We start from the raw sequence: 72,089 nt of genomic DNA on the forward strand, positions 1-72,089 counted from the left end.
TCTGTTTCTAGGTGGCAGCAAATCATCAGAGCAGCATGTAGGCTGCATAGGGATTCCACAGCATGCATGTAGTGTTTGTGACAAAATGGGAACTAATGTGGATTTTGCTTCTGTTATTGTTTTCTGAACTGATTTCTCCATCCTTTTGCCACTTTTGTTCTAAAATTCTGTTCTGATTAAGGCATGTTTCTTTTCTTTTTTTTTTTTCCCCTATTTTTCCATTGTGTGTGAATCCTTTCACACACAAAAGCAATAGTGGTTGTATTGGAGCTGTGTGTCTGCTCTCAGTCTTTACCCTGGATTTATTATTGCATTTTCATCAGCTCTTGCCTTGCTTTCCACTTCACTGGCTTTGATGGTCTTTAACAGAATCTGTTAGTTTAAGGAGATGGCTTTTTTAATGACTCATACACCCTACACTATTTTATTTTCAATGTATTGTAGCTTTTATTTACAATTTAGTAAGTTCTGTGGATGTTTGCTGCTTTAATTATAGTGAAATGTGTATTGCCTTCAGGATCATGTCTTCAAACTGGAGGTTATTTAGTACCTTGAGTTTTCTCATGTAATGGTGCATGAGTGAGGTGAGAAGATAGTAACAATCCCTTTCCAACTTTAAAACCTCTGAATCTCTGTTGTTTTGTTTTTCAGTTACCTTATAATGGTGCTGCTCGTGGACACTATTTTCATTTACAGCACTCTAACACATTAGTTTTAAACATTACAACAGGAAGTGTTCCAGACTTAAACTTTTGCAAGTCTTGTTGGAACCACCTGGCTTTTAGAATGTGTTAATTGTGCATAAAATACTAGATAGCCTGCCTTGACTAGGAGATCTGATTAATGTTTTCTCAAAAGATCATTTTCAAAGGGGAATGTATATTATATGTGCAGTATTTTTTTTTATCTCTTGTACCACATACAGGAGCAAACAAGTTGTAGACTTTCACTTACTTTTCCCTGGCTGCATTGCCATGATGTATAGTAGGAATAATTTTTGCCAGGAACACTTCTTGTGAGATTTAGATTTAAACTTGATTTCAATTTCCATGATTTGTTTGAGGTTGAATCCCAGAATCACAACGTGTATTCAAAAGTGTCCATCCTGCCTCCTTTCAGTTGTGTAACAGAGCAGACACTGTTTATGCTAACCTGAATTGTTTAACTGTTTATCCTGCTGACTTAGGAAGGTATGATGCTTGGTGTCTAATTGGCAAAAACCTTTAGGCTCTAAGATAGACTGCTGAAACGTGCCAGGTATTTATGCAGTTTTGTTTGCTTGAAGTCTTGAGTCATTCTAGTAAAGGAATGTGAACTTGTCTTTCTCAGTTCACTTCTAGGTTCCTTTGAACGCACAGCAGTTCAGCTCTTGAAGGGATAATTACCTCAAGCAGCAAATCCCACCTAAATTGAATTTGGTCCATTTTTTTCTGAATTGAGCAGCCTAATAATTGTTTTCCCACAAACACAAATCAAAACACTTAAATTTGTTTCCCCCTGTAATACAGTGAAGCTTCTGAGATCTGAAAACCAACCAACTAGGTGGAAAGGCCCATCTCTTGCATCAGACAAGAACTGGATGATCTTTCTGGCAGGGGAGGGGAAAAAGGAGAGCCTCTGACCATTGGAGGAAGGGATAGGCAATTCAGGAGGACTACAAGGATGTGAATCACCATCCCTGGAAGGATTTAAAAGACACATAGCTGTGACATTTAGTGACATGGTTTAATGGTGGACTTGGGTAGTGTTAGGTTAATGATTGGTCTCAATGATCTTAAAGGTCTTTTTTCAACCTAAATAATTGTATGATTCTGTGATTCATTGTTAGCATTTAACTGTGTTTAATGAATTAGAGGATCACACATATGTTTGGTAAGTCACGTGTAGACCACAAGCTGCACACAGGTTTGCATCTTAATCTGTGCATGTTGAGGCTAGTACATTTCATAGATTGTGCCCTTGTGCTAGAAAGGTGACAGCAGCAATCTTCTGGCTTTTATGCTTGCTCACTGCCATTTGCGGGCAAGCTGCCAGTGTAGGTTCTTCTGTTGAAGTGGGTTGCCAATAACACCACCCTTATTAGAATATGCTGTGAATTGGTTTATTCTAGTCAGTAGTCTGCATAATTAGAGTGGAAATGAGAGTAATAAATATACTTAAGTGTTTGGAAATGGCTTTCTTCCTGAAGATTTCTTCAGAGGATGAAAATTAGTATTAATTCTAGAGGAGTTGAACTGACCTTAAAAGCCCAATTACAACTGACCTTAAAGCCGCCATTCTTTCCAGTTACTGAGAAACATTTGCTAAAAAGTAATTGAAAAGATCACTGAAACCTGACCCATGTTATAACAATATTGATACTGGCTTTTGCTCCTGATTTATCTTCATTTATACGGATGTGTTAAAACCAGAAGCATGCCTGTCACTTGTGTGATGGACAACGGTGAGGTCCAGGAAGCAAAATTTATGAAAGATGTCTATTAGTATTTACCATTTCATTTTCCCATTCTATGTTTTCTTGTTTCACTTGCCTAAAAACTCAGAAGGGTGTGCTGATTTAGAGATACAGAGCACATACCATAAATCCCTTTTTTATTACATCAAAATTATTGGAAGCCCTACTTACGCAGTTTAGTATCTTTAAGTGCTTTACTACATCTCTTTTTATAAGGTTAAATAAGACATCGGAATTAACTTTTGAATGACTCAGAATCTTGAAATCTTGTTCATCATACAGCAATTCAAATTGAGCATTTCAAACATCTCCTCTTGATGTTCATAATATGTGGGTTTTTTTAAATGTTTGGATCCCCACTACTCTGTATCCTATGTCTCATTTATTTATTGCACAGGTACTGAAAACCTCTTCCCTTAAGTGTTTCTCATGTAAAAAGTTTCCCTGCAGTGAGAAACTTACGAAGCAGGATTCGATATAAAACATAATTTGAAATTTAAATCTGTACCACTTTAGCTTCATTGAAGCTCAGTCTGGCTGTTTATTTTGGTATTTTTAGGTATCTACGGTGTAGGAAAATAAGTACTGTTGACTTTTTCTCTCCCATTGCAAAATAAAAGCCAGTGAATGCTGTTGTTGTACAGATGAACTAGGAATAGCTGAAAACTGAAAGATCCATTTTCAAACCCTATATCCACAAATTGGAACTCTACTGAGAGAGCAAGCAAGATGTGGGTGTTGGCCTGTTCCAGTTGAGTAAACGCTTCCTTCAGTGCAGCATGTTTCTGTCACTGCCTGAGAAGGCTTTTTCCCAATTCCGTCCCACTGTAAGTGTTTTTAAAGCATACTTTAATTCTAGGTCTGTAACACTATATCCAGCAGCAGCTGCTGAACCAACTAAGAACTGTTTCTGTACAGTATCTTCAAGCTTGTTGACTGCAGGAAGCAATGGACGCGGACCAGGCTTCCTGCCGGCTCTTCCAGGCTCCACCCTGTAGGGATTTTGCTCAACACCCATTTCAGTGGAAACAGACAGAAATCAGGAAGTTGTGTTAAAGATGATGTGGTGTTCTTTGCTTGGCATTCCTTGTAGGAGTCATTGGCTGTTTGGTATGACAAAAGTTCACACATGTTTTAGTGGCTTACTACCAGAGTTTAACCCTTTGGTTACCCGTGTTAGTTACAGTCTATTAATTCTGCTAATAGCAGTATTAGTTCTGTGTTTCAAAGAGTTGATACTTTTCCTTGACATATTTTTCTAGCCTTTACCTGTTTACAGTTGTATCATACATAGATTGTATGTGTGTATCTGCCTATGTAATACATATGAAGACATGCACCCAAAAATCCAGCAGTGTTTATACCCAGGAATTTGGATCTTGGTTAACAGATGCCTTATCTGTGGGGGAAACAGTAATGTATAGTAGAATGTAATGAAGAGTAATGTATGAAGGTGTTTCACAGGTAGCACGGATACTCGGTAGCTTTCAGAGTAAACCATAACTGCTCTTTTACAGTGAATACCAGTAGTTAAGGACAGGAAATGGAAAATAAAGCAAAAGACACTTGAAAGTATTGGGTGGCGATGTATGTGAAGATGTTGTTAATCGGTAATTATGTTGGATTCTGAACAACTCAGTTTCACTCTCAAGTCTGGGGGCAGGACAGTGAACTCTTCTTTATGTGCAATGTTTGAAGTTACAGAAAAGCACTTCAAAGGTAAATTTTTCCTGTGAGCCCTTTATTAAAATATCTGTATGCAGTCAGTTTTGCTTAATGGACCTGTAGAAATGCAGTGCTCCCAAACTGAAGTGTATGTTTTGCTCTTCTTCCTGACAGACAAGTAATGTGGTTTAGTCCTCACATATTTGGGAAATGAGCCTGTGCATTAGAGTGCCATGGGAGAGTCCTAGTACAGGATCTTCTAGAAACTGGAGAGACATACCCAAACAAGCTCAAGATCCTGTGCACACACTTGGTCCTCTAATATTTTCCTCTTTGTGATCTTCCCAGCTTATAGGATAAGCCTTTATAAATGATCTTATGAGCAGAACTGGTCCTTAAATTTGGGGGGAAGGGTGTTACACAGTTGAACTATTCCAGTTCTGAAGCTAGAAATCCTTAGATGGGCATAAGTAGCTTCTAAAATGTGTTTTGCCAATGGGGGTAATGTCCAATGTTTTCCTGGTAAAACGGTTTTGATCCATTTGTCCATTCCAGTCTTGGAAACTATTTGCAGAAGGCTGGAGGAGAGTGGTTGGTAATTCAGTGGCTGACGTCCTTAACATTAAAAGTGTAGGTGAGACAGCTGGCCAGAGCCTTGCCTGGGGCTCATCAGTTGTCTCTGAAACCACTGAGGATTCAGCTGGAGGAAGCAGGTGCTTGTTGTAAATGTAACCCTGGGAAAAGAGGGGTAAGCCTGAGGAGTCCTTGGGTGATGAGAATAGGGAAATGAGGAGAGGAGGTTGGAATCCCAGCCTATCTGGGGCAGGGATGAGACTTTGCTTTATGAAGGTTGAAAGAGTAACTGAAACAAAAGGCATGATGGAAGCCGTTGTGCTTGGCTGAGGGAGGCACTGCAAGTGGAAGTGTTAGAGTTCTGTAAATAAACGTTCAGCTGGACTTCTTTATTATTTTTAAGACTTAAGCCTCTGTTGGCATGGTTTCAGGCACTGCTGCCCTGCAGTGCTGTGGATCAGGAGGTACAGAATGGGCAAAACATTCAGCAGGCTCTCTGTTTACCCCAGTAAATAATCTTGATCTCTGCACCAGGAATGACAAATGGTCTCCTTCTGCTGCAGTTCCCTCTGTTATGACTTCAGGTGCCTTATATTCCACTTGCTGCTTCACTGCTGACAACAGTTGTTATGCAAGGTGGTATGTGCTTTTGGAGAAGATAAGAGACAGGGAGTTGTTTGTACCCTGCTACTTCATGGGTTTTGACCATGTTTCAGAAGATGTGGTCGTAGCATGGGACTTGGCACTAGGCTTATGCAACTATGCTGTTTTGTCCATTTTTAAAAGCAGCAATAGAAGCATCACGAATGTGCTCAGTTGGTGTAGTGAGGGTCCAGACTGGAATCTTAACTGTTAGGTTAAGATGCTCGTACATGCTGGCTCTATTTCCAGCTGCTGAAGAACAAGAAATTGTTAGTAATAAGTTCAAAACAAAATGTCCCTTTTTTAAAAGTTTAAACTCTGCTTGTTCAGTCTCTGAACTTTGGTGATAAATCATGTAGCCCATCCTCTAACATACTTTGATTTCCTGTGAGGGAAACACATGCCTCTTTTAAAAAAAGAGTATGCTTTCATGACTGCTGCCAAACCATGATATTCATACTGGTGAAATCAAGACACAGATAGGGGGGTGTATGTAATGTAGGAATAGTAATCTCAACAGTCAGCATTGCCACATGTTCTATATGGTCTGCTGTCCTGTCTACGACTCTGAGCCTGGATTAAAATAGAATCATAGAATATGGAGAATCCAGAGCATGACCAGTGAGGGGATCCTGATTGACTTTTGCTCTCGTGAGAAAAGGTCAGAAGACTGGAATATAAAAAAGACAATGAGAAAGAGGAAAAAAAAAAAACCAGTCTGTTGTCTATGGCTGTGGTGGCCAGGGCAAGAAATAATGGAACCACATTAAGTTATTTCTGAACCACATAAGTGATTTCTGTGGTCTTAGTGAGAAAAATAACCAGAAAGATAACTTAGTGTTGGATTAGGTTGCCTAGGAAAGCTGTGAGTGCCTTATTGGAGGCTGGTAAGAACAGGTGAGACAAATCTGTCATGAATGGTTTGTGTCTCATTGGTCTTCTCTGAGACAGTGGGATAGGCTTGGGCAAGCTCCCAGGCCTTTTGTTGTGATTCTCTGAATACTCAACAAGTCCTGTGTTGTTCTAATGTCTGCTGGGAACAAAGCAGCTGATAAGCTGCCAGAGCAATAAAAGCAAAGTAGGTTAGAGGACTGATGCATTCATAGCCTGTGGGAGAGATGGGAGCAGGGAGCTCTGATGTTGCTGCTGCAAAACACTGTCTGCACACCCTTTCTTTGTTTGATTCATGGAACCATGCTGGCATTACATCTGGGGCAGGAGCTCAGCAGCCCTTGAAAGAGAGAGAAAAGGATAGGAAGGGAGATGCAAAGAAACAAATAAGCTATTGTTTATCCTCTGCTGCACCTTCTGTACCCACAGGCAAGGAGATACCAGAAGTATGCAAACCTAATTGTTACAATATTTATCAACTTTGTGTACCATGTCCCCAGTTGGCATGGTTCCCTCTCAGGCATAGACTGAAAAATTAAAAAAAAAATCCCAGAACAATAACAAAAAAAATCACCAATTTCATTTCTTTTGCTAGTGAAAGCCTCTGTGATTCCTATTACTCCAATGAATTTCTAGTAAGTTTCTCCATAAACTAGAATTTGGCAGACTTTGCAAAACATTGTTATACATGTGCTTTTCCCACTGTTCTGTTCTGCTGGATATTGAACACATCTGATAAAATGTCTCTGGGAAGTTCTTACTGTTTGATGGGGAAGAGGAGTTGCACAAAAATGGAAGAAAAGGTGACAATAGACCAGAGAAGCTGCTTATTTAAAGCTTGTTCATGTGCAGAAATGGATGTTAGAGTTGTTTAATGGATGAAGGTATAGTTGTGCTTAAGAAACCCTGAGTGTACTAGCAGGCTCCCCTTAACTCTTTGGCAAGTCTATGGTATCTGATAAAAAAGGAAAATGCTCCTAATTCTAACAGCATCATGCGATGCTCTATTACAGGGTCTGCGTAAGGGCAGAGCAAAACAATATGTGGATGGGATTGTCACAGTTCCCTAAAAACACAGTGGTGTGAAGACATAATTCATCAATAATGCATAGTGAAACGATCCTTAGTGCCCTAACATGATTGAATTTCTGGATTTTCTGGGATGTGGCTAATGCTGAGGAAGCAGTGCAGCGTGCAGTGCAGTATGATGTATCTAACTTGTGTACTTCAATTGCTGATCAGTTCTGCACGAAGGTCAGCACAGGCTGAGCACATCCAAGTCCCTCCCTGCCTTCTGAGGGCATCTTGTAGGATTGTTTTAACCTTTAGGGCCAATGGCTCATCTGGTTGGTGTAAGATTTCAGTGCTAACAGTGGGTCTCACTGTAAAATGGCATCACTCTTGGAAAATTTACTTTGATCTCTATTTTATTTTTTCATTTTTTTTCTTTCCAGAAAACTTGGAACTGATTTTTAATCAGGAAAGGTATCTGAAGACAGTCTTGCCTTTTGATGAGAAAGAAGTGAAAAGGAAACAGGCTAAAAATTATTTTTGTGGTGGAAATGCTATCAGGATGCCCCCTTATTAGGTGGGGTTGCTTATGCTTGTATTAGCCACTGACTAGGCTTTCTGGCAGGGCTAACTATCCCATGACATACCACAGTCCTGTAGCTCGCTTGTTTTTATTTCCTTATTAACTTAGCTCATGGAGCAGGTGGACATGGGAACGTCCACTGCATTTACTCCTAAAATCTCTCATAGTACAATTTACATTCTAACAGCAGCAAAAAACTTAAAAACAATAAATAATTGTACTTTTCCAGGTCTTCCCTGTGTAAGAAAATAGTTTGTTTGCATTGTATTGCAGGTGTGTAATTTTGCATTCAAGATTTCTGTGTACTTACACTCTTGGTGTGAAGAAGCTACATGCTCATGTGTATGTTTCATCTGCATAGGTTGCACTGAGAGATTGCTTTTAGTTTCTCACCTAAGATAGGGGCAATGGGAGGAAAACTTTGTAACAGGCAGGAAAATGGATGTTAATCATCATCATCAGTAGTCTGCTGCATGTGCACCCACATAGCTCTCTTAAGAAGATATGAGAAGTCCTAAGGTGCTCTTCAGAAACCAAGTAATGGCTTTCGGTTTAGCCAGTTTGCAGCAGATGTGATTGCAAGGCTGAGTGTTGAAAGCATGGTTGTTCCAATCTGTGTGGCTGACAGATGTTGTGGAATGGGTTATTAAAATTGTTCTTCAGGGAGCAACTGAAGATGTGTTAGAGCCTGGATAAAATATTCAACCGGATTCTCATGACAGGCAGCAATAATGCAATACTAAATGCAGGCAAAAACCTCTTCAACAGGAAGGAATTATGTCAACTCTCTTATGTCTCCTGTATGGCGAATCATGGTAGTTGCATGCCTTGTTCCCAGATTGGATGGTTTTTTGCTACTATAGACATGTAGCACAAACTTTAGGACATAAGAGGTGGCGAATTCCCATGTATATATTGAATGGAGTGATCTATAGCTGCTCTTTTATTTTTAATCTCAGAATAATTGGAGCAGTAGCAGAAATGCTTTCAGGGCTTTTGCATGGAAAAATCTTTCTTTATTTTCTGACTATAGAATTTCATTAACCATAATCAGAGGGAAAGCGATTCCTGATTGAGGCATTGGGTCAGGTGTGATTCTTTTCAAAGCGTATAGTTGACTGTCCTTCCTTCCTGCTTTATGTATCGTTTAAAGAAAGCTGCATAATCACATGAAGTCGTGAGGTTCTTTTTTATTTGGGGTTTTATTTCCTAGGTCCCATGTTCCACCTTCAGAAATAGGAGGATTCCTGAAGTTCAAAATAACATCACAGAGCAGCTGAAGGTCAAGTAAAAGAAAAGAGGTGTGGTGTGACAGGATAGTCTCTCTCACATACACACACACATATATAAATATATCTCAGACCAATAATTAAGAATTACTTATTTAACACTCTGAGGGGCCTACACTTTTCTCATCCAAAGCTGGGGCTACAGGAAGGTATCCATTAGTGTACTTCAAAACCTGTTCTGTGAGCAACATATGGCATCATATCAGGTACAGGTTACTAAAGCTCAAGAAATGCTCACTAGTCTCTTCTGCTGACCTTATAGGTAGTGCCACCTGGCACTCCTGCCTGTGGAGAATACAGAATGAGGACTTAAGGAAAAGTTCTTTAATTATAACTCTTATTAACAATAGTTTTTAAAAAAAGAGTTGAAAGAATCTACTCACCTCTGTATGTTGTACCTTAGTATGTAAAATTTGAATTGTATTTGAAGTAAGAACTGACAACTAGCTGACAAATGAGTGAGAACTTTTTTGACTTCTTTTATTATTTTCCGTCTTTCTGTCCTTTGAAAGCTGTTCTTCTAGATTTGTCCTGAATCCCAGTTTCTGCTGTTTTAGGCACCTCGTATGCAGTACATTCATTCTGTTTTAGTAAGCTACAGTAAATCAATGAACAGCCTCATCATTAATACAGTCTACCATTCATAGTTACAAGAAATATATCAAGTCTGTTTAGGTCACCTCTGAATGTCACTGGCTGGTAGGAGGCATGGAGTAGAGGAGAAAGTTATATATGCATGCATTTCTGTTAATTTTTAGAGCACAGAAAAAAGCTGCAAGCTCTTATGTGTGAGCATCAGGTTTAAATATTTATCTGTCTTAATCTGAGCATATTGGTTGTGTGTATGTGTGTGTATATATGTATGTATGGCTTTGCTGAGGGAAATGTTAGGCTGAAAAAAGGATTATTTCTGTGGAGACTGTCTGTGTGTAGTTCCTCACCATTTCTTTAGTCTAAAGCCAGCTCCATTCTTTTCTTTGTTGCTAGTTTCTTTGTGCTCTTGGTGTGTGGTTACTTTGAAGATAGCTACAATGGTAACAGTGAGTATCCTCTGAGGTCAGTCTAAATCTTGTAGCATAGTACAATACAGGGCTTCCTGAGTAGATTTATATATTCATGCAGCTCACCACAGTTCTCTGCAGAGATAACACATGAGGCCTTGAAGCAATTTGATGTTGTAAGCACAGCATTACTCTGAGCTAATAGGTTTTGCCTCTCAGCAAAGCTAATTGCTTTAGATAAAGCAGCGAACTGATGAGATTTTACGGTCTCTGGTGCCTGAGCAAGCCTGGTCACCATTAATGCTACTATCTGTACTTCTAGTGTAGTGCAGTTAATACAGAAACCTCTATGCAGTACTCTTAATATTTAGCATTTCCTGTCTCTCAGCTGAGTAAATACACTCAAGTGCTGAGATTAAAAGCTTATGGCTCTCTTGTCAGGGGGGGTATTTTGTTTTGTACCCACTAGCATTTCTTAAAGGTGCTTGGTTTTCTTGCTCTACTGTAGCTCCAAAATCCAAGGTAAAAAATGTCTGTCTGAACCTACTGAATATCCTCAGGAGCTCTACAAGCTAAAGGATATTTATCTATATAAAGATCTGTTTATATGTGCAGAAGCTCTTTGGAGGTCAAAATGATTCCGCAGTGGCTGATTTGTTTAATAACTGAAGATAACGTGCCTTTAGTGCTAGGGTTTGCTATAAAATAGGTTAATTCATTTGCACTGCTGGGAGCAAATATTTATTTGTGTGCTGGTCCCTCTTCTCATGCAACAACAAGAAAATGACTGTTTTGTTTTACTAGGCATCTTTAGATGGGTGTACTGAGAGTTTTTGTTGCTGTTTCATCTTGCACTGGCTCACCCACTCTGACAGCTAGAGATTTTTAGTGTATCTAGTTTGTAGTTATGCTTTCCCTTAAGAGAACTTCACCAGCTCAAATGCCTTCTGCAGCTTGGGAGGGGTGCTCTTTTGTCAGCTCCTCCTGTACCTTGTGCTGTTCTCCAATACATGGTTCTAGTTAGTGTAGCCATCTGGATGAAGTGTCTGACTCGCTGCTTTCAGTGTTTGCAATTTCTGTGGCTTATTCATAATCATTTCTTTTGCTGAGAATGACTAAAGAACCTTTTGATTTTGTTTGTCCGTTTGTCTTCTGTGGGATGAATGTAAGAGTCCCTTTTCCAACCCATTCATCAGTCACGTAAACATGTTGCTTGGCAAGGAAATTTCACAATTCTGTAATGCAGCAAACAGGAAAGTCCCCATCTTTGTCATTTGACCAGCATTTTAACTTATTCTGCTATCTGAATTGAACATCATACCTCAGGTGCAACAACAGAACTGTTAAGGGTAACAATATTCATGTTTTGCCTTCTTCCATGCCTATAGAGCTGTCGATTTTATTTTATTTTATTTTAATTTAATTTAATTTTATTTTATTTTATTTTTTGGCCAGGTAAAATGTCCAGGAATAAATGCAATTTAAAGTGTCATCTGGTTCTCCTGTATTCACTATTTTATTGATGAACTTAAAGAGCTGTTATAGACTTATCAGGCACAACTGTGCTTGTTAGAGGTTGATTTTGGTTACATCCTATCTTACTGTAACCTAAATATGCTAGTGTAAAAATGTTGCAGGAGGTGTTGGTGTGAGGGACATAACCTTGATCTTTTTGAATGAAGTGTTTATGTTTTAGGAAGGCTGGTCTGCTTGGGCAGAACTTAGAGGTTTCTTTAAAGGAAACATAAAACTTTTCAAGACTTATTTGTGTCACTTTCTTTCCTGCTTGTAATTACAATATTCTAGTCTGAAACTCATGATATTGTTAATTCAGTTTCTGCTTTCCCGGCTGCTTGCTGAATAGGTTTTAAGCACAAGTCCTTACTAATCAGCCTTGTTTTCTGTAATGGAGAAAGAAGAATATGTTTTCCAACCCACTCTATTCTGTAATTCTATGTTTCTTGATTTTTCAGAGTGAGTATGTCCTTGTGATCCGTTAAAGAGGATCCAGAAAGTTATTAACAGTGGAAGAGTTCTATCCATTGCTTACTGTGATATTCACATTATTCAATTTTCAATAATGGGGCAAAATTAGTTTTCTTACTCTGACATTTGTAGTTTCACAACAAAGAATTATTCATGAAATCCTTATGGATGGGTTTGGTTTTTTTTTCCTCTCTGTGTTTGGTACAGTTTAGAAAATGGTGTTTTTTCTAAAGCTGTATGTATATATTAGTACTAATCTCTTTCCTATTAAACACACGACTTGAGGCAACCTCTGTTAGCAATATTCTTTTTTCTTAATCAAAGAGTAGTAAGTGTTACTTTTCAGCTCATTATTACACTTATTTAAATCAATTCACTATTAACTGTGTGCACCTTTAACATTAACTTTCAAATATTCTGAAAGTGAAACTTAGTTGAAGGATTGCATATAGGTACTATGCTGAAAAAAACACATTTGATTTCAATATGAGGAGTTCTGTCATATTACTGTGTTCTGAGAACTTAAAGAATATCTATGTTGTCATTTCTTTGTATATTTCTGGGTGATATCTTTCAAATAAAAGCATTTTAAAACCATAAGATACTGTTGAAAATGAGCATTGTGAGGAGAGAGGAACTAACAGTCTCTGGAGCTCTGTGTGCAGAGCCATGATCCTCCTCTCTCTTGGATATAAACTGAAGAGTCCAAGATATGTTTTCATTTTCTTTCCTCCTCACCTTCTTGCTAGTCACCTAGCAGATCAATAGGATCTCTGTCCTTTCCTCCACATTCTTCCTTGCTGCTTGTTTATCTCTGTGGGACTAGACTGAACTTTTCCATCTCCCTCAGAGTACTGCCAGGCACTTACCCGTTTCTTTTCTCTTACGATGGTTTGAATATGACCTCCTTCTGTCCTCTGTGTAGATGGCAGATAGCTTTGTCGGCTGTTGTTTTCCAGCCATTTGAATAGCAATTCGTACGTTTTTGTGGACATTTGTAGAAATAGCTTGTACGCAAGGCAAATTAACTGTGCCTGAGCAGCTGGATATTTATGACCCATTAACAAGTGCTGAGTTTTGAGACTTTCTCAAATGATGATACAGAGCTGAAATACTGAGCACTAGGGACGTATTTGATACCTTGGTGCTTAGCAATTCAATACCATTTTTTTTATGCTTTAATATTACATTTAGTGGTGTGTTTGGAAGTGCATTTTGCTTACAGAATCAGGCTCTTTGCTGTGTGTCTTGTGCTGCTATTACATGTAGTATCTCTGGATGGAAGCATTATTGTTCTTTGCATTAGCAGCTTCCCCATCAAAGAAAACTTAAGACTACTTTTTTATGCTTCAGTGATAGCTAAGTAACTTAAGATAACTGTATGTAACCAGAGCCTTTGACATCTTGATGCTCTAGTTTGCAGTGCTACAAAATAGAGAGGAAGAAAAACGGGTACAGTATTTGCAGATGAAGAAACTGAAGGGCTAGGGTTACTCACATGACTTTTCCAAGGGTAGAAAGCTGACCAATGGAGAGATGATCTAATGCCAACAGAGATATTGCCTCTTCTCTAAACTGATTAGGTGAAAATTTTATTTTCTTTGTGACTGATGCTTTGCTAAACTGTTCAGCTTTAACTGACAATTATTCTGCATATGGATGCTCCATCCCTGGCAGTGTTCAAGACCAGCTTGGACGGAGCTTTGAGCAACCTGGTCTAGTGGAAGGTGTTTCTGCCCATAGGAGGGGGGCTGGAACTAGAGGGTCTTTAAGGTCTCTTCCAACCCTAACCATTTCATGATTCTATGTTATGAACTCAGCCACAAAGTCACCATGCTTATTTTGGGCTGATTTCTACAGTACCAGTTTTTCTTAAATATTTAAAAATACTGTTTGGGATTAAGGAGGTGATCAGTGGAAGAAATAAAAATGCATTAATCAAACATTTCTAATTCTTAAAAAAAGAATTGCATTTGTTTAAAACATCAGATCTGCAGGATCCTGCTTCTTTCTTTTACCTGTTAAATTTGATTCAATCCTCCTTTAGCCAGAGTGCAACTTCTGGTGGCAAAAACAGGCTAGTAGTTGGGAGCTATTTAAATTAGGAGCTGAGAACGGCAGGCAGGTGTTGAGTGTTTTGGTCAGACACATTAATAATACAGAAATAATTTTCAGCCTTTTCAGCCTAGTAAGGAAGAGGATGGGGACACACAGCTGAACTGGAGGAGGAACAGATGGAGATCGTGGAGTTAAAATGTCAGAGCACAGAAGTAAAGTGAGTATGTCAGACTAGACTCTAAAAGAAAATGACTGCCATTGTCTCTACACCTGCGCGAGAGGCTAGAAAGCAAGACGAGATAAACTCCTTTGTCCATTGTTACTGAGGCATGGCAGAATGACAGGAATTGATGGACATTTGGGATTCCTGACTGCTGGCTGCATGTAGGACAGATTAGGTCATAGATCTGAGGGAAGCTGTTCTGTGCTTCTGTAGAACCAGGAAAGGGGGCATATGACAGACATACTGGCCTGACTGCTTTTTAATGCTGTCTTGTATGGTTATTCCGCCTCGTAATGTATTCATTCAAAGAAGCAGGGTTAAGTTTGCAGATGTAGCCTAGGTCTTATGCCTCAGGAATATTGCAGTGCTGGCTTAATGTTCAGTTAATACCAGATTGCTGTTTTCAGTGGGACTGTAATAAATGTGGTGTGCAGAAGGCTATGTGGGGAAGCTTGAGCAAGAGTGAAGGAATGCAAGATTTTCTGCTCTTGTGGGTGATCTGTCCTGTATGTAATCAAGTTGCTGACAGTTTTCCTAATCAGTATTTCATTTTTACAGAGAGCTACTCTGCCTCTGCCATGGAGTTTAATAAAGATGCTTTTAATGTGAGCCTTGTCTTCCTAGCAGGATACTGTCTGCCTTTTACTGGATGAATCTGGGAAAAGTAGTTATGGTGAAAGATACCCTAGGGCATGAGACACTAATTGTGCAATTAATGGGAGATGCTGCCTTACACAAATTATTCTTTTCCAGAGGCATTGAATACTCTGTAGTTCCATATTAGAAAATGCCCCATGCAACTGTTTGTGTTATTCTCTAAGTGCTGTTTGTCTCTCATAGTAGGTTGAAAACCTTTGCTGTAAGAAACGCAGTAAATAGGGAAAAGAATCTGATCCCTGGAGAACTATATTATGCTGATTTCCCCTGATACATGAAGCTGGTGTTTTCTTAGTAGTAATTAACATTTATGACTTCAGTCCCTAAAACAAGCAAACAAACAAAAAAAACCTAACCAAACAAACAAAAAAAACCCCAAACCAACACAAAAAAAAAAAAAAATCAAGTCCCCAAATAATGTTTGGCTGGAACCATAGATAAAATGGCCCATGGCTGTCTGAGACAGTCCGGTAGTCTCTGGGACCTGGGAATAGTCTCCAAGCACTGTTACTACACACTGCAAAAAGGTCCTGCTGTGTCATATCACTCCTCATTTATCTCTAGGTGGAGAGATATAAACTGGTATAGTTCAAGCATATTTTTGTGTCTTATCTAGCAGCTCCATTTCTAGCATGTTCCTGGCAGTCGGGAGGGAGCCTGACATTAAATAATTGAAGAGCTGTGGAACTGGGATGGTGCTTCACAGCTAGCTGTGGCCTGTTGCTTTCCTAAGACTGAGGTCTTTCCTCTGTGTGCCCATGTAAAAATAGGACAATTACACAAGCAGTGTATAGCATGGTACATTCTTTCTTACTCTGGAATTCAAATACAGATGGAGAGTTGATAGCAAAAAAAGAAGAAAAACCTGCTAACCTTTTATTCTTGCATTATTCATATACACTTTAAACCATAAAAGGTAATTTGCTGAACACATACTCTCAATTTCTGGGTAATGCATGAGTAGCTCAGCAGCCACAGACGACTAGGTTGATGCCTCCAGCTAGCTATTCAAACATGAAATGTTACCTTGAAAGGTTTTAGGTTTTTTTTAATTGTAATTGAAACATCATTTTCTAAATAGCTTTCCATTTGACCATCAGGAAGAATGTTTGAAATCAACTGGGATCTCCTTAGGTATTAACCAGTCCTGATAGCAATGGTAATATTACGTAACATTTAGCATATTAATCTGGTTTAATGTGTCCATATGTAAATAAAACCAGTAATAATTTCTAATTTCTATTTTTAATTAGCGATATAAAACTCATATGGCTTTAAAGAAAGGTACTGATTTTAAATACTAATGCAGTTTTCCTAGCTTTAAGTGCTGGAGAAATTCTTTGCATTGCTAGTGCAGATGAAGGTTTTTTTCATGCATAACCTTGTTCATGACTCAAAATGAATATTTTAAGAAGTAAAGCATGATGTTGTTGCAAGTCTGCACTGTATACTTGGGTAGTCACCTCCTGAGGTTGTAAAAGGAAATATAGGCAGGTTCTTTGGAAAGAACAGGCCTTTCTTCTGACATTGACAGTAAGAGATAGTCATACTTCTGTGGCTACCTGAGGAAAAACTTGTGTACAGTGAACTGTGAAAGGAAGGAAGGGTGGTTTTCCATCATGGGTAAAGGATTCAGAACGGATCCTCAAGAGAGTGAAACAGTCCACATTTGTCCAAGAGCAAGAGTGAGGGGCAGTACATGAGTTATGGGAAAGACAGGGGTAGCATAACACAGGCAGAGCTTGTATGCTGCTGGACCCTGTAAGGATGGCAGGATCCTGAGGAAAAGCAATGCAAAACTCGTCAGTTCTCATGTAGGAGTCATTGCAGCAGAGTCACGCTCTGTTTAAATCAGAGATATTAAAAGTCTGTTTCATAAAAATCAAGGCAGAGGTTAGTGTGTTGGTTTTGATTTGTTTTTTTTGGTTTGGTTTGTTTTTTTCACTAGTAACAGCCTAGGCAAGTTCAAGGCCACCAGTGCTGTCAAAGGAGCAATGCTTTGTAACCTTTGAATAAGTGGGTGACTGTGATACAGCTTGAATTTCATATTGTTATAGTTTCCTTGAGTAATGTGTGAGTGCAAGATGTGGATTTGACTTACAAGGTTTAGTAACTCTCTCAAATCTAGAGGTAACAAGTTCTTCTGTACACAAACTGTTCATAGACTGAATGGCATCAAATTATGAAGGTTTCTTTCTATTAGTTGGGGGGAGCTAGAGCAGGTAATTTAAAAAATACATTATTTTTTTCTGAAGAAATGAGAGTCCCTATATACCATTACTGTGTCTGTAGTAAGGGCACTGGTAGCTTCCCTTTATAGTTCTATAGGGGAAAAAAAGTATAATTAAGGCTTTTCTCTAACTGGTCTGATTTTTTTTCCTGCTGACTTAAAGAGGATCCAGGAGTTTTGAATATTTTTTTAGCCATTACAACAAATAGATGAATTTTCAAGGATCCGTGTGTCCTGCAAGAAAACTTGGAGGAAATTTCACGAACAGAAAAAAAAATCAGAGCATCAGCTTCTTGTTTTCTTGCACTTGCCCTTGTTGTTTGTGCTTCATGCATGCCAACGTGTGATGTCAAATAATGTAATCAGTATCCGGTTTAGAGTATCTGTTATTATTCAGAAGTGTTTTATTCACTTGAGGATGTTAGGAAAGTTTCTGAGAGGGAGCGTTTTTTTTAAGTAGGCCCTTAAGCAGATCAGTTATGATTAACATAAATATTTCAGTTCTCTCAGGTGCGTCCCATGCTTGCAAGGCAGGCTCTGTGGCAGGTAGCAAAAAAACGTCTGCCACTAGCAATGCCATTTCGCCTCTTATGACCAGTGCAGGTTAGAAAAACCTCAGAATGGAAGTTCGTTATCTTCCTGTTACAGTGAACAAGAGATGCACAGCCACCCCGTGTGTGTTCTGTTTGGATCAACATGATGACTAAAAGATTGCAGTTAAGCTGTAGTCCTTGTCCTGTGTTCTATATTCCACCACAGTATGTGCTCTGCAACTTCTAATCTTAACAGAAGAGAGGAGGAAGGGTGTGAGCAGTGCTGATAAGTGCCTGCAATTATTTTTGTACGTTAAATCCTGCCTGAAATTTGATTAATTTGCCCCTTTTGGTGTAGTGTGCAGTGGGACTTGTTCATTGTTATCTTTTCACACTGTTTTTCATTAACGTATTGTACCTGACTCCTAATAACCAGGACGTTTTAATGAGGTTTCTGAACACATATACAGAGAGAGGTTATTTCAAATAAGGTATAGCAAGCATGAAATGAATTTTTAAAGTTTTTAACAGGAAGCTATTTTTTTTTAATGTGTAACAGTGTTTGGAGGGAGGGACTGGTGTCAGGTTTGGTGGGGTTTGTTTGGATGTTATAGGGTATTGTCTGTGGTTTGATGTTTCTTCTTGGACATATTGGAAGCTTTTTTTTTTTTTTTTTTGTGATACTTGAAGAGACAAGGAACATATTTAGGGTCTATAAAGCAGCTTCTGAAAGAACCATCACAACTGACACAAATACCTTTTTCCAGCTAAAATTTTCTTTACTCTTAGGTAAGTATAACCTATCTAAATAAAGGAACCAAAGTGCCTCAATATCTTGATTCAAAGAAGCCTAGCAATGCATCTTGTGATGAACACATTGGGTGACTGGATTCCACGGGAGAGTATGTGATCAAGATTGGAGTGATTGCCACAGTCTGGCAGTTTAAGTTTTGGATGGAATTGGGGTGATTAAAGGGGAAAAATCGGGATTATATTTGGGTAGCTTTTGAAGAGGAAAATACAGGAAGTCCATAGTGTTTGGAAATGTTGAAATGTGGTTTTGGTAATTACCTGAGAATTGAGATACCTGCTTGTTGAAATGTGCATCTGTTTGATACCTGCACATCAATAGCTTGCTCTCTGACCATTAGAAACGCATCGCTACAAGTAGAACAAAACTTCGTATTTCTATTTTCTGTGCAGATGAAATTCTCACTTCCATGAAATGGTATACCAGTGCCTAGAATGCAATACTTTCCATATAAATAGCCATGTGGTTGTGCTTGCTGACTCGTGCTGCCACAGTCATGGTCTTGGTGTTTTACTGTAAATTAGCCATACTGTTATGCTGTGGGTGCTTGTGGTATGTTGTCTTCAGTGTTTATACTCCCCTCACAGTGTGTATTCTCACTCTCTGTATTTCTAGATAGTGGAAAAAGAGCCCTAACAATCTTGAGTCACAACACAGCAATTGCTTGGGTGACACTAGCTGTTAACTAAGCTGGAGGGAGAAGACTGCGCAAGAGTGTTACTCAGTGCTCTATAGAGTGTGATTTCAGGGGATCAGGGTTTTCTCCTCTCCCAAACCCACTCCCAGGAGTAGGAAGCCCTGAAACACACTCACTGCTGCTTTACAATTTTCTTTCTCAACTGCTGTGTTGTGTATTAACTGTACTCCTCCTGGACACGAGAAAGCCCATTTAATCAACACAAAATGCAAGTTCACTGCGGTTTCACATAGTGTTCGGAATAGAAGAGGGAGACTTTTGTCCAAAATCCGTATTTAAGGACTAGTTTGGAAGCTCTTACTTTTTGGAACTTGTGTCTTGCTCTTGATGTTGATGTTGACTGTACTTTCAACACTTTTAATTTTAGCAGCCCCCCAGCTCTCAATATTTGACTGGTTGGTTGAACTGTTTTGTTGCAAGTTTACACTAGATGTTCCTTAAATGTAATATAACATATTCTTCCTGTATTGCTCAATTATGAGCAATGAAGGCTTTCTGCAACCAGCTCTAGATACAGGGAAGAACTACTGTGTGAAGGGTATTCACTTTGTTGTTGGAGAGCTCATGTTCAGTTCTATCTTCAGGCATGAGTCGGTCAGACCTGCCACAGATCACTGCCTCCCTGTGATGTGTTAGTGGGTAAGTTATTTGAGGCTATTCAGCTCTTGGTTTAAGATGGTTTCAATGAATACTGTTAAATATATAGGTAGGAGCTTTCTCTAGGGAAGTCATTTGGCTTGTTTTGCCTCTTATGCTCTTGTTTGTTTTTTTTTAAATCGTGACCAAGGTCTTCATGGTCCCTCATGTCTGTGTAGTTGTGGGAAGGCAGTTTGGATATCAGCACAGTCTGAAGAGGGGTGTGTGTGTATTTGAGTAGGGTTGCCAATGGGTTTTTATTACTTCCATCAGCAGAGGCTGAGGCACTTGACTAACAAAATCCTAAGGTCTAGCAGATGTGTTATTACTGTAGCAAGCCTTTTTGTGTACAGAGTTGATTTTTCAGAGTTGCTCACCTGTAATTTTTTGAGGGGCAAACTAATGAATTATTATGTTGCTCTTCTTGGACTGCAACAGATTGTCAGTTTATGCTTTGGGATTGGTAATGTGTCTGGAATTGCTAACCTGGTCACTTCAAATGCAGGTTTTGTTTTAGTGATTAATTATTAAAAGGACGTTTTCATTCTCTGACTCCTATTTGATACCTCAGTTTTCTGAAGGATTTGTAAGATTTTACTTTAATCAATAACCACAGATCCTGTGAATGTGCAGCTTGTGAATCATTTGCCATTCTGGGTGTGAGATACAAGAGCAGATGATGCTGATCCCTGTACAGAGGGGCCAGGAAATCAGCTTTCTGTTTGAATTTATACCAAGCCCCCAAATCTGTAAAGCCATCATGCAGCTGCATTCCTGATGAGCTTGCTTCGCAAGTACTTTGTGAAGATGAAAATGGTTCCTTAGAGTCCCCAGTGGCTTCTGAGCCTCCTTGCAAACCCAGCTGCAGCAGACCATGGTCAGTGCCTGCCTTATAGCTTACAGATCCCTCAGATGGGTGTTTCTGTGGGCAGCAGCACACGGCTGATTCTTGCTTCTCACATTTCTCTAAGAACTCTGTTTCTGTAAGGTCTGACAGAAGAAACTTCCCCCCTTCCAGGCTGTCTTTAATCAGTACCTTGGCTCAGGCTGGCACAAAGCAACTGGGAGCTGCACCTGAAGACCAACTTAACTGCTTGGTCAGGAGGCATACATAGGATGCTGATGGTACTATTATGGTGCTTGTAACAGTTAGCAAACTGAAGTACAATCCGTTTCTCTCAAGATGTCAACTTGACCTAATCTAGGGGGATGTTTAAGTAGCTGGAATCACAACCAAATGCAGTCCATCCTCACTGGATGTTAAGATGGTTTCTTAAAACATGAGGGTGCTAAAGCTTCTAACAGACTCTTGGTTCTTTTTTTCTTAGCAGAAATAAAACATACTGTACTCTGGCCTACTTGCACAACAAGCAAACTGTTTTGGGTAAAATTTTCCATTAAGCAAAATAAAAGTCAGTCTAATACAAACTCTAGCATGGAAAACTTCAGCTTGAGCAGTTTGACAAAGCTGCAAGTAACTGAAAACAGGGCCTTCTCATGGAAATGCCTGGCAACTTTAATGTTTGGCAGCACCAGCAGTCACACCTATTGTAACAGCAATATTGTCAAGTGCTCCCTGATTTATTATGTGCCACTGGGATGATGACCTGTTTAGCCAAGCATTTTAATAAATCACTCTTGAGCAACTGACACAGATGACCAAAACTGTAACATTTTTGAATACTTCTGAACAACAGATTTATGGTGAAACAAGGCTGGTGATTATGTGGGTAATAGAAGAGAAAAAGTACATATTGATGGATTGTGTTTAAACAACATTTCAGAGTGCCCTTGGGCTCAGCACTCCAACATATTTTATTTGTTTTGACCTTTGCATAGATGTTAGAAATGTTGACTAATCACCTCATGCTGACAATGTCATTGAGTATTTTGGGGAGACTTGTGCAAATGCAGTGGTATTCTTATAGTATTCAAAATGCCTTAAATGCTGCAGGCTTTCATGGAATACCAACATGGTGACCTTTGCTTCATGGCTGTGGCAGCTAAGAAAATCTCATTATAGGCACTGCAGTGTAACTTTGGTTTGACACAGTTTGTGTTTCTTTCTTAAAAAAATCAGCAGCCCCCAAAACCCCCCACAAATCTGCTCAAAATGCAATTCAGCAGGTAAAGCTAAGGTATTCTGTCCTATGGTTTTAGGATAGTTTTCTTAGTGGTGTGAAGTCTATTTCAGGGAATAGTAGAAAGCGTTTTTAACAGCTTCTGGAAAGAGGAATAGAACTACTTGCAGTTCCATAGGCATCTCCTGATCTCCTGCGTGGCTGGTAATTGCTAGCACAGATATATTGCTAGGTATTCCTAACCTAACACCAGAAAACCCAGTTAGTCACTTTGCAACCAGCAAAAACTTTCTCAGAAGAAACAAATGGGATAGCTTGTTCTGATGTTTTGCCCTGGGTCACAGCTGTGTCAGCTATTAGGAGGTTTCTGCAATTGTAAGGGCACTGTTTGAATGAGGCACTGTTGTGGTTTAAGCCCAGCCTGTAATCCAGAACCACGCAGCTGCTCGCTCACTCCTCCCCCTTCCTCCCCCTTCTCCCAGAGGGATGGGGAGGAGAACTGAAAGAATGTAACTCCCACGGGTTGAGATAAGAACAGTCTAGTAACTAAGGTATAACACAAACCACTGCTGCTACCACCGATAACAATAATGCTAAGGGAAATAACAAGGCAAGAGAATACAACCGCTCACCACCCACAGACTGATACCCAGCCGTACCTGAGCAGTGATCTAACCCTTCTCATCCCTCTGGTTCTGAGTTACAGGCTGGGTTTAAACCACGACAGACACCATATCTATTCCTACTTGGATATTTGACCAGCTCTGCAATATTCTGAAATTGTCACCAGTCACACCAAAATATCAAAGGATTTCTGATCCTGGCTTTATTTTGGAGTATAACAAAGGATGTTTGACTTCAGTCTGTAGGCACCACCACGGTTTTAGTACTGCTTACTTTTCAGCCACTTGGGAGTCCTGTAGTGTTGAAGTCCAGGCTGGCCTGTGGGTTGTTTTGTTTGTAGCCCCAGAAAGTGCAGCTGTGGCCTCAATTCCTAGCGCTTCTATCACAGGCGACACCTTATGAGGCACCCTAGGACACAAGTCACAGGAATGTCTTAATTTTCCCTCATTCTGCTTGACTTTGTGTGCCACTAGGGGAGAAATTGGATACAAATGCAGGAGATCCAAAAGTACAGGGGGTCTTTTCCAAGCTACTAAACCTTTCTTCTTTGAACCTGAACCAGCATGTAAGTAAAGTGCATTCTGTCCTGTACCCACAGCTGTAAGGCCCCTTCTGTTACTGCTTTTTGAAACCTTCTGGGGTGGTTCTGATACTCTGAAACAACAAATACAGCTGTAGCACCAATAGACTAGTATTTTGATAGTACTTTATCACTTCCCTGTAATTGTTTTGTAGTTCACTGTGCCAGCCAGGAGATGACTTGCTTCTTGCATAAACATTTGTGTTTAAACAGTACACAGCTCTGTCATGACTACAAGAGAGGTTTCTCTGTTACGCTGGAAAGGAAGGAAGGAAAACACTGACCTGTGAGAGCTGTAAGGATTATTTGGGGTAAAGCTTTTAGGAATTAAATGACCTTTAAGGTTAAGATCTCTTTGAATGGATTTAATACATCTGACAAAACAACTTGAACTCTCTAACATTTTTCAAATATATTTAGTCACTTGTTATTGCCACCTTTGTGTTCTGTTTAGATCACTTGTATTTCTGAGAAAGGGTGGATTGTAAAGCAGTCATACCACCTAGATGTTTCTGGGAGCTAGATGACACTCCATCTCATAGATTGACCTGTTATCCTGCTCTCTGAGAGGCTTCTGGTTTCCTCTTGTACCCTGGGGTTAAATTCTGCTTTGAAATAAATGGATGCAGTTTGAATAGGTTGTAAACTGCATTCTTTTTTTTCTCCTCTTGATTCTGTACAGCCGCCAAACAGGAATGGTAGCCTGCTTCCTGATAGCTGATGTCGGGACGGCTACAGGAATTTGCAGCTCTCAAGGGGTTGTGGTTGTCCTGCTGATGTCCCCTATAGCAGGGAGGAATACCTCATGGCCCCCCTCAAGATGTGAGGCAGGTTCTTGGAAGTAGAATATTTGGATTTTTGTAGATAACTTTTGCCTTTTTGTGAGCAAAACAAACTGTATGAATACCAGAAAGCCTAATGGGGTGTCTTCATGCCCTTAAGACCTGCTTCAATGAGAATAAATGGAATCACTTATTTCAGTAGCTACCAGAGAGAGGGATATCTTTTGAAGATGTTTGAAAGATTATTGAAATATTAATTTATATAGCTTATAAAATGGTTGCCCTTCAACATTTATGGAAGCATTTATTAACAGCTGCTGAGACTTAGCTGAAACTGCCTTGCTCTTTCTCTCTCAAAAAGACCTGCAGAACAGGCAGATCTTAAACTCTGTCAGGTCAGTTGATTTTTGGCCTTTGAGTGAGTAGGCTGTTAAAAAAGCCAACACAATTTCAGTGGAGGGAGGGGGAAAGTTAGTGCTGTGTTGCAGGAAGCAGCTGCAGTGGTTGCTGTTAACCGACTCAGAGGGAATGGCCCGGATACTTTAAAGTCGTGTCTCAGGAGCTTTAGTGGATCTTGAATCTTGCAGGCTGCTGCTCTTTGATTCTTCAACCTGCAAAGAAGATAAAGTGGCATGCTTTTGCTGTCAGGACTAGCAATGCTTCGATATTTTGTTCTCTTGTCTCAGAAGCCAAGTGGCTACCAAGCTATACTGTGTGATTGCTTAGCTGCTCTGCATTTAAGGGCAAATAGGAAGACTTGTATCCTCTTCCTTTTCCTTATTGTAGTAATTTTAATACTCTCAAGGAGTTAGAGGTTGATGGCCCTTTGCCTTTCTCTTACCCTCACTAATTGCACTTCCATGCATCCTTGACCTACACAGGTCTTCTTAGAGAAGAAAAATGGCCCTTTTTTCTATGTTCAGTTCTTGATCTCTGTGAGCAGAGAACCAAATGAAAATTGGTGTTACTTACTCTAACAACACTGATCTTGAAGAGAGTTAACAAAGTACTTCTGCTGGGCTAGCTCAAAGGTAAGTGGCATTGTAACAGAATGGAAACATCACAGTATCACAGTATCACAGTATGTTAGAGATTGGAAGGGACCTCAAAAGATCATCTAGTCCAATCCCCCTGCCGGAGCAGGAACACCTAGATAAGGTTACACAGGAACGTGTCCAGGCGGATTTTGAATGTCTCCAAAGAAGGAGATTCCACAACCTCCCTGGGCAGCCTGTTCCTGTGTTCCGTCACCCTCACTGAGAAGAAGTTTCTTCTCAAGTTTAAGTGGAACCTCTTGTGCTCCAATTTGTACCCATTACCCCTCGTCCTTTCATTGTTTGCCACTGAGAAGAACCTGGCTCCATCCTCGTGACACTCCCCCTTTATATATTTATATACACTAATAAGGTCACCCCTCAATCTCCTCTTCTCCAAACTATAGAGACCCAGCTCCCTCAGTCTTTCCTCATAAGGGAGATGCTCCACTCCCTTAATCATCTTAGTTGCCCTGCGCTGGACTCTCTCCAGCAGGTCCCTGTCCTTTAAACTGAGGGGCCCAGAACTGGACACAATATTCCAGATGAGGTCTCACCAGGGCAGAGTAGAGGGGAAGGAGGACCTCTCTCGACCTACTAACCACCCCCCTTCTAATACAACCCAGGATGAAACATACTTACGTGGCACCCAGTTGGGGCCCCTAAACTGCCATTAGTGCTTATCCTGAGTTTTGAGTCCACAACTGACTTTTAATGGAACTAACCTCTTGCGATGAAATAGCATTTCAAGAGTATTGAAAAAGTCTTAGCTCTGAGTGTGGAGGTTGTAATTATGCAAGATGCTTTTTTGGATAAGATATAAGAGAAAGGTGCTTGGGTAGAGTCACCTGCTCCTGGTGGTTATCATTGCTTGAGCTTGTCGTTTTACGATGTTAGAGTTAACACATGAGTGTGGGCGAAGGCTGAGGAGGGATGCTGTGAGAGAATAGAGTGACATACAATCAACTCTGGGTGGGCGCAATTTAAAAATGTAGTTGATATGTGTAAAGCTGTTAATCTGAAACAGTTCTGTGTATGCTGCTTGGCTGCTGAGTTTAACATATACATATCAAACCAAAGACAAGGGGAAGCACTGAATTGCAATTATGCTTTGAGCAATTGAGTGTGAGTAGAAATGGAGGAGCTGTTTTGCCCTGTTTTCAGTGAGAGAGATGTAGGAAATACACACTTCACAGGGAGAATAAAGGAGTAGCAGTGATAAGGAATGAAATAAAAAGAACCTTAAGAGAGAGAGAAAAGGGCTGGCCTTGACTGGGAAGTCTGGACAAAGAATGGGAAGAGACAAGCAAGTTGTTACAGTAGTGTGGCTGTTTGGCTCTGCTGTTTGACCTGGTGGGTCTTGCAATGTCAGTGAGGTGGGAAACCCAGGAGACAAACTGTAATCTGTCTAGAGAATCTGGGGTTTGACACACGCCCACCTTTAGCTTCAAATGGTAACAAAGAAAGGTGACTATGCAAAGAGCATATTTTCTTTCTTCTTGACCTCTATTTCACATGTTAATTAAAGAGCAGTCTTCGTTATGGAACATCTGAGTCAAATCAGCTTGAGTAAATACTTGATACACAACAACTCGGTAGGGTTTAATTGTAGTATGACGTACCTGAGTAATAGCTAGAACATGTGTATATATAAACTGCTAGATGGAAGAGGCAGCTTTTGCCTTGCAAGGTCTTCTGGGGCTTCTATCTGCTCCTCACCTCTCCAGTAGGAAAAAACCAAAGGCCCACAGTTTGCCAAGACTTGGATTACCTGAAGGGGTCCAAACATTGCAGTCTGATTCATACTACATGACTAGCTAGGGTGTTTCATCAATCAAAATGTCTTGGCTATTGTTTTTTCATATAAAACACTTCTTGGGGAAAAAAAAAAGAGTAAAAAACAAGTAAAAGTTTATTCAAAGAAAATATTTTTTTAAATCCTTCAACTAAAATTGTATGTCTGTCAAAATGAAAGGAGTAGAAGAGGAAAAATACATCTGGTTTCTCCAAGTCACAGTACATTTTCAAACTCTTAGTCAGGTAATTTTGCATTTTCTGTGTTCAAGATGTCTCTTTATCTGTCTGGGGTGAAAGTGTTTGAATTTCTGCAGATAAATGGTAATTTGATAAGTATTGTCATAAAGTAGCGGGAGAGCATATTGCACTGTGGAGCTGTTTTATGCTGGAAGCAGATCTGTTTGGAAAATGCAAGTTCATTTAAGCTTACTGTCAGCAGTAAGAGGTTTTTGTAAAGGAGCTTTGTCAGGAAACTTTCTGTGCTCCTGAGTGAAATTTCTTGTCAAAAAAAAGTTCTGTGAAAGAGAAAGGATTTTTCAGAAAGAATTTTCTGGTTTTAATATTGGATCGAGGATCTGAAAGATGGGTTGTGTTTCCAGTTCTGTCACTGATGTTCTCTGTGGTCTTGGACAAGTCACAAATGCTTTGTTGTTCAGAATTATCCATAAAATATGAGCAGTTTGATTTTAGGGTAATTGTTTAAGGGCAACAAACTTATGCTTTTCAGTCCTTTAAAACTGGGTGGTTGACCCTACGTGTCATGTGAAGTAGTTAGGAGACAAATTCATGGACACTTAAGAATTTGGCCTTTGTATTTCCTTTTACTCGTTTTCCCACTATGTAATGTGAATTACAAATCCAAATACTGGTTTGGAGCTAGAGTAAGCAACTTGTAAAAAATTCTGGGATCTGAAAAGAGAGGTTGAAATTGGTAACTAGATACAAATTTTAAGAAAATTTGGATAGCATGAGCTCTGAAATGTTTCATTTTAATCTCTTGCACTGTTATGTTTTACTGGAAAATACTTGGGGAATAAGAAAGACTATTTGGGTCCAGCCTAAACATTCTGCCATTTTGCTGTGCTCTAATGAAGTTCTTGGGGTCTTTTATTAAGTGATAATGCTTGGAGGCAAGTCCAAGAATTTGCTCATCAGGAAGCTTCTTGGCTTCAGAAGAACTGAGGGTTGGGACTCGCAGAACTAGCTTGTAGTCCCTCATTTTTTCTTACTTGCAAGAAAAAGATAGATGCCTGTAGCTCTTCTGAAGGGATAGCTAGGACTGAAGTATCAAATGAACTTGATGTTGTTAATGACTTCCACTCAAAAGCTTTATTGAATCTGTTAGCTCACCGCCAAAATGGTGCGCTACTGGTCTGGCTGAATCTAAGGAGGCAGGACAGGTAGTATTGTGTTACAGCATGCAAAGCCTGGTAACACTGGGAGGGACCCAGCTGGGGTGTATTACTTTGCAGAGTTGTATAGCTTTAATGCTTAAGTGTGTCTTCTGCTATCAATAACAATAATAGATCAACCTATATAAGTACTTGTAAGATTTACAGGATGTAAATCTATCTGTGATGTCCCAGTTCTAGAGTATTTACACCTTTGTTAATGGAACTGATGAAGTAAGTAGAAAAGTAAATGTTAATCCAGAGATTTAAACCAGCAAATATAGTTTTTGCTTCTACAGCACTCAGAGTGGAAAATTCACCAGTTTCACAGTGCTAGTTCTAACAAGAACTGTCAGTTTCTTTAAGTAATTTAATTGTCTATAATCTAAATGTGATTGCGTTTCCCTGATAGCTGGAGATTTGCTTTCCTAATTTTTTTTTTTTTGCTTTCTTGACTTTCTGTTAACTAAGCTCTTAATTTTCTCTTCTTATCATTTTAGCTGTTTTTCATGTTTGAAAGAGCCTTTATAAACCAGCTGTATGGTGTCTTAATTTGGTGTGGCTTTCTGGAAATCTAAATGCATTTATCAGCAGGATCCCATTTACCTGCATGCTTACTGACACCCTGTAGAAATCCAGACAGCTGATGAAGCAGAATTGCTTTTTGCAGAAGCTATGGTGACTCCTTGACACAGATTCAGTTTCCCTTTATGCTTTCTGTTTATTGTAGACTGTCATACTGCTGCTGGAGATCACTCTCCATGATGCCTTTGGAGCCTTTTCTGTAAATGTGAGTCCATTGGCAGTCCTGTCATAGCAGCTCTGTGGTTATCAGCTACAAGCCTTGGCCAGCAGTGCTGCAGTTCCACATTTGAATTTCCTCAGAGCTCTCAGGTGAATGCCATCCACTTCTGGTGATGTACTAACATCCAGTTTGTCTATTTGGTTTAATACTTCGTGTGTACTTGCTTTAAATTGATCTAGCTCCTCTGAGCTGTCTGCTGTGATGAATGCCATAAGACATGGGATACTTCCAATGCCTTCTGTAGTAACAACTGACCAAAAAGAGCATATTGAGCTTCTTGGCTGTGGTCTTATCATTCCAGAGACCCCATTTTATAGCATAATCATCAAGATTTTCCCAGCTCCCTTGCTGGCCTAGTATAGTTAAGAGAGTTTTTACTGTTTAGCCTTGAGTATTTCCAAGGCACTCTTCACGTGCTTTTTCAGCCACTTTTCCTGTTATGTTTCATGTGCTTTTCTAATCTCCTAGTTTGGACAAACTTCATAATTTTTTCATTCTACTTTAATTCAAAATTATGCCCTACAATATGTCTATTGTTAGTGCAAAGGACAATAAGGTTTGTTACAATCCTGAACCACTCTGAATCAGGTGAGACCTTTTCTGGCATCTCCCCAACACATACTGTGTGTTATTATTGCCTTTGATTTGAGTAGCAAAATTGCCAGTGCTCAGAGCGCCACTTGGGTGCAGCCTGTCTGTGCTGGCTCTGGAATGAACAGCTGTTACTGCTGTGGTTGGTTACAAAATGAGCTTGTTACAGTGAAATGGCTCAGTGCAGTTATGTTCACAGCGTACAGTAAAAAAAGGAACCCCTGGGAGCCGGGAAGCAGAGAAAACCTGAAAGCAGAGGATTGAATAGTACGTTCAGATGTTCAGGCCTGCACATCAAATTGATATATTGTACCTGTCTTTTGCTCTCTTCAGTTTTCATGGGCCCATGTGGACTAAAAGCGCCACCTGGTAAAGTGATGTCAACAGTGATGGCTCCATAAGAAAAAATGGGGTCAGCATATATGAAGAATCATTGTTAACTGTCCAAATCCTGACTTCGAGGGAACCTTCTGGATTTTTATTGCAGTGTAGCAAGTGAGAACGTATGAAATGAAGGTGAAGCCCCTGATATTCTATGGGACAGCATCTAAATGAATTGGGTCAGGATGTGTGTGAGAAGGGAGCTGTGACAGGCGTCAAAGCTATGCTTTAAGCAGAATAGCTGTTGACCAAATGGAGGCATTAAGTTAGTTCCCAAATTGAAAAACTAATAAATAAAAAAAAAAATATTCCAGTTGAATTTTCTTGTGCTACGTTACTTAAAAACTTACATAAGGGAACACTAAATGGTAGACATGTATATGCATTGTTTTAATCAGAAATGTTAAGAGGAAAAAGTACACTTTGATTCCAGAGGCAGATTAATCAGTCTTTCTGGAGAAAGTAATGCAGCTGGCGCAAGTAAGGTAGGCTGTCTCCTGCCTCACAAGATATGCCAGGACCTAACCTTACCAGGAGGAGTCAATGCTGCTGGATGGTTATCTTGAATGCGTAGCATCTTAAGGTGTCCTAGAGGAAATTTAATACTAAACTTTAGAGTAGGTTTGGATCTGGCTGTGGCTCTGACTTGGTGCTGTGGGCCAAAGTTGCTATTTGGTGACGCTGTAATCCTCCCTAGTTTCAATGGACAGTTTTTAAAGAAAACCTTTGTAGTCTGTCCAGGTACTCTTCAGTGTTTGAAATGTGTGTGTATGACAAACAGAACTTATTTTGGAGCAATGCTTGGTGGCAGCAATTTTGGGTGCTGTTTGATTAAGCACTAGCTATCTGGGTATATTCCTTCACATGTTATCCTCTTGAGGAGAAGAATAGATATATGGTTCTGGCATCTTTGGCAGGGAAAAACTGACTTTCACAGTCCTTCTTCAGGTATGTGTAGCCTGTGAGAGATGGGAATTGATGCGGAGAAGCTTAAAAACCTTCACAGACTCCAAAATCCAGTGTGGGCAAGGGGATGGGTTGCCTGGTTGTAGTCTTTTTATAATCTGCCAGGTGTGAATGCATTGCAGAATAAAACCTATTAATTTTTCTTGGACATGAAATCAGGGAAACAGCTTTTATCAGGCCTTACATCTGTTGGTGCCTTAGGATATGCAGACAGTAACTAACAGCAGGAGGCCTGGAATGTGACAAAGTACTGGCAAAGTGTGTTTCATCTGATTTGTTTGTTTGACACTGTGGTAGGAGTTTCAATTAGCAGAATGACTGTACCCTAGCCAAATGAAGGAAAAATTACGGTAAGCCAATGTCTGCAACCCTGTTTGCTCCTCTGAATGTGTCTGCCTTGCAGTAAGGTGGTAGGTCCATTTAGTATGTAAGGTTTTAGATCCTTACCGCTGCTCCCTACAGCATGAGGCTGGAGTGTTTCTCCCAAAACAGTGAATTGAAAAAATACTCTAGGCTGTTGGTATGCAACTGTCACCTATTGTGTAGTTCCTAGTTGTTTCTGAAGAGCTCAGAAATGATGCCAATGACATTTCAAATTTAGGGCTGTGATCTCTTTCAGAGCATTGCAATTATGTTATCCCTCAAAAAGAGTTTTTTTTTCCTGCAAATGTTCTGCTTCACTACCACGTATAGGTGGTGTGTGGAGCTGTTAGGGAGGTACAGACCTTTAATCTGCATCTTCAATTACAGTGTGCTTGTTTTCCCTGCAGGAAGGCTCAAGGGTGGCTGTCTGCCTATGCCATCAATACAGCAAATGACTTAAGGACCCAGCAAAGCATGGAGGACTGGGGTGGGTCCTTTCCAGATTCTGATCTAGACGTTGGTGTGCCTGTATGAAAAAGTAGCAAGATTTTGCCCTTTTTTTATTAAGCTTCTGGAACCGTGTTTTAGAAACAAAAGCATTGTTAGAGATGTAGAAATACTACTTATGATTCAATTGAAGCAGTACAGAGAATAATGTTGATAAGCCTTGGGGCAGATAAAGCTGTGGGTACTGGACTTAAAACTTCTTATTCTGAAGCAATGAAATCAAACTCCCGAATCCCATTAGTTATCCTGTATTTATGGCAGCTGGGGAATGTATGGCATGACAGTTTAATTGTGGTTTTTTTTCCATGATATAATAAAATACCTCAGAAGCCTTTTTATTTGTTAGGCAAACGCCATTTTTAACACTTCTTTTTCGCCTGATGGATACTTCTCCTCTATCCCAAGATCCCCTTAACTGCACTTTGCTTTCTGAAATAAACAGCAAGCTCTTGTACTTGCTGAATGGTGTATAAGGTTTGACAGCCTCCAGAGAGAGCTTTGAAAAATGGGGATGTCATTCAGAAAAATCCTTTTTATTTGGTATACTCAATATTGCCATTGAAATGCTTGATTTTGAAATAGGTATTGTCAACTAAAGCTGGAATAACTGATTCACTGTTAAAGAAACACACCCTTGTGGGTTCTGCTTGGGCATTACTATGTTTTGCCTTTTTTAGGGATTGGTTACAGATTGGTCATTAGCATAAAGCAGTGCAGGAAATCCTCAGTCCCTTTTCAGTAAATAGAGAAAAGTATATTTTCCCTGACTAAGGGAGGAAATGAAATATTCTGCCAAGCTTACCTTCATGTTTAGATGAGAGTCTGAAAGAGTGAGGCAGAGTCTGCAACAGCTGCCTGTAAGGGTTTTGGGGTTTTCCAGTTCACGCACATCAGTGATGAACTGATCTACTTGGGTGTCATGGTTTAAGCCCAGCCAGTATCTCATAAAAGGAGCTCTCAGAGAAAGAAACACATATTTGCTAGACTTTGTATAAACTCTCTGCTTGGTCACTATCACTTTTGACCATAAAAATGACAGGTAGTTCTCCTCTCTGTAGAGTTCTGCTGACCCACCGTTTCTATTGTTGTAAAACACAGTGACCTGACTGCGTTCCCTAAAAAAGTAAAGGTTTTCCCTTTTTCTTGCTAAATATTCCTGTTCTGTGATAGACAATAATCTACATTCTCTCTCATCCTCACTTAAGGGTTGAGATGAAGACAAGCCTACTACCTTCTCCAGAGTTTTGAGCACTGGTTTGTGTTAGGGTTTTATTCAAACCTTGTCCCCTCTCCTCACCAGAAGAATGCACAAATGTAATCCTCACTACCACAAATCCTTCCATCCAGTTTCTTTCATTTAGGGAAAATAAATACAAACAAAATAGGTCAAGCACAAGTATGATATATACATATATGTAATATAAAATATGTTACCTGTGAAAAGTCAGGGTTAGAAAAGCCTAATTATCAACAACTATTAGATTGTCTTTCTGCCTCTGTAGCACATAGCATTTTCCTTCCATCTAGGGAAGAACCATAGCCATGCCCAAGTCTCTCAGCACTGCAAGCTTCCTCAGTCAAGTGAAGTGTCAGATGATGACAATACCAGTACCTAAATGAGGGCTACAAGAAATCTGGAGAGGGACTTTATGGAAAGGAATGTAGGGACAGGACAAGGTAATATGACTTTAAGCTGACAGAGGGTAGGTTTAGGTAAGATATTAGGAAGAAATCCTTCATTATGAGAGTGCTGAGGCACTGAGAAGCTGTGGTTGCCCTGGCTTCTCAAGGCCAGGCTGGATGGGGTTTGAACTACATAGTCTAATGGAAGATGCCCTTGCCCATGACAGGGGAGTTGGAACTAGATGAGTTTTAAGGCCCCTTCCAACCCAAACCATTTTGTGATTATATGCTACTAACCAATAATTGCATATCTACAGAGTAATAATGGCCTTGCAGTAGTCAGGCTTAACCTGTTCCTGGGTTGTTCATCCTCTGCCAGGGCAATGCACCTGATTTGTTCCTGGCTACTGATGTTTTCAAAGGTACAATTGTATCAGAGGTATAACTTGTAGATCATACACTGCATTTCTGGAAAACGTCTGACCTACTGCACAGTGTGTGTACTGTGGCTTTTGTGATGGGAATGAAACTATACGATCTGCCATACTGGAAACTTCGGACACTGACCCTTGGAGCAGTTCACCATTCTCACAGCAGGAGAGGCAGTAAGTTCTGTAGAGTGTGTTTCCAGAAGGAGATGGAAGTTCATCGTTTTTATGTAGGAGCTGCAGTATATCGTAGCTATAGTGTAGTGGAGGTACTCAGCCAAAAGCTTAAAAATCAACAGTGCGAGCATGAAGTTTTGATATATGTCTTGTCATTTTTCCTATTAAGTGATAGCAAACTGGAGAAAATCACCAAGTTGCTAACAGTTTTAAGTAACACGTATAGTTGGTAATATGCACATCTTTGAATATCTTGTCTGTCTTCCTTGAGAATCTCAATGGCTTTAGGAGGAAATGGGCATTCAAAGGTTTCATAGCATATTTTAAGATGTGATAATTTAAAACTAGATATAAATCAATGACTTGTGTAGGAAGAAAAATAGAACTAAGAAAGACCTTTAGAAAAAGTCAGCAGGCAAAAAGCAGTGCTAGTCATCCTTTTAAAATATATCTGTATATCTATGTGTTTTCCTTCTCAGTTTTTTGAAGGGTCTCTTTCACTGTCATAAAGCTCCTCTGTGAATAGGAAAATCTGGAATTAATGACCATTTAAACATAAAGTTAAATTAAAATTCTTCTTAAAGAAGAGACTAAATTGTCTGGCATCTGTTACTTGAGGAGGGAAAAAGAAATATTAATAAGAGAATAAATCTTAGTTACTTAGATTTTTTTTTTACAAATCCTTTTTTTATTGATTAATCCTTTGTTGATAGAGGTTTAATTGTAGTACTCCTTATGTTGTAACTGGTGGATATTTAATTGAAGTAATTCTCTAGATAATTTACAGGCATGGACATGCATTAATCATGCTGTTTAACTTGAAGGTATTTTAATTGTAGGTTACCAAAACATAACTTAGTTCAAAACCTACAGAAAAAGTGTGGTTACATATGAAGCTTTTGCTTAATGGGAGGGAAAAAAAAGGAAAGGAATTGGTGGGAGAAGATTAAATTTTCTCAGAGCCAAAGCAATCACTCGGTGTACAGGTTTTACTTCCCTAGTGCTGGACTAATCTGCTTTTGCCAGAATCATGTTTTCATATTTTATCCTGAAGAGACTAGGGAAACTAAAAAAAAAAAAAAAACACCACCCAACACTCATGGTCATTCAGTTTAGATAGCTGTTCAGGGTTTGAAAAAGTTATTCAGTCTAGATCATTCTAAAGAGTGCACGACTAGGTTGACAGGTTCAGCTGTAGTGGGAGTCTCATTTATACTAGACAGGCATTTTCCATGGTTTAGGACGGGTTATTCTTCAACTAAGGTTAGTGAGAGGCATGACTTCTGTGTCAGGTGGGAGGGAGACCTTATTCCAGCCAAGAACCCAGCATGTCAGTGTAGTGGGTCCAGCTGTGAGGTACACACTCCTGGACTGGGCTAGGGAGTCTCCTCTGTTTATTCTTCACGTGTTCCTGAAGAGTAGAGACTTTCCTGCAGTGACTGCAGACCCTGTCTTTCCTGGGGCCAGGTAGCAAACACACAAGCCTGACTCTTTCAGGTTCCCATGGCACCTAGCCATTGATGTTGCCATCACTGGTGCTCATTTTCTGTCACTCTGGAAGGCTCAGCGAGGAACAGGCTACTGCCCTGTTCTTCTAACCACTCTGTCCTGTTCTCACTCCCACAGGTTCTATCTCCTTTTGTGTTGTCTTGAAACTGGTCAGTTTATTGGGCTGAAGGGAGGTGTGTGGGGCAGGAATGACAGCAGCCTGGCTTGCATGGTCACAAGGAAAGCAAGAGTTCTGTTAAATGTCATTATGGACCATATGTTAAATATTTTCAAAAGTAAATGTGTTTAGACAATAGGATTCTTCATGGAAAGAGCATGAAAACTGAGTGAATTGAGAGACAGATGCTCTGTGTTTTCTCATGTCCAGTAAATAACAATGTTGATGATGACTTCAGCTATTTATGGACAAAACAATGCTCTAAGCAAGCAGGAAAATTCTTAACAGACCTGCAGGTGGTCACAATTTTTTGATGGTAGCTTATAATTGTATGCTAGGGAAGAGTCCTAACCAGTGCTGGCCTATTGAAACTTATATTCAGGTTCCTGTTGGTGATTTGTTTGTTAAAATGATGTTGTTTTCCACTTCCAATAGCAATGCAGGAGGAATGACAGAAAATGGGACCTCTCCAGATTTTCTCATTGGCAAGCCATTACATTATGTCAGTTTCTGGCCGAAAAGATCTCTCTAGTTCACTCTCATGCTGGCAGCTAATTAACTGGATGACAAAAAGTGGATACGTGGGATTGATAGGCTTCTCAGACTACAAGCCTACCCTACTGGGCTGGATGAGCTTTGAAATGTCTGTGCCCAAAGCAGGTGTGCCCTGGCTGCTGAGGGGGATTTTTACTGAAGATGGCAGCACTTTCGTGTGTTTTCCCATTGGCACTGTTTTTTAAAAAAACTATAAAATCTGAAAGGCATTTCCTAACTGTGAATAAAGCTGTAGTCCTCTTTCAAGTGGTAGAGCACATGTGTAGGCATCTGATTCTATTGTTTCCCTTGGAAGAAAAAGCATTGCCCAAGGTCTCATTTGAAGTACTATTCTGGGAAACTTGCAGCAGAAATAGTAGTGTTTAGTTTTGCGTTCTATAAAAATCCCACAACTTGAGCTTCCACAGAAGAAAGGGAAATCTTGATTCTTTCTCTTCTATATGGCTTTTTCTAAATCTGTACTGAATGTAAGTAGGTGTGAGGCCTTGCTGTAGAATTTGAAAGTGGAATTTGTGATGGGAATTCTTTTGAAAGAGAGAACTTTCAGTAGTGTGATTTTATTTTTTTTTTAATCTGAAATCAAATTATTACACCCCTAAATTATTTTGCTGATTTGTCAGTTTAATAATTCTAGTTTTCTGAATGTGGTATTCTGCACATCTAACATCCTTTTAAATCTACGGCTAACTCTCATGGTCATCCTTCGAGACAGATAATCACTGTTCTAATTTTCCAGATGGGGAAAAAGAAAATTGAACACTGACAAGTTACTCTAAGTCTCGTTTATTTGTTTTGGGGGGTGGGGTGGTTTTTAGGCTTCTGCATGGCAAGCAGTCTAAGATGCCACTGGTTTTCTCTATTGCTTTAATCCAGAACAGCTCTACTTTTCTGAGGCATAACAAAACTTTTTAGAATATGGGAAATATTCTATTTGGCACCTGAGTGATTTGTCTGTTGTATACTCAATATAAGATACCTGTGATAAATTCTCTGTGTCTTTGGCATGTGGAGTAAGGGCTGAAGTTTACTTCATCAAGGATCCTATCACCTGTAGTGGCCCATATTTGATCAGCACTGGCTTCATGAGTCAGTGCTGCCACAGGAATACGCTTCATCTTTCTAATTGCTAAAGGAATAGAAAGTTAATCAGTGAGTACCTGGGTAAGTTTTGCATGCAGCTGAAATGCAAATACATTTTGGAGCTCTAGTTTTTAATTTTTTGCAGTTAGAAGCATTCATGTTTATTGTGTGTTTTAGTGGAAGGTGCAGCCAGATGTTTGGGTTTTGTCTTAATGCTGGATAAGCAACATCTAGAATCAGATCTCATCTGGTGCTCAGCTCTATCTGCCTTTCACGGTCCTCACACTAGACAATAAGGCCAGGCCAGATGAGTCTTGGCTGTTGAGTTGCTTGCTCAAAGCTATCTTGGCTTCTGAAACACTGAGATTTGGGATAGCTTTGTGCTGAATTTTTCCAGATACTTCTCAGTTTTCCTGCCAACGCTTTTTGTTCAGGCAGGTGTTGTGGACTGTAGATACTTCACTGACACAGAGGAAGCCTGGCCAGAGCATATTTGCATGATGTCATTGCAGACCTACCCTCTTTTTTGCTTTGCTGCAAAACCAAACAGGTTTCTGTCCTGGAAATCTGAAGATAGTCTCACAGACTAAAGCTAGATTATCTGTGCAGTGCTTTGCTATGCTTGCTTATTCAAATCTTTGTTGTCAAGTCTGAATTTTCCATTTAATCCTGTTACTTATGTTATGGATATGCCAGTTGGGTAAGGGGAACGTGTATTGAAACAGCTATTGATGAACACGGAAAGGCTTACTATGTCATCTAGCAAAGAAAGTTATCATCTACTCCTGAGTAGTAAGAGATTGCTTTTAAAACTATCTTTGCATTGACACTTCCCTTTCTTACAGGTCAAACGCATAAATACCTTATTATCACTTGCAGCTGAAAAACTAAAATAAAAAACGTTCAAGGAAGATCTTTCTTTGGCAAAAGTGGGATCTACTGTATTAATTGCATGACATGTCTTTAAGAGGAACACAATGAGTTCAGTATTAGTTGAATGTTGCATGGTTATATCACTAAATACATCTGAGAGGACCATTTAATCTCTGCTGTGATGAAGGTATTAAGGTGGTGTCGTCCCCCTCCTCCTTTTTTTGAAAGGACTAGTGTTCTCAACTGTAGTTTTATTTTTCTTTCATGATGTGAACAGTCGGTAGTCAGTGACTTCACAGTAGTTCCAGTGCAGGGGGCAGTATATCTCCCTTCTGAGACTGAACACTTCGTGTGATACCACTTACACAAATACAAAAGGTTGTATTTTCCCATGTCTGGTAGAAGATCATGAAGTTCTCCTTCAAAGCTATAGGTAAGCACCTCTGTAGTTTCTCTTAGCTTACGGAGACCAGTGTATGTTAAGACTGATCAGACGTACACATATCTAGACCAGTTTTGGCATGCTGTATGAATGCTGTGACATTGTATCTGGTTCTAGATACCTGTCCAGAAATAGCAGGAAGCCAATTGGCCTTCTAAACCTAGTGCTGGCTTTCTGTGAATTACAAGCTATTGGAAAGTGTTTTGCAGTGCTGTGTGAGACGCAATTGATAAAGGGTTTATTGCTAGTTTTATGCATTTCCTGTGTTAAATCTTGACAAGATAAACTAAAATCAAGCATAATGAAAAGCTGAAACAAGAAAAATAAATTACACCCTTTCCTATACCTCAAGAGGTGTTTTTTGTTTATTTCACTATAACAGTATTATTGGTCAGTTTTCTACCATGAATATTACAGAAACAGCTTAAGGACATATTTTCTTCTGTTGTGTGTTCTGCAATCTCACTGTCATCAATGCAAATGCATATATATTTATCAGAGAATGAATCAGACATAGCTAAGAAGTGAGATTTTCCTAATACATTATTTATTTAGATAATTCACTCTGTAGAAGAGCCACATATTCAATTTATCTTTGACAGCCCTGAAAAGTCTGCCAAATATCTCTGTATAAGTCCCAACAATCTAATATATTTTCATGATATTTATTGAAAAAGAATGAGAGAAGGTGTTTCATCTTGTAAACAGGGCGTATGGATTAACTCCTGGAGCAATGAATATTCTGGGGAAAAAGATGTGACAAACAGCTTCCATCTATTTTCACACAAACCATCTTAATTGTATAGAGGTGCCTTTCTTTTATGAGGATTGAGAGAGTGTTGTAACTATTACTGAGTACTGAGCCACAGTAATTTCCAGAAAGAATCACAGGATCACCACTAGCAGTCACAGCTGGGTCAATAGGTAGAAAGTCTTCAAGAGCAGATGGTTGAAAAGTGCAACAAGAACTTGGGTCAGAGAAATATAGTTCCCTATGTGTGACATTTGGCCAAGGAAACAATATAAAATGATGACCTCTGTAAAATAATATGGGCTTTTTAAGTTCAGGTAAGTCAACTGTCATTCAAATCTCGTAGTCAAGAATGTCTCCCTCAGCACCCAAAACTGAAGGAAGTTCAGGAGTGACTCACAGGAGACATCCCCTCCATGAAATCATCAGCTCACCAGTTAGGTCACCTCATCCTTTGTGAGGCCTCTGAGTCAGACCTTGCCCAGCCTGTGACATTTTGCAAAACATCAGAAAGGACCATGATGCATTTTGAAAGGTGCAGATGTTCCTGCTGGTGGCAGCTAATTTGATTTTGATCCCTAAGGGATGTTGGATCTGCTTTTGGATCAAGGGGTTTGCACACTTCAGTGCAGGCTTGCCCCACTGGATTATCTTCTGTTCAACAGGCTCTTTGTATTTATTTGTATTTAGTATGGTTTTTAATGAGAAGGGGGAAGATGTTTTCAGAGTGCAAAGTAATGAATAACATGCACTAGTTATTGTTGAACTGCATAGTCAAAATCAAAATTTTGGGGCCAGATACCACATTCATAACTCTTTCTTTCTCGTGCCTTCCCTTCCACACTTCTGCTCTCCTTCTCACCTCCACCCAGTACAGCATTTAATTCAGATATACAACACGTTTGGCTAAAATAATATTGGGGAACTCTCCTTACTCCTCTCCTCTTTCACCCTGGTTACACAAATAAATTGAATTCAGTCAGAGAGAGAGGAAAAAATAATCCTATTGCTTCCCTAGTACTGGCTTTTACACATCATCAGATTGAGTCCGTAACTGATATAATTCACCATGCCGACAATGTTACCTGTGTGTATGCTGCCTGCAGGGAGTTAGGTTGGCAGGTTGTCACTGGGCATATATGGCTTGGTAGCACAAGGTGACCATTAAAGACAAGCAAAAAAAAAAAAAGTTGGTATGGAGCTTTGCTGCCAAAAGATGCAAAACCACCTGTGGATTTTAGTGAAACTTGAACGGTTTTATCTGTGGTCACAATGACAAAAACAGTGAGGAAATGAAAATGTTTTATTTTTCTAAACAATATTTTTTTATAGAAAGCTGTAGTAAACATAATTTTAAGAAATGGAAAAGCATTCTAAAAGTTAAAAAAAAAAGGTCATGGTTCAACCCAAACCAAAATGTTTTTATAGCAGATGAAAATTAAAATTTGGGTTGGATGATCCTGAAACTGATTTCCCTACCCCATACCCCCTCATTTCAAGTACTGAGCTAAGAATTTGTTTCATTCTGCAGCTCTGCTTCTGAGTTCCCTGAAATACACTTGCTTTGATTAAGTCAAGAACTAAGCCTCTTAAAACACGCTTTTGCAAATTTATCGCACATAGTTTCACTACATGTTCTCTGAAAGAACTTCAGATTCTCATAATACTCTGGCAGGCTAAAGTCTTTCTATTGATGTAGAAAAATATAAATAAGCTGCTTTTGCTTTTTGAATGAAACCAAGCTCAGATTGTGTATGCTGATACTGTAGTTAAGCTTGATTGGCTATACATGTTTATGATTTGCTGCATGCCCTTGAGGTTATTGAATTATGTTCTGGATGTTCAATGTGTCAGTTCTGCAGTTGGTTTACAGTGTTAAGACCGCAGGGCTGCATCTACCTCTAAGATGTTACAGGCTTGGTGATGTTTGCTAGAGCACAGGTCATCCAACACAATACTATGTTTGGGAGCCAAGAGGTCTGAGTGTTGTTTGTATCAGTAATGTTAATTATAGGAACATCTTCCTGGGTAAGAAATAAATCAATGAAGCTTCGTAGTCTTTAAGTGCATGTTTTTGTGAAACAGAGCACTTTGTCTTGTTTCTGCTGTTGTAATGGGTTCTGAAGAGATCAGGACTCCCAGCAAGATGATAAAAAAATAAAATCCCTAGGATTCAGTTTGTTAGGTTTTTGTTTAATAATGGCTGGGAAAAGGGGGAGAGATGGATGTATATTTTTTTGTCTCTTTCAAACCATTTGGCTTTTGTGTGTGTGTCAGGAATCTAGCTGACAAAACTGTACACCATTGAAATCTGGAGTGACAGAATGAGGACGTGGGGATATTACTTTCTTAGGAGTATGAGGTTGAAGTCATAAGAGTTGCCAAATTACGAAGTGGCTTGTGTAGACTTGATCTGAATCTTGCTGATTTGGTACCTTGTTGTTACAGACTTGAGAGTTACCATGTTTTGAACTCTCACTGCAGCTTCATCCTTAAGCACTGGTGTTTTAAGATGTAACCCGTTGTACTTAAGCCCTTTGTAAAATAAACACAATTAACTTTCTGTTAAGAGTTGCTCTGAAAACTTCAATAAGCAAATGCATCTACTGTTCCCAAATCTTACAGATTTGATGATCGCCAGTAAGGATTTCTGTTTTAGAAGATTTGTTTTGCTGACCTGGAGTTTGAATATATGTCTTGAGCCTGAAAACTCTTAAGTTGATTGAGATGAAAGGTAGTGAAACTTGTAGTCTCTGTAGCAACTGCCACTTCTTCAGCTGACCTTGTGTTTCCAGCTGGCACTGGGCATCTTGCTGTGAAGTGCAGACACCTCCTTGACCTGATTCAGGCCTCTATTCAGTGACTGCATGTACGTATGTGTGTATGTGCTTGGAGCCACTTGATTGTGTGATTTTTACAAGGTGCTAGGCTAGAATTGAGTGAAACCCACTGTGTAAAGAATATTTGCCAGGAGAAAAGATCTCTTGGGACTGGTTTAATTTTTATACACATTCATGGCAAAGGTTACAGCACAAAACGAAACCTCTGCCCTCTGTGAAAATAGCAAGCTCCAAATCACTGCCTGTAGTACACAGATCAATGTTAATTTTCTTTTGCTGGATGGCACTAATATTGATTATAAGAATGAAATTCTAATAATTTAAAGCTAGATATAAAGTTAAACCATGAAGTCTTAATTTTGTATCTAGAAAAGGGAAGATGGGCAAGATGAGAAGGGAGGAAGGCCTGAGAAAGGAAAAGGCAGAGAGAAGGCGCACTCACATTTTTAGATTTGTTGTAGAGCATGACTTTTTCCTTGCGAGCAACATCAGAGAGACTTAGTGATTATGGCTGCCTTTGTGAATATTTATAAGGTGCCAGTTCATGGGGTAGATGCTGATTGTGTGTTTCTTGATGGGTAAATAATTGCTAAAGACCCAATCAACCTTATTCTAGTGTCAGTTGCTTTTCCTGTTTATCTACCCAAGGATATTCCTACCACATGCTTAGCAGCATCTTTTATCTTTACTGTAGCACCAGCATGTGTTTATGGAGACTTTGCCATGTGTAATACATTGAAGGTAGAAATAATTCTTGAATTTACCATACCTATCTAATAGAAGTATCTTGTATGGTGCATTGCAGAAGTCAGCTATTGTTAAGCCTATAAAGCACTCTCCATTACACTGTTCTGCATCGTAATAATATCTTCAAGATGCAGCAAATCCTTTTTTGATTTGGAAGGAATGTGTGGTTGATGTTGGTGAGAATTGCTAGTGGAACATTGTTGCTGAATCCTGTGGTTCAGTGCATAAAATATTGATATTGGCACATTCTGTCAGATTTGTTTTTTTCTTTCTTCTGCAGTTAAGACTTGTACTTCTGTAATGGATAGCTTTTATGGTTCTGTACACTTGACATATGGACACTGATGGAGGACCACATGTATAATCAGACTCATTCCAACTTTTCTATATATTCTTCTGAGTTCTGGCGATTATTTATTTGCAGAGTTTACATAAAACTGTAAAGATTGAATAAATTTACTCTTCCTTGTTGAGTATTGTACAATTTTTGTGCAGTGAATATTTTTATTTTCTGGACTGATTCCAATATGAAGAGTAAGAAGGATAAAATTGATGCTAGTCAGGCTTCATTATACTTTTGAGATCCCATGATGGATGTCACAGTGATCTCTTCTTTTCCTGTTGTACAGACCAGTTCAGTGACATGGAGAAATAAAACAAAAATGTTTCCCATGTGCCTGATTCTGGAGTTGGATGAAGGAGTTTGGTGTAGATACAACAGAAAGGTTGAGAAACCTGTATGAAGTGCGTATAAACCTGGGACTGTCACGTTGTAAGGTTGCCTGCATGTTCATGTATGTGAAATAACACCATATGCTTTTTAGCTCTCCATGGTAATTATGAAAATGAATGTGTTTGCTGCATGCTATCCCCTGAACTGAGGGAATCTTTCTTAGAGCAGTTAGAGGAGCTTCAGGGCACCTTTGCACTAAGAATATTTCTTTTGCCCTTACTGTTCCATATTGTCTCAGTGCATAAAGTCAAACTGGGAATGAATTTCTAGAGTGCTGGGGGCAGTGATGGTTCATTGAGAGTCTTGAGTATTTGGCAGCTTTGATCATCTTCTGCGTAATGATGGGGCTGAGGTCTAGACATAGCTCCTGCTGATGGATGAAGCCTCAGTGCAAATAAGCTGGAGAACTACTGGTCTAAAGCATTTCTAGGATTTCCACATAAAGTGAGTTTTTTTAGTGTTGTATCAAGTTCCTTTTTCATATTGTTCAGTTTCCCAGCGGGAAGTACTGAACTTATTCTTTTCCCCTGATGTCTGCAGTATTTTTTTCTTTTCTGGTTTTAGGCTATCTCTGCCTGTTGTTACTTTTTACTGCATTTATATATTATCTCCTTCAATTTTCTTCTATCTATTTGAAGTATGCTGAATTTTAATGAGTATGCAAATTAACATTAGCCTTCCATATCTACTTGTTGGTCTGCTGCAGTTCTCCTTGTGCCCTCTTGACATTTTAAGCTTTGCATCCAGATGATGCTGGCTAGAAAAGACAGTTTCTCACCCATGCAGTCTTCAGGGGAGGAAAATATTCTCCCTAGCTGCTTGAAGGGGGAAGCGGGTTGGAAGAAGAAATTATTTTGGTATCAAATTGGATGAAAGTTGTATAAAAATATTTTAATTCACTTTAAATATTAGTGAGGAGAAACCCAGCAGAACTGTTCCACTGAAAGAAAACCAATTTTTTTGTTTTAAGCTACTCCCGAGGCTGTTCAAGTTTATGAATCGTAGAATAGCTTGGGTTGGAATAGACCTTTTAAAGGTCATCTAGTTCCCTATCCACAGCAACGATCAGGGACATCTTGGACTAGATCAGGTTGCCCAGAAATACATCCAGCCTGACCTTGACAGTCTCCAGGGATGGTGCATCTACCACTTCTCTGAGCACTGCAGGAACTTGTTTTCAAGCTTTGTAGGCAGCTGGCAAAATGCAGGTTTTCCCCAAATTTTAACTTAGCTGTATTTACAGTAAATGCATTTTTGCCTATTCAAAATAGTGGTGGCTTTAGGGCTTAGTGCTCTAACTTACCCATAGATCAGAATAAGTAATACACAGGAAGAGTTCTGTCTGGAGATCTGTCCTACTTTTCTGGTAAGACAATGCCCTTCCTTACATATTTATACCTAAATTTTTATTTCTGCATTAGGCGTACCTGGAGTGTGGCTTAGCTGAGCTTTGTCTTGCAACAGAAAAATTTGTCTTGCAACACTGAGGAGACTACCACTAAAATGAGAAAGCATCAGTAAGCGCTGCCTGTGAACAAACTTGCCAGAAAGTTATAACTGTAATAGTTAATGATTTTGTATTTATGAAAGGAAGATGTGGCATCAAATCAAGCAGGCAACCTTTTGTTGGGAGGTCACAAATCCTGCAAGCATCCTAATAGATACTGAGCATCCCTGTGTGCCACCAGAGAAGATCCTGTGCTTTCCTTTGGTGTTTAGAAAACATCAATACTTTCGAAAGGGCTTCATGCACAGCAAAACAGAAGGCTGGCTTTGAAGTGGCTCTTACCAGTGCTGCTAGCGGAATAACTACAGCAGTGCACTGCTTGGTTGGCAGAACACCTCAAGTCATTTGCACATATATGTAGCAAACACCATTGGTGATAACTGAGGGCTGGGTTTTGTGAGTGTTTTTTTATTACTATTGAAACAGACTTCATACAGAAAAGAAATATTACCACTTCTTCACCCAAACAGTTTACCAATCTTGCCTTATGTTTTCTCTAGTCACGTATACAGTTGTGCCTTTTTATCCATTTTTCCTTTCCCTCTCTTCTGTGTTTGCAGCTTTTTTTCCTCACTTTTCCCAGCATTATTTGAGAGTTGGGACCCTAATGATGTGGCTTAGACCAAATGTCAAATCTTAAGCTTTGGACAGCTGCCAGGTTTGGGCATACATGTAGAAGATCATTATAAATTTGGCAAGTATTACCTTTATTGCCAGTATGAGTGCCTTGACTCTGTTGCAATAATTGTACTGCACTGTTAATACAAAAATTAAATAGGAGAGCCACTGTGTTAGGCTGTTAGATGACAACACTTTCTGGTTATCAATACATAAAGACAAATACTTATGAAAACAGTAAGTGATTTAACCAAGTAAGGTTTCATATACTTTGACAGCAGCACTTATTTTCTTTCTCCAAGGTATTTTTAAGCATGAACTAAAAAATACTTGTAGAAAATACTTTCATTGTCAGAGTTGAAAAAGGAAGCAAATGTCCAGCTACAAAACCGATTAAGATCACAGCCCCAAGAGAAGTTTGGTGTCATTAATTTCTCCTAAAAGTCTAGATAACATGGCCATTTCAACATGTTAGTTCCATGTTGCGAGTTGAGTTGGTTTGTTTGCCTTGTTTCAAATGCTACAAACTTTACCATTTACTTTTCAAATACTACAAACTTTACATTTAGCAATGTATTACCAGGCTAACACAAAATACCAGTGGAAATACATTTTTATATCCTTATATCCCTTTAGGAAATACTGAATATCAAAGCGTTTTTTCCAAAACAAAATAATTTTAGGTATTACTAACAAACAAATCCTCTGGTTTTGTCACAGAGTGGTTCCATTGATCCCTCATCAGTTAACCTATTTTATGACAAATCTACTGAAAATCTGGATGAAACAAGAAGTCTGCTTGAGAGAGGTGACTTTGCAAATGTCTAGTGAACCAAAAAGGCTTCCTCCTCTGGCAATAATATGTAATGCAAAGTTATGGGATTTTTGAGTACAAACTAATTAATGCATCGCTAAATGTGTTTAAGGATTTGGAGGCTACAAAGCACCCACAAGTTCTGGTGCAAACACAAGTTGGGATGTCTGTTAGTAATGTCCTCCATATTCAACAGGGTGATTGGAGACTACACCATTGTTGGCAAACAGGGTTCTGGGGTTTATGGGCTAACCTTTTCATCAGGTTACAGGGATGACACTTTCGTTTGCTAACAAAACTGTTTGGGGAAAGATTAGTGGATATTTTTGAAAGTAATATTCATAGAATCGTAGAATAGTTAGGGTTGGAAAGGACCTTAAGATCATCTAGTTCCAGCCCCCCCCGCCATGGGCAGGGACACCTCACACTAAACCATGCCACCTAAGGCTTTGTCCAACCTGGTCTTGAACACTGATAGGGATGGAGCATTCGCAGCCTCCCTGGGCAACCCATTTCAGTGCCTCACCACCCTCACAGTATAGAACTTCTTCCTTATATCCAACCTAAACTTCCCTGTTTAAGTTTGAACCCGTTACCCCTTGTTCTGTCACTACAGTCCCTAATGAATAGTCCCTCCCCAGCATCCTTATACCCCCCCCTTCAGATACTGGAAGGCTGCTATGAGGTCTCCATGCAGCCTTCTCCTCTCCAGGCTGAACAGACCCAACTTTCTCAGCCTATCTTCATATGGGAGGTGCTCCAGTCCCCTGATCATTCTCGTGGCCCTCCTCTGGACTTGTTCCAACAGATCCATGTCCTTTTTATGTTGAGGACACCAGAACTGCACACAATACTCCAAGTGAGGTCTCACGAGAGCAGGGTAGAGGGGCAGGATCACCTCCTTTGACCTGCTGGTCATGCTCCTTTTGATGCAGCCCAGGAGACGGTTGGCTTTCTGGGCTGCAATATTGATGTACGTTAAAGTCACTTGTTCATTTGTCTAGACAATAGTGCAAAAATATGGGGTGCCAAAAGTGGGTTTTTTAATGTGAAAGAAGCCACACCCAGAAAGTTTTGGTGCTCCAATGCAGCAGACTTATTTGAAACTTCTTTGCTTTAGTTTTAAAGCTGTGGAACAAGCATAGATGCTTCTGTGCAGCACTTCTACTGAGTACAAAACAAGCATGATGGTTAGCAGCTCAATGGGTAACAACACAATTTTACCTCACAAGAGTTAATGCAAAGTAGGTGGGCACCCCTGCAAAGACTTAAGGAATACAAAATTTAAATACACAAAGGCAGTGCATACAGCATGAAGGACGGGTGTGCAGGAACAGACATATGAAATTCAGCACCTGGAAGATACACTAGCTTCTCTAAACAGATACTTGCTCCAAAAGCTCTGTCATATCAAGTGATGAGACTGAGCAGCCAAGTGGACTTGATTAGGGGCAAGTTCTTGGTGTGGTTAGTCAGCATGTTCTTGCTGCCTCTTTTTGAATGGTTAAGCTTTTATTGTTGACATAATCTTTCTCAGACGGGTCAAGATCAGTGAAGGACAAAGATGCTGGTTAGTGGAGTACAACATTAAGTGACTGGTGGTGGAGCTCCTAAACAGCTCTAGTTGGAGATGGATAAAGCAGTAACTTATGTTGCTGCATCTACAACTCATGATTTGCCAAGAGCCGAATAGAAAGGACATCACCTACATTTAACCACCAACAGCAAAATTTGGTGGAAGCTTCTCATGCTGCAAATTCTGAAAGGGGAGACTTTTAAAGGGTGGTATTCACTAATGGTGGGGATGTCTTCAAAGCACAAGGCCAAATTACTATATTGATGTCCACTGAAGACAACTGTCTTCTATACATAGCCTATTTTTTTGCTGGAGAGGATAATGATGCTTTCAAATCCCTGTGGTCCTGGGGCATTTTATTTAGGTTTAGAATAAGTGCATGATAAACACAGTTTATTTTTGTTTACTGCAGCACTTGCTGGAACATGAAAATGCATGGTATGTTATGGGGGTTTTTGGGTTTGTTTTTCCAGGGAGCCCTCTGTCCTTCTCAACTCCCCTTAAAGATCCTTCGTATAGGTCCAACTAGTTCTCTTGATCTCCCTGTTCATTTTCTTGTCGTTCTAAAGTAAAGTCTGCCTTCAAAGCACTCATAAGCAGAGCATGATAAGCCCTTCTCAGTGGTTGAATTTAGATGTTAGTTTCCAAATACTATCTCACTGCATCTTCAGCTTTTGTCAGTTTATTCTGCAAGTACAGACCCCTTTGGATTTACATAGTGCCGTCCCTGAAATTCTTATTATTTTTAAGCGTCCATATTATTTCCTTTTGTCTTTATAAATGATTATTTTGTAATTATTCCGCAACTTTTAAGTACCTTCTGGTCCTTTTCAAGATGTAAGTGAACCTTAATACACTGCACCTGACTTCAGCCTTGTTTACCAAAAGAAGATGAGGTTGATAAAGTTTTACTGCAAAACTTCAACACCTTAGAAGTGCAGGGTTAACATGAGGATGATCTCATGTGAAAGTGAAGTTCCTAGAACAATATTGTCTCCACCTGCTTGCATTTATCTAGCAAAAAGATAAATACAAAAATGTTCTTCATTTTGACACTTAACCAAATGGGTGAGGGGGAGAGAATGTTGCCTGTCTTATAGTATGGCAGACTGTACATAATGCTGCCCTGTTTGGCAAGTAGAGATTGAAGTATCTGTGTTGTGAGTGGTTTGTAAAAACACATAGATATGTGAAGTTTGATTTTTATCTTTCTTTTTTTTTAAATTCTTTACTTCCATGTTATTTCATGAGGGGGCTCATTACTGCAATAAATTACAAACCTATTTTGATAAATAGTTTGTGATATCTATAAGACCCTCTATGCAAGCATATGTATATGTATAATATGAATACATAATACATAAATGTGTTTGTGTGTTCAGACTTGCTTAGCTGTCTGAATATGCAATACACAGTGGGTTATGCCAATTCCTCATATGAATTGGGAAATAAAAATCTTTGAATGTTCTCCTCATCATATAACTGGGCTGAATGATAGCACAGACTGTTATCTTCAATGAATAAATGAAGCGATAAGTAAGTGAAACTTGTGTCTGATGGCAGTAAAGTGTGCTGATCATTTTGTCATGACTTTGAAGCATGTACTTTGATTTTTATTTTGATTGGGTAATGTACTAGGTAATGTAGCAACATAGAGAAAAAAAACAACCCAAACTCCAAACAGCTCACAAAGAATGTTTACTTCTTCATCCACAGAAAAAGGTAGGTGAGGTATAAACAATGGCACGCTGAGTCTCAAAAGCTGAAGAAATTCAAGCAACTGGCAGGTGGCCTGACATCAGCTCACGGTTCCTGCTAGAACCATCATCCCAGACTGAGAAATGCAGAGTAAAAAAGTCAGAAGTTGTAAAGACATTCAATTCCTACTGTCAAATGCAACTTTTGATGAGTTTTAATATGCATGATGCTTCTGAAACAGTTTTACGACTTAGTCACTTTCTTAAGTCCCCTCGCTGTTTTTGTGAAGTAGCAGCTCTCAGTAATTAAGATGGTAGTCACATTTTCTTTATAAACTGTTTTTCTTTTTTCCTCCCCTTCATATATAGTGTTCAGAAATGGTTCTGTTGGCTTCAGCTTTAAATCTCAAGTCCATGACAATGGGAGTAATTTTGGGAAAAAATGGCAGCGTGAAAGATATGATGTTGACCAGAGGAGAAAAAGAAAAAAACAAAACCAACCATAAAACGTTCCAATGTCACAACTCTTAGTTAATGTAGAAACAGGGAGTAAACAAAATTATATGGCATTATTCGTGTATCTTACTTCTGGTCTTATGAGTGTGTGCAAATATAGCTGTACGTCTGTGGCAAATACGAGAAGCTGTTTTGTATTTCAGATGCAAAACTTGTTAATACCAAGAGACCTGAATATTTGAAGGGTTGCTGTTCTCTGTAATGGCTGGGCTTAATCGTATCTGTGGCTGTGTAGACAGCAGAATCTGAAAATGGTTAGTGCATAAGCTTGAGTCACAGGGGAGGTTGTTCATTGTAAACAATTGTTGTTATGGTCAAACAGCTAGCAATAGGAAGAAGGTACATTTTTCTAGTAGGCTTGTCCTCTCTGTCATCCTCATTTACCCATTAACTTCTAATGAACATGTTCCTTTTTATCCTCTTAGCTTTTTTTTTTTTTACCCTCTTTGTCATGTGTGAGCTCCTTCCTTGGACTCACCCAGAATAGCAAATACTTCTTGTTCTGTTTGCTAATGAGGAGTGTGAGAGACTGAATTGAAATCAGACTTCATCATCCATGGACCCTGACAAGGAGTTGAGAAGTGTGTTCAATTTTTCTGTTGAACACAGCTTGCTCTGACTGTGTTAAGGAGGTTTGGCCTAGGCAGAAGGAAAGAAATGGGAGAGGTTCCTGCCCTCTGTAGGAGGCCACAGTAAAGGTTATTGAAGTCTTGCATGCCACCAACTTTTCTAGGGAGCTGCAGCACTTGAGAGGCTGTGAGAAGGTTGGATAACTTGGTCAGCATTCGACTGATGAGTGGGATCAGGCTAATGTACAAGTGGCTCTTGGAATGTGAAATGTTCCCCCCCCGGAAGCAACAGAGGTGCAGATGGAGAATGTGTCTGTCCAGCCTCAGAGGTCAGCTAATGTTCCAGCAGATAATAGATTCCCCAGAAACAGTGTATTCCTCAGTGGTGAGGAACAGACCTGTCTAGAGCTTTGGCCTTCTTTCAGCTGGAAGAATACTGATTTGTAACTAGAGCACAGGGAACATTTGCCTCTACAGCTGCGAGAAGCAGACTGAATTTGTAGCTGTGGACAAAGAATGTAGAGATCTTGGCTTAACTGCCATAGATGAAATTTTGGTTTGGCTTTTTCCATTTCCTGTTGTCTTTTTCCTTGAAATTCTGCTTTATTTATGCTCATACTTTGGATTCATTCTGTACCTGTGAGCAAAGAAGTATTGCTGATAAGCCCTACCTTGCCCGCACGACTAAGTTTCCCATTTTACAGAGTCAGTGTTTGCCAGGTGAAACACCTAGAAAATGAATTTGACTGTTCTACCTTATAAGCTGTGCTTGCAGATGTAGGTGAAGTTTTAGTTCGTTATATGTTTGTGTATGGTTTATAGTATTTGATTGGATTATCTTTCTGCTGTACTATTGTACGTATTAAGATGGAGCAAAGGAGCTTCATGTTCCTACTGGAGAATGACTCGCAGGACGGGTATAGTTGCACATATATGTGGTGTGTACCAGCAAATGATGTACAAAGTACACAGTAGAACATGGTTGAAATGGGCTATGATGTGGCTTAATCATAAATATATAAAGTTTACTGATCATGGTTTTTAGTAGTCTGTGTTGGAAGACAGGTAAATGTAAATGGTGAAAATGAGCAATTGTGTAGAACCCTATTACAGCATTTTTATGGTTTCCAGAATTTGTTTTTGTAAGGGCTTTCCTTAACATAAGCTTTCCTTTTTTTTATTGTATTTGGCTTTCTTTTAAAATAATAATTAAAGTATTTTTGCTGATGCTAGTGATACTTGGTTCCACCTTAACAAATACTCAATGGTTTAACTTTAATCTTGGAAATAAATAAGTACAGAAAAACTTTCACTAGATCATTGAAGATGTCTGGATTTCAGAGATGATAACAAGGTAAGCTTTCTCCTAATTATAACCAAAGGGAAAAATCAATGTGTGACCATGGCACATTTTCCTTAGGTACGGAAAAATCAATGAAATATGCAAATAAATATTTCACTAACATGACCTGAAACCGTATGTACAGGAACGTAGTCCTAGAGGACATACTGAGAAAGTGAAGGACAAGTTGTTGGACCATACATATTGACAGTTGTCTATGTTCCAGCAGGTGCAATACCAAGGGTATCAGCAAAAAAATAATAATTAAAAAGAAAAACCATTGAGCAGACAAAAGCTAGAAACGCAGTTACTGCAAAAGGCTAAATTGTAAATATCACTGTAGTTGAGTCAGATAAAGGAAGAATTGAGGCATTGTGTTAAAAATGTAGTTGTCAAACAGCGTACACGTACATACACACATACAGTAGTGTGGAAGACAGAAAGAAAAGGTTCTTACCAGGAGACTTCTAGTCCTTTGTTAACACCAGGGAGTCTGGCTGTGCCTGTGAAATAACACACAATGGTGGATTATGCATTACCAACATAAAAACTGGAGGAAGATGTAACAAAAACATAGATATGCTATGCAACTATAGAACTATTTGAACTATAGATGTTCAAAGAAGCCTAGAAAATTCTAGGGACCCTAGATGAGGTTAAAATCTGACTGGAATCCCTTAAAATCTGACCGGAAAGAGCTTTGTCCTTTTACTTAAGTTCCTTTGTGTGCCTTCGGCCTCAGGAGTTGTGTGCACTCTTAAGGAAACTTTGGTGGATTCAGTGAGCCTCTCAAATTCACATGCACTACTAAGTTTTGTATTAATTACAACATTTCCCTGGTAAACTCCAAATGCAAACCTATACCTCTCTGGTATGAACATGCATGATTCCAAATTCTACTCATGATTTTTGTTGATGGAGGCAGACTTTTTCCTCTGGCTTACCTGTGACTGTATACCTAGATACTGACACCATATTACATAGTGTTGTTTGGGATGTGCATATACTGTTACGATTTCCCTTTCTCTAGTGTTCTTTACCAGAAATTTTCTAGGCAGTTCTGAAGCTTCCCATCACTTACAAGGAGCTATGCCTAAATTGCCCCAGAATCTTTTTTGCTAGGTACATAGTATTACCAGTTTCCAGGCATTTTAATATTTATAATTTAAATGTAGGTGTTCAGTGAGGAGCAGTTTATTTGATGTGAGATGCTTTCTTATCACTTGAGGGAAATATGTTACTCTTCTGTCTCCTGTTGCAAGGCAAACTGGATTCTGTTCTCCTTTAGAAATGATGAGTTTTTGTAAGTGCAGTCTGTTTAGATATGGATTAAGGATTTGCCACCAGATAGGATTTGATTTAGTTCCGTATTTCTAAAAACATATATGTTTGGTACAGCTGTACTCTGCAGTTGTTGGGAAACACTGAAGGTGAGCAGATAATCTTACAAGGACAGGAGACAAGTCCTTCTGTAGTCTCTGCTTGTTTAGACAATGCAGTAGACTTTTGTCCCTTGTAATAGTGAGCCTAACCTCAAGCACAGGCTTATCATGGGGGCAGGACATGGCAGGAAGATCTCTTAATTGCAGTCAATGTGCATGGACTTAATGTCAGAAGCATTAGGAAGTGAGCTGTGAAAGGCATGTGTCTTCCAGATTTCCTAGGATAGTAAAACCTCTCTTGAAGTGTTTTATGGATTGTTGTTTATGTACAGCTGCTTTCTACAGGACCAGATCACTTCGATATCCAAGGTGGTACATGTTCCCAGGCACAGTGTTGTGTGAGTCAGTGTCAGAGGCAGCGTAGCATTGCTGGCCACTAGAAATCAGATATTTTTGGGCATTTATTTCTTGTGGCCATGGATCATCATAATGTTTTCTCACAGACAGGCCTTCACTCATCAGGCATCCCTTGCAAAACAAGCAGAAACCCTGTCATCCACCAGAGGAAGAATCTGCTCTAGTTTTGAAAATGCAGCTGGGTTTAAAATGAGCAGTATGAAAATCTATGACACTTGTAACTCATTTGAAAACTGACCTTTTAACGACAGATTGGTTAAAGAGTTTATTTCTAATCTCTGTAGCTATGACTCCTATTCCCCATAGGATTTACTTCAGGAGCTGACTTGAAACTCTTCTTTGAGGCAAAAATAAGTACAGCAGCTAAGTGGCAAAACAGGAAGGCAGAGGGTAAGAGCAATTGTAAGTTTCGGGTAAAACTTTGAAGAAGAGGAAAGGCTGGCAGGTAACAAGACTAAAAGGGGAGGGGATTTATTTTTTTTTTTGAAGTAGGAAGAGGGTCTTTTGGCACTTGTGCTAATGGAGCTGGGTTAGTGCAGAGAGAGCTGTAGGAGGGTAATGTAGGAGGAAACGTGCAACATTTTTTCAGATACATCGTAAGACTGTTGATAGCACACCTCAAATCTTGTATAAAAGGCAGCTATTCCCTAAGGCATTAAACTGGGAAGTATACTGTCCTTATTTGTGAGAGGATTTAAGTAGTGCAAGCAGCAGTGCTCTGTCCTGTTCAAAAAGGTGAATGGTTCCTTATAACTAAGGTGAACTAGCGTTAGTTTGAAGTGATGACATCTTATCTTTTGTTTTTTTTTTTTCTCTTCCATTCTCACATTCTCAGAAAGGATGCTTCTTGCAGGTGTTGCAGTTTTAGCTTGCCTTCTGGTGTAAGACATTCACACAGGTGGATTCACTAACAATTTTCATCCTTAATTGATTTCGCAGTGATTTGATGCTGTTAATGAAGCTCAGTGTTGGCTGAACAGTCTTGGTGCAGCTGTGAGAGCATGAGGAGAATCAAGGTATTTTTGTTTTCCTCATTTTATCTTTCTTTTGGCATGAATGTCCTGCTTTGTAACTGTTTCACAGGTAAATTTTAGTTTAAGTATTCTTTTGGCAAAGTGTAATCGTACGAGTTTTTCCTCTAAAAGCCGTGTTTGTGTTAAGCAAATGGCATTGTGTCTGAGAAAAATTATCAAGGACTTGCAAAATGTGTTTTTCATTTTGCCAGACTTGTGAGATGAAAAATGTAAATGTTTGTCAGCTTTTTGTAGGAATGAGGCAGAGACACAGGGGGAGATACCACACTGTAGACGTTCTCTGGACTGCAGAAAGAGCACAGCTGGAATAGGTGCCATAACAGATTATATAGTTCTCTGGTGTAGTGCAAAATGGAAAATGAGGATATTATGTTCCTATATTCAAAGCAAGCATTGCCTACATCTCATGTAGAGATGTCTTTGTCCAAAACAAAAAAAAAAAAGGAAGAGAAAAAGGCTATATGTGGGTAAATTGGTTCATGCAGAACATTCTAAGTATTAATGCCTGTCTAAATCTCAGCTTAATTTGGCTGTGGGAGTGGAATGATTAAAATGAAAGCAGCAAAATGCTTTCCTGTATGGAAGATTTTCATAGAAATGAAGAAACTTGCACATGCTGTGAATACCAATGGGAGGTTAAAGTGTTCATCACTTCATAATGAGTGTGTTGAGATTAGCTTGGTTTAAATCTAAGACCTAGCAATATCTGAATATCAGTTCTGGCCTTTGGTATTCAGATGTTATTCCAGAATGCTTTTTGGAAACTACCTGGTTAAGTTTTGAATCAATCCCTATTTGAACATGATGCTTAGTTTCAGAAAAAAAGTATGAAAGAAAGTTAATCATTCACAGAATCATGCATACCAGGTTGGAAGGGACCCTCCTTGAGGACCAGCTGATTCAACTGTTCTTGGCAAGAGCAGTCTAGACAAGATGGTTCAGCACCCTGTCCAGCTGAATCTTTTGTTATGGCAGTTCAAATTTCTCAGCCTAAAACAAGTATCTCAACAATCTACTTGGTATGGCCGTCATTTCTTGAGTGCTTGGGGTTGTAGTCCCACAGATATGTTATTTTGGGTGGCAGACTGGTTTAAGTGTTGATATCTCTCATAACAGACTTATCTTTCTGTTTTAAAGTGTCTTTTCAGCTAGAGTGTAGCTAAGTTGTGAACCTGCTCTGGAAGCTGGTCACTCTTAAGAGTAATCTGTCAAAAGTGCAGAGATGTTCTAAAGCCAGATCAGTTCACAAGAGAACCACAGAAATGCCATCCAATTGCAGCTAGCTTAGCTGTGGGAGTGACCAAAGAGGGGTAGATAAGGGGAGGGATTATTCTGGCAATACCTGAAGGCAGGATTGTTGTGAGAAGCTTTGCAATGCAATATTGTGGCTCTCGTTACGGGACAGAAAGCACTATTTTATATACGTAAACTTGAAGCAAAGTGGGGCTAAGGACTTTCCTCTACCTGATTTCTTTGGTGGATACTGTGTTAAGACAGTTTTATGTCAACGGATTTGAAGTTGTCTTTAATTTGGGAACCAAGAACCAATATAAGCAAGCACTAACCACTGAACTGTTCTCCATAGCTACCAGGAAAGTGATTTCCAAATATGGTGATGGTGAGATTTTTAAAAACAAAACCATTGATCACAAGTCCAAGCCCATTCAAAAGCTGTGAGAGTCAGGGTACAAGCTAAATTTAAAGTGCAGTAGCAGCCATTTTCAAGTATCTCTCTATGCAGGAAAGCCTTCTCTGGTTTTTGTGCCTTTGAAAAATTTTCCCTCAAATCTCAGTGATTTAAAACCTAAACAAACAAGGAAATTATACATAATTTGTCATCAACAGTTAACTTCTCCATAATCATAGCCTTGTGACTCAATATATCAAATCTAGATAAGTTATAGCTATAAGAATTATGAAGCAAGACAGGGTTTAGGTAGGATTAAGGTTAAATTAGGCCCAAGTGAAAAAACATCCCCCTTAAAAAAGGGTAGTCACACTATTCTGTGACCCCATACAGTCTGACTGCAAGAAACTCTGCCAATATTTAAGAAATATCTGTTTACTATTACAGCATATAAAATATAAAGAGGAAAGACCTTTTCTGATTGAGTGGTTATAAAAACAGAGCAGAAATTAACGTATGCCCTCCCCATGTGGGAGAATCAGTCTGTTAGTTTTAAGTGATGCCACTGGATCAACAAGATGATCGCCAGAAAACCTAGGAATAGAGGCCTCTGTTAGCAGCTTTGGCTTTCAGCAGTCCTTAAATGCACTGAGGGAGGATTGCTGAATGTCAGGGTGGGGAGCCTTGTGCAGCCAGCCAGAGAGGTCTGCCTGCTAGCTCTTATGCTCAAGGCACTTGGTTTCTCAACTGTCTCATGATCCCCACTAGCTCTTACCTGCTCAGACACAGGTCACCTTCCTGTCTGGAAAAGGAGTGTGTTGACAGATCCTTACCCCAGGCTAAAATTCACATTAATTATCAGTTCTGTGTGAAACGGTGCCTTTACTTTGAGGTAGGTACTTCTTAGTGTTTGGATTACATGGAATAGGAGACTAAACTAAATGAGATGCTTACCACACTAACAGCTCTGGACCTTGCTTTTTAGCTTCCCTCTGCTGTATGTTCTGTGTAAGAGTCTGAGAAAACTCAGGATCTGAATCATGAGCAGCTACAAAAGAGAAGATTGTTTTTATTAAGAGTTCTTCAGTTTTGTGGGTAAAAGCCAAGAATGTCTGAACCTAGATAACTTCTAGTTTAAAGGCTTCAGCATGGTTTTTTTGCATACTTTATGGGTAAAATAGATTTGGTACAGAAATAAGAAACTTATTATAACCTCACTTTGTTCCTATGACTTCACATGAGTATGCATACTGTATGAAGGTAAGCTGAAAAAGTAGGGGCTGTTCAGCCTGGAAAAGAGAAAGTTGTGTGGAGACCTCATAGCAGCCTTCCAGTATCTGAAGGGGGCCTATAGGGATGCTGGGGAGGGACTCTTCATTAGGGACTGTAGTGATAGGACAAGGGGTAATGGGTTAAAACTTAAACAGGGGAAGTTTACATCGGATATAAGGAGGAAATTCTTTACTGTAAGGGTGGTGAGGCACTGGAATAGATTGCCCAGGGAAGTTGTGAATGCTCCATCCCTGATGGTGTTCAAGGCCAGGCTGGACAGATCTTTGGGTGACATGGTTCAGTGTGAGGTGTCTCTGCCCATGGCAGGGGGGTTGGAACTTGGTGATCTTAAGGCCCTTTCCAACCCTAACTATTCTGTGATTCTATGCAGTAGAGGGAAAATTATTTTAAATAGTGTGCGGAAAGACGTGTAAACAGCAAATACCTACAGTGTGGGTACAGTCTCGCCAAAGACCCTTTCTTTTAGTGGTGGATCTTGTGACTCATGATCTTGAAGTCAGGTACATTGCTGAATGAAGGTCAGGGAGGAAGACGTCTTAAGGAGAGAAGTCCTTCACCATTAAGGGATCTAACGAGCTTGCAGGGCAGCATAAAAACAGGCAATGTAATCACAGCTGTTCCAGTCACTGAGCAGGAGTGCTGCTGTGCACTGCACTGCCTTCAGTGGCAGAGAGGCCTGCTGAGTAGTGTGGCCAAAACAGAATTATAAGAAATGGAAAAGATAAGCTACTGGGTTTCACTTTAAAAGCAACTCTTTCCACAGTGCCTGTATTACAAAAGTGTTTTAAAAGCTTTTGAGATAACAAAATCACTGTGACGGTTACAAAAGTATTGCTGTGGATGGTCAATAATTTACACTTTAAAAACATCTTTATTATCTATTTTTTTTTCTTTTAATGTATCATAGACAATAGCAAGAGACAGAAAGAGGTTGTTGAAAACGGACTGTGTGGTAGATTGCTCTCTGTACATATGTAACAAAGAAGATGCAGTTTTAAATTATGCAAGTCCCTTTGTGTTAAAGTTTATGTGTCACCTCTTCCAGAATCCTGTGTGTTCTGTAGGAAACTTACCATGGTCACTGCACCAAAGGTGTCTGTAACATCCAAGAGGGGCTCAACAGCAGTCTGAGAAATGTATGGCACCATCAGATAAAACATTTCATGGAGAATTGTGGTGGAAGAGATGTGAAACTAATGTGTAAAAGGTCGGCTTCTCCACTCTTTGCATTTTCATGGAGTCCCATTTCCTTTGTCTAAATCTTCATTATGTACCTTTGCCACCAAAAGGAAGTTGAAGTCCACTGTGAATCATGTTGAGTCTGGCTGCCAGCATAGTAAAGTGTAGATACGTCAGTTCCACTTGTTTTGCGTTTAGAAGGTTTTCTTCTAAATGAGAGCTAGAAGGATGCTATTTAATTATTTATGTGAATTAGATTTTGTTGCCTCTGGCTGTTTGAACTCACCTCATGGAAAACTCATGAGGTGTGCTTTTTAGAAGAATGTGAAATGACACAATTGAGGCAGCATTTGCATCTTGTGTTCCAGATCTGAATTTTGCTCAGTGTATGAGCCCAAGTTCAGAATTTGTCTGAGTTCGTGGCCTTTCATCTACATTTTATAATTTTTAGAAGGAACAAAAACTTTTATTTATTAATAAGGTTATACTTGAAATGTTTGTTCCCTTATTTCAGTGCCCATTTGAGGAAAAAAAAACCCACCAAACTACTCAATAATTAGCAAAATCTCATGTGATTTTTTTTTTTTCCTATTGTTAAGTGCTGAGGAAAAAGATGTTAGGTTTGATATTGAGCTGATCCTGTACCGCTCCTTCAATAGCATACAGTTTTTATTCCAGAACAAAATTAACCCTGCTGCGTTTTCATGAGAGGGGAAGAATAATTACCATGGTTTGCTCTCTCATCTACATGCTGACTCCCTGCCCTGGCTTTTTAGTAGCAGGTGTTACCGGCAACAGTAACTTTGTTTTGTTTCTTGCTGCCTTGTCTTTCAGCAACCAGTGTTTGAGTGGTCATTTCATCTTGTGTGTTAATGGCCCTGCTTTTTAAATCCCAGCTATTCTACTTTGGCTGTGCTGTTGTGTTGATACTAGACCATTAATCATTTTCACTTCTGCTACTTGGGCATTCAGCAGATGTCTTCAAGTTTGCATTATGTTGCTCTTTTCTTTGTGCTGTTTTTTCTGTGATTCCTCAAGGACCTTCATACAAATATTAGCAGATTGCTATCACACAAGTTGCAATCAAATGGTGAACTTATGCTTTGACCAAGAGAAGTACAAATGCATTCTTTTCCCTTGTGGAACAGCTTAAAAGGCTGTTTTTTTAATCAAGTGAAGTGTCCTCACTTCTCTGTAGTATTAATATGGTTGAGATGCAGGGACAGGTACTTTCTCTAAGTCCTGACTGCAGAGGCACAAAATGTAATGGACTGATGCAGCGAAATATCATGATGAGATATTGCACTAAGTAGAATAATTAATTCATTTGGCATCATAGAAAATACTTGGGCCGTCCACATTTTGGCTAGATCTGGCAGGTTCATACTGGTGGAATTAGTACGTAGTTTTGTTAAAAAAGGATGTAGGGGTTCAGTGTGTTGTTCATGCTCCATGTGTGCTGGAAGATGCTAGACTTTTAATTTCTTTATGGAAAATGAGTTGACAGCCTCTCTCATACATCTGTCAAGCGGCTGGGAAGTAAGCATCAGGATCTTTTCAACTGTCAGCCAGCCAAAGAGACCCCCTTTCCCTGTGTAGGAGAGATAGGAGATAGACATTGGCACATCTCATCTCACTAGGATTTCAGTGTCAGTCTTTGAAGGAGGCTCTGTGGGTGTGAAGCCAAGTTCTACTATTCTGGCTGTGCTGCCCTGGCACAGATGATCAGAAAGGTTCCTTTTTGCTTTACAATGAGCACAGCTGAACATTTTTGCTCAGGGAAACTTCTGCTTATGGTTACGCTTCCCAGACTGAGTTACATCTGGTTGTAAAATGATTTATTATTTGAGTTACAGTGCTTTGTAGGAAGGATTGAAAATTGCAGTAGGATGTGGGGTAGAAAACCACAGTGGAACCCACAGGAAAACAGTGGAGACAACACCTCAGCACTCACTACCAGGCCACACAGTTCCTGTTTGTCCCAGTTAAAGTAATTGGAAAGGGTCTAGCTGTTCCAGTGCATGGGATCTGGCAGGCTGTTCATGTTTGGTGCCAGCCCAAACCTCCTTACCACACCACAGCACTTAAAGCTGGTGCTGATACACATATTCCTTTCTTCTTCTTGGTTCCCTCAGCCTTCCCAACACACCCAGAATACCAATTCCTTTAAAATATCATAAGTACAAAAATATTCTAACAGACTACTAGGAGGTACTGGTCTGGCATGCTAGACTGTAAGACTGCCAAAGCAAATGCTGAGAAAGAGATTTATTTATTTATCAGGGTCTGAGAATGCTGTCTGTCTTCATTTTTTTTTCTTTTCTTTTGCATGTTTTTAGTAAGTTTTTACTGCAAAAATTCTGATATATCTCTTCTGACTCATGGTGTGCTGCAGAAGTATATCTAAGGGCTCTGTTGCGGGGGGGGGGGGGGAGATAACCAACACAAATCATAACAGCTAGACATGGTTTATGGCTGTGGGCCCTTGATCAAGCATAAAACTGATTCAGAACCCCATTAAGCACTGCTTCTCACAACGTCACTTCCCTGACGTTATCCAAACCATGCTCCCTCACTGAAGACACTGTTACAACTTAGGTAGTAATCATGGTATATTGCACAGCTGACTATGGGGCCCAAAATAAAAATCCTGTGCTGACTTGTCACCCTGAAGAAGCTGTATTTCTTCTTAATGGGTTGTCCTCTCTTGTTCTGCTGAGATGCCTGTCCACAGTCTGGCTCTTAAAATTCGTGACCAGCACTGTCAACATCCATGTTCTGTGATTAATTCTGTGTGTGGCATTTCTATCCTATACAAGACAAAGGGATGAGTCTTCCATTTTGGCTTACTAGGTCAGTGGAGGATCCTGGAGATCTGTTGCATCATTATCATTTATGCATACTGGTCACTGATGCTTTCTGAACTGTGTCTGGCTCTCCTTTTAGTATGAACTCCTCTGTAGCTATTTGTGCTTCTCAAGTTGGCACATTCCTTTCTATTTTGGTGCATTTTTGCCTCATTTTTTCAGTGAAGTAGCTAATTAAAAAGAGTATTTTCTCTAGAATGTGGTTTGTGGTCTGAAGCTCAACAGCAGGGAGGTTGCTGCCTGCATTTGTTCTAGAGCAGGGAGGAGAAGGACCCAGGGTAGCTTTGTAGCTCCATGAAACAAAGGAGATGAAGAGAAGTTTATATTTGCTGGCACCTACGCAATCTTTTTTCCTTGCACACAGTCACATGTCAGACTTGGTTCAGAAACGGTATTTCTCCTTGTTGAGGAAGTAGTGATGTCCTGTATGTGCTCAGAGTAAGCCATTGAAAAGCACAACAAAATATGCCTATGACACCAGAACCAAGAGGTTTTTGATTTCCTACAGTTTCCTCATCTGTGACTATTAACTTTAGTCGCTGTGGCTAAGATCTTCTTCCTCTGTGGATTTTCTGGTGCCTTAAACAGTACAAGTTTCCATTGCTGCGTTTCCCTTGCTTGTAGAGTATTTCTGTTCTCCTCAGGTGCCTTTTTTGAAGAAGTCTGTAGGAACCTCAGAGACCTCAACTATGCTGCAATTATACTTTCAGGCTCTGAAGTTACTATGGGTAGAGACAAGAGAAAGAAAAGGGGCAAAAAAACTTAGAAGAAGAAATAGAAGCAAATATTTCACTGGCCTTATTTCCATGGGAAGGCAAGTTAAGTGAAGAGAAAAAAAATAGCAGCGCTTGCTTTTTTCTTTGCCTTGGATCTGCACCACTGTTAAAGAACTGTTTAAGTGTTTTCATACACCTGTTGTTTCCTCCTTGCAGATTCAGCTCTGAGCCTCTGCACTTTTGAGAGGGCTGTCAGGAAACAGATTGCTTGTGTTGAAGCTCTAGAAGGCAGTGATTGAATCAAGAGGTGACCTCCAGTGAGGGACTCCTTTTTTTACTTATCAGCAAATAAAAGCATGTGCACTGCAGCTGAGATAACCTTAAGCAGTACATTCAGAGCCATTAATCTCTTAGCACCAAGAGCTGAACCTCAACAGCAAACTGCAACTGTGTCAGCACAGAATGAAGGATATGGGTGTACTGAAACACTGGTTCAATAGCCAACCACAGCTGTGAGAGAAAGGCTGAGGTCTGACATTGCCAAGAGATCCTGCGGATGGGATTGCCTTACCTAGAAGATCATATTAATCACTCACTGTTTTTTCCAAGTTTATTTTGTTTCCCACTCAGCTTCTTTCTGCTCCAACTAAAAAACATTTTTTGCTTTCTTCCCTTGGAATTTAAGGGACTGTTGCTGGTAAAGACTCTTCATGGGCATAGTTAAGTCTCTCTGCGTGTCTGACTGGGACTTAAACCATGACTGCGCAAATCATAAGAGGAACTACCAGGTATTTGAACTGCTTAAATAACTGCTGTTGGCAGCACTTGGCTAAGAGTTGGGCTTTTTATTGGTCAGTTTTGTTCTTAGCAAGTTCAGTCCAGCAAGAAATTTGAACATACTTGTTTTGAAAAGTTGTGCCTTACAGTACTGAAAATCAGGTAGATCCCAACCAGCTTTTTCTTCTAGAACATTCTTTTTTTAAAGAAGCTCATAAATTAGATCCCCAGATGTGTTTCTGCATAGTAAAATTATATGGTAGATGCCTTAATGCACCTCACTAGCAGCTGCTCTCCTGTCTACTTCTCCAGGGCATGCTTTCTTACTGCTTAGAGGAAATGGTAGGAAAGGAGAAATGTCATTTAGAGAAACCAAGAGAGGGAGGGGGAATAAGTTATCTTTAACAAAACGTGCTAGCAGTGAGAGAAGTTATTTAACCCTACTCCTCTTAAGGGAAGAGAGAAACATTGGCCTGTTCCATCCCCTATGGTTCTGCCGTGCCTGGATAAATGCTGGAGGGCACCAGGAGAGGAGAGCACAGTGATGATCCCAAACAGGGAAGCACATTTTTATTTGTTAGATACAAGGGGGCTCCTGTTGCCTCACTCATCATTTCAGTGACACAGTTCACTGACTTCAGTAGCTCAATTTTGCTGCCCATCCTGTTTAAAGCAGTGCTTAAAGCAGTGTTGGTGTGTTTTTCTGCAGTTCTGCCTGTCTACTGGTGGCACTGATCTTGCTTCCAAATAGTTCCTACTGAGAGGGATTTTTCTGTTGCAGTGCAACATTCAACAAGCACTAAAAAGCATTTCCCTGACAAATGCCGTAGTAAAATCTTTGGAGACAACCCAAACTGCACAGGGTATTTGTCATCTTTTGCATGTATTGTTCTGTGCCACATAAAGTGCCAACAGGTGTCATTTAAGATGCTGCTCTCTCTGGCAATGCTTTTTTAATGGCTGCAGAATGATCCCTGCTGCCCTCACATAGCCAAGCCAGCTGTCTGTATGTATCCCAGGGCTGTGCCTCCACTGACAATTTTATCTTGAAATCCAAACCCTGGTGTAAGTTCACAGAAGGGTAAAGCAGTGAGTGTAAGGACTGGCTATCAAGGGGCAAGGCTCGAGAATAGGTTTTCTTGGGTTTATTTTCAGGAACTTATTTTTATAAGTTCCTGAAGGCCTTTTGTTCCTCAGCCAATTTGCTGTTACAGCCTGAGAATGGGCATCCTGTGAGAATACTCAGAGATGGACAGAAGAGCAGGCTGGAGAGAGATTGACATTGTGTATCAAATGTTTCTCTTGCTGGATTGCAACCTGGGATCTTCAAATAACAGTTAGCACTTAAATCAATGGCCTCTAGTTGTATGCTAGTTATGGCGTAGATGAGCATGTTATGAAAAGCTGAGACAAGTGTTTATTCTAACGTGGTACCCAGATTTAATAAACCCTGACACACAGCCAAGCTACAGGAGGCTCTGAAACAGTGTACCAAAAGATCTGTGGTTACTGAATTACTGCAGAGAATATTTTCAGTATGAACCTCTCTTCCACACACTTCCTTCCTCCTTCAGTGCCCCACAGGGACAAACTCAAAGGCAAGCAGCACTTAGAAGGCTGTTTAGTTGAGAATTGCATTATAAGACAGATTTTTATGTGGAGGACCTATAGCATTTCAGTGAAATGAAATGCCAAGTTAATAAAGGGATGAAGAAAATTAATCTGCTGTGATTGAAAAAACTGGGCTATATTTTCTTTAAGTACACTAAAATCCAGAAAATTAGTTTTCCTTTGGAATAGATATTCCTGCCCAAAATGAGATTTGGGATGGACTGTTAAGACATTTAGGCTCCTCTTCTAGCTTTTCATCCTCCTATTCTTGTGAAAACCACTGTCAACTCATCATGTCCTGGAAGAGCTACATTATGTTTTCTTCAGCCCAGCTTGCTTCACTCACACCCCATTGTGGGAGTCAATTACAGGTCCCTTCAATAAATTGTCTCTCTTGATATAAAAAAAGCCTCTGGGGACAAAGTAGCCTGTTTTGTTTGCATCAAAGGCTATTCCACTGTGTTTGGTGCAGCCCTTTGTGCTGTGAATGGCACCAGAACTGTTTGGATGGTGCTATAATTTTCTGGAAGAACTTGAGCTAATAATAAAACATTCTTCTGGTTCGTAAGTTGTACCCTGTGACTGATAATGGTGGTCATTGTTGAGATTGCAGATAGGTATAAATTATACCTCCTCATGAATTATCTATCTTAACTGGACATTGACTAATTTTCTTTGAAACACTTATTAGTTAAATGCACCGTCCTGGAGCTTTGGAGGTTTCTAAGTTTTAGTGCCATATCAAAGAAGTAGATAATTTGGGGGTTGTAGGGTTTTTTGGTGTTTATATGGGGGGGAACGTTGTGGACATTCCTGTGATGTGGACTATTGTGCAGGCTGACCTGAATGAGCTAGTCCTGGAGCTGTAAGCAGGTGTTGGTGGGACAGTACCCATGTGGATGTGTTCCACCTGGGACTTGCCCAGTTTAGAGAATTTTAGGGTTGTGTAGTTTGTATCATGTGGTCATGTCCTCAGATAGACACGCACACACACACACACACACACACACACACACACACACACCCCCTCACCTCCCAGTCCCCTAGAAGCTGAACAAAAAGCAGCAACAAGTTGTAGGATATCCTGCTTTGGGAATGTGAAGAAGTAAGTAGACATAGTTAATTAAAGTAGCTATTTGTGTACTTCTGGGACCGAAGCTCTAGGCACCTTGCTCTGGTTATTTGAAGGACACACTTACTGGGAATGAGGAGACCAATTGGCTTGATCCTTGTTACCATGCTTGCTTGGTTACTGCACTACGCTGTGTGTTTCAGGTTACGGGTTGCCTGCATGTGTTTCAGATGCCTATGAAAACCAAGAAACATTTACTGCTTCCCAGCATGAGTTGAAATCTGTGCTGCATGCTGCCTAGATGCTTGTTGGAAAAGCAATGGAATTAAGTGCTTCTACTGCCTGGCAGCAATGGAAGTGTGAAATCTCTTTGTGCCACAGCTCTCAACAGTCATAGTGTTTGTAGACTGAGCATGGGATGCACCACTTTGATGTTCCTCATATTTCAGTGCTGCAGGTTCAGCACAAGTCCTGGAGTTACAGTCCTTACCACATTCTGCTAAGCTACGGACTGTTGAGGTGGAGGTCCCCATTGTTTCCTGAGATTCGTGGTTGAGTTTAAGTGCCTGGATCTCACTGGTAATTATTTGATATGCATCTGTAAGAGAATGAAATCTTCAAGCTGCTTCCTACTCCTTCACTTTTGCCTCTTAAAACACTGCATTTTGTAACAGAGTAGTTCAGTGGCATTTTGAGGCAATTACAAGTTCAGAAACAGAACTGCTAGAAGTGATCTTTTTGGGGCTTTACTATTAAATAGATTTCCCTGTGTTATACCCCAGGCTCTGCTGGAGAGTTTTGCTATGCAGCCGTTTCCCAGAGGAAAGGGTCCAGCAGAACTTCCACAGGGGTGCAGGGACCAGGCAGGTCCTGGTGGGTCTCACCACACCAGATGAGTGCGTTTACTGCTCCAAGCCTGCATAAACCCTACCATTCTCTTTCCCCAGGCTTTTTGGCAAGCTGTTTAGGCAGGGTCCTCTCTGTTCACTGTCTATAAATGCAGATAGGTCTATGAAACAGCTGCCTTGCAACCTCCTCAGCCTAGTGCAGATAGCAGTGTATCCCACAGCTCCTTTGAATATGCCAGCTCCTGCATTCAGTACTACATGGAAGAGGAGACAAAAAGAGGCTCTGTGAAGATTCACAAACCATGCAGGTTTTATTGAGCTACTGCAAAAGCTGTGCAGTTGTGCACAAAGAATAAAAAAATCCCACCTCAGAGTCCCTTTCACTGGGGAACAGTAACTGAAATTAGGCACAAGTTTTACAGGATTCAGGTTCCCTTTTGTGTAGCTTCTTGTCTGAATTGCACATTTGAGTGTCTGCAGACAGCTGCTTTCTTCCTCACCTGTTGTTATAGGCAAAGTCACCTTTCCATTTCCCCCTTGTTGCTCAACTTCCCCATGTTTGTCTGAGTATTGGCCTCCTTCCTGGCCCCTCTTGCCTCCCCCCAGCTCTTTTAAGATGTGTGGTCTCCAAGCCTGACACCTGAGCCTTTGTTCTGCTTCTGAGGCAATCTGATTGTTTCAACTCCCCCCAGAGAAGTTAGAGAAAAACAGCTTTTTCAAGGACATTACTAGTTGTTTTCCCCAGGTAGGATTGGTTCAGATAGTGATAGTCTTTAATAATCAGCTCTTTCTGATAAAGATCTTCCAACATTCTTCCCCCTTCTCCAAAGCACATGGAGTAGCAGACAAAACACAGTAAAAGGTTTAAAAATAGAGATGGTTCATAAAATCACATTAAAATTCATGAGTTGTACATAGGTAGATTCCCCAAACTGCCTCTCACATGCATTAATTGTGGAGGAGAAAACAGGCATGCATATACACACAGTGTGTCTCCATAAGTTACAAGTTGCCATCATAATGAGGTGTTAATTAAAGTTAGTTATATTTGCAGATATTACTGATCTGATAAAGTTAATAGTCTGTAAAAAAAAAATTATAGTTTACTGATCTTGAGACAGATTTAAAAGGGTACTTTTAATAATTTAATGTAATTGTTACCCTGTGTTATTCCCTAGAGCTATGCAGTTATGTCTGTTGAAAAAAATGAAATAGTTTTATTACCAATAGTTAGGAAAAAAAATAAAATCCTTTATGCTTATTATGCCTTTTAGCTCAAGACCAAATCTTACAAAGATAAAACCCAGAAGAGCTGATGTATAATCTGAAATGTTGCACAAATAGAACAACCAAAATCAGAAGAGGAAGAAACACAAACATACTAAAACAGTGAAAACAAGTTATAAGTATGATCAACTGTAATTCAAGTGGAAGTTGCAAAAGAAAAGAAGTAGGCACAACAAATCAGAACAGTGCTAAGAGTAATTAATAACATTGACTATGAAGATTTATTGGTAAGAAGTGCTTTTGGAAGCTCAAGGTTCTGAGAAAGCCTAGACTAATCTTCCAGATATTTCAGAGGTGGTATGCAAATAGGTCTGTGCTGTTAGTAGAAGTTAAACTACTGGTAGAATAAGGAGCACTGGCTCTGTATGAGTTTCCTGTACCTGCTCTGGTGAGTTCCTGCAGATCAGAAAAGGCAGCTGCTTGAGGACATGTGCCCTATCAGGCTTACTTAGATTTAGTTTATAATGCTTTACAACTACATCTAAAATATATTTGAGAGGGAGACTAATGCCCTGAGTCCAAGTATCTTTCCATGCAAGGGAACATTCATTTTGTTGAACGAGGTATGGAGCAGAATGGGAAAGCCCAATTTTTCAGTTCTCCAAAACATGCCAGTACTAATGCGAGATGTATATGCAATTCATAGGTTTGCAGTCACAAAGTATGTGGCATTGCTAGGAGTGGGATCTGCTGGATAAATAAAAGAAGCGGTAGAAATGCTGTTTCTGGTTGCATGTTGATATAGATTCAGACCAGAACCTGATGGCACTAATACAAGGGGCACTCATGATTGTGGACGGACGCTGAGGGAGAAAAATGGACCAAAGGTGCCTTCCATTTTTCTAAAATCTGTAATTTTTTGGGTAAATGAAGTGTCGTTGCAGGTAAAAACTGCCACAGAGTATTAAAGAGCAAAGGAAAATTAACTCCTGGGGGAGTAGAAAAACAATTTTCTGCTTGAAATACTGCTTTTAATGGTAAACTGTTAGATTAGCACTCTGCAATTGTATGTTTCTGGTACTAATACAAAACTTCTATGGTTTTTGTATTATCAAGGGTTTACTGACTAAGTCTGAAGCTGGAATCAGCTAGGGTAGGTCCATTTTTAGGTAATGTTGCGGGTATTAGAAGCGAATTTTTGGAAATTGTCCTCATCCCTCTCTGTGTGCATCCCTGTGTCAGTCACTGAATACAAACATTGCACTTTATCTTCTCTAGTTATGTTCTCTTGCCTCTTCTCAGCTTACCTTTCATGCTTTTCAGATCCTTCACACCTATGGACCTGAGGTGCCTGGCTTTGGCAAAGTGCTCCTTCCTTCCTTCTCTCAGCTAGAATGACTGCCCTGGGGGAACCCGTGGGGATCATTTCTCTTCTCTATGCTGCCTTGAGGTCCCCTGTAGCAGTCCTGGCCTCTTGAACTCGGAAAACACTAGGGTGCTAAGGATGAGGATTTTTTAAATACAGCTCTGCAAAACTCTAATAGGTTATTAGAATTTTTTTTTTCATTGTAATGTTTAAACTCTGAAGTGGTGTTACTGTAGGGAAAAGGTGAAGAAGTAAATTCCCAGTCATTTTGGTATGTGCAACTATGGGTTTACACCTTGTGCATGGGGAAGATTATTCTTTCAGCAATGAGAAAAAGCTCCTAGCTAGTGTCTGAGTCATGCTTCTGAACAGCTTTACTGCTGCTTTGCATTGGCTTGAAAGCTGCACAGAAAGCGATGTAATTTACTACAGTGTACTTCATTCATTGTGTCCTATCACAATTAAGAAATGTGGTTTAGATTATTTATTTTTTTGAAGCATGTTACAGGCTCCCTGCAGGTTATGACAAACAATTTTGGTCTGATTCTGAACACGTTCTTGCAGTTTCATCAGAAGTACCTACACAGACATCAGTGTATTTGTAGCAGGCTTGAATTAGTGCAAGGCGGAGAATAAGCAGACCTTTACAGAAGGCTGCAGTGAAGTGGTAATGATGGCCTTTTCTTTGAGAGGACTTCATGGCACATATCATGTCCATTTCTGTACATTTTGTATTTTTAGAGGGCAGGCAGAGATAACTAGAGTGTTATCTCTGTAAATAGGCCTGACTAGCAAAGCTGGGAGCTTTAGTAGCACCTGGGCACCAGGGCTGGCTGTGTCTGAGCTTGACTTCCCTGCCCAATTCAAATTCAGTCCAGCTGCAGCACTCTGGCACTGGTCAGGCTTGGACACTTATAGTCTAATTTATCTGTGTTTTGCTCTTTGGCTTTGTAATTCCTTGTCAGAAAGGAATTGGCACTACTCCAGTGGCTTGGTCGGTAGATGGGGAGCCCTTTGCCTCTAACAGTAAAGTAAGTGAAAGATGCCTTCTTCCTTCTTTCTTTCCTCGCCAGCTATGCTGCCTGTTAAGAAGTCTAGAACTTTTACTGGGTTACACAGTGTCCCACTTTGAGTAAAGAAGCTGTGGCAGTGAGAAAGAGAATGAAATTTAATGTTTTGAGGAAAAAAAGTAAGTAGGGATTTTCAGTGTCTCTGAGTCTGCCAGCTCATTTTTATGCTATCAAAAATAAACTGTGAGCATAAATCAGCTTCTGTCATCATGTTTTCTTTCAAATTCTTGTTTCACAGGAGGCCGTTACTGCAGCACACAAGTGATGGAAAGTGCCTTCTCGGCCTTAGTTTATTATCAGTGCTACAGAGTAGAGTGTCAGCCAGCTTCAGACCTCAGCACTACCTTTCTTTGAAATGAGGGACCAAAGAGCAGTCAGTTACGTGCATCCTGGATGTCTCTTCACCAGAGACATGGAAGTTGTTACCCTCAGGAGCCATGCTGAGCTTATACTGCGTCCAATTACCTCTGAAGTGATATTTCATAATAGGGATGTGATCACATGTATTGCCAGGCAATATCTTTTTATTTGACAAGTTTTCTGATTGTAAGGGACTGATCTCATTAATAGGTAATTCTGGAAGAACAAAAGAGAAAAGAAGCAGGTTTCTCATTAAGGAATTCAGGCAAATTGGTATAGGCCTAAGACTTAACAGTGGACTGTCTAGTCAATATTTTTAAGTTATTATTTTAATATAGTACTTGATTTAAAGAAAATTACACTAGATGTATCCTTGTCAGTAGCACTGGCTATATTCAGCTTTCCAAAGCCAGCGATAGGAATCAGACCTACTGTGTTGCTTTTGCTTTTATCACCTCCAGCAGACGTCTGCTCTTGAAAGCTGACTACTTTGCCTGTGTCTACAGATGACCCTGATTTAAAAGTAGACACAAAAATGGTCCTTTGTGTATGTGCACATGTGTGTGCACACTTACATACCATTTCTGCTCAGAATTTTATGCACACATGTATGCAGGATGGAATTTGGGAGTCTGGAGCCACAAACCCCCACTGTTAATACTGCTCTGGTTGATACCCACTTTTGAAAACTTGGTTCTTTGGCTTTGGAATTTTACAGGAATATGAAATAATGATTTATGAGAGTCTTGTTTTCTGGTGTTCCAAATTATTTCTTAATTTTTTTTAACCTCCAATTCTTACTGCAAAATGCAATATTTATTTCCTTTAATGTGTTTTGTTTTCTCC

At 39.7% G+C, this 72,089-nt stretch overlaps 1 long non-coding RNA gene across 2 annotated transcripts; it reads left to right on the forward strand.

Annotated features, from left to right (window-relative positions):
* The first annotated feature begins 11,594 nt into the window (after window positions 1-11,594).
* Window positions 11,595-37,424, forward strand: LOC133221024 (uncharacterized). 2 transcript variants are annotated; one of them, XR_009727858.1, is made up of 4 exons: window positions 11,595-11,685; window positions 14,272-14,371; window positions 28,961-29,124; window positions 37,304-37,424. It is a non-coding gene; the product is annotated as an uncharacterized LOC133221024 (long non-coding RNA). The 2 variants fall into 2 exon arrangements; XR_009727857.1 differs by having other exon boundaries at window positions 37,265-37,418.
* The last annotated feature ends 34,665 nt before the right edge of the window (window positions 37,425-72,089 follow it).

The sequence above is a fragment of the Neopsephotus bourkii genome, unplaced genomic scaffold (assembly GCF_033783945.1).
Source record: "Neopsephotus bourkii isolate Nb327-2 ecotype Australia unplaced genomic scaffold, CSIRO-AGI_Nbou_v1 NB_1508, whole genome shotgun sequence".
In the NCBI taxonomy this organism is placed as follows: Eukaryota; Metazoa; Chordata; class Aves; order Psittaciformes; family Psittacidae; genus Neopsephotus; species Neopsephotus bourkii.